At 43.0% G+C, this 72089-nt stretch overlaps 1 protein-coding gene across 1 annotated transcript; it reads right to left on the bottom strand.

Annotated features, from left to right (window-relative positions):
* Nucleotides 1-781: 781 nt before the first annotated feature.
* Nucleotides 782-38943, bottom strand: ITPRID1 (ITPR interacting domain containing 1). Its single transcript, XM_044419197.1, has 15 exons — nt 38787-38943; nt 37390-37438; nt 34381-34427; nt 33250-33301; nt 31231-31317; nt 29665-29867; nt 25388-25965; nt 23616-23670; nt 12232-12314; nt 10779-11220; nt 9760-10739; nt 6147-6274; nt 5067-5178; nt 3268-3600; nt 782-838 (listed from the first exon to the last, which is right to left on the bottom strand). The coding sequence occupies exons 1-15, from the start codon at nt 38941-38943 to the stop codon at nt 782-784; spliced, it is 3363 nt and encodes a 1120-aa protein (XP_044275132.1).
* Between the last annotated feature and the right edge of the window lie 33146 nt (nt 38944-72089).

The raw sequence follows: 72089 nt of genomic DNA on the forward strand, positions 1-72089 counted from the left end.
TATATTCACTCACAAAAATGATTTGAGCATTTTTACAACAATCATAAAAACAGACAAAAATGTGTTTGCAGAGCATTTTATTACTCCAAGCCATTTTCCAATGTGTCTCAAGATGGTAAAATGTTTTACAAGAGCTGCAGTTATGGTGTCAAAATAATTGTCATAAACTCAAAATATTAGGAAAGTACCACAGGATGCCATGGCAAAACTTCAGGCAAAACTTTAGTATTACTAAAAACTAATGCTTGTTGGTGTTGTGGGGTATTCTTCTACCCCATAACATTTTACATTTCAGTCCCTGGTTGCACACTCCCAAAGGAAAATGCATGACTTGTGCCAGCCTATAAACGCTCTCAGTGCTTCAGCTTGTTTCTTCTGAACAGTCTTTTTTTTGAGGGGGGGGGCAGTCTGTGGAAAACCTCTGAGCCCCAGGAACATTGCCTTATTTGGGGGACATAAAACACCCCAGTTTCAACATTTGTAGATCCTGGGGAAAAATTATGTCCCTTATTTGCCGTTGCCAGAATGAAAATGGTAAGTAGTAAAAGAATGCTATCTGGGAACTTATACAGGCAACAGAAAATGATGACGTCATGGGAGGACTATGCTGCAGGTCCATCTCTGTGTAAATTCTGCAGTCGCCCTTTATATGGCCCTGTTTTAGCAGTGTTAACATTTATGGGAAATTGTTGTGTGTATAAAAGAGCAACTTAGTTCTGATTCTGCGAGGTGCTTCAAAAATTATCTTTAGGAAAATATCACTCTAAGTAAATGTCATCAATCAGTCTCTTCCTTCTGCTGCATCATTACTGAAAGAATTTCGGAAAGTTCTTTTCAGCTGATAAGAAAATAGAAATAAAAAGAGTCAAAAGCTGCGTAAACCAAGTCAAGTCAATACTCCTAATAATATAGGATACATAACATTATTAATATATTGCATTTATATCCCCACCCATCTTCCTCTTACAAGGAACCTAGGTGGCTGAAAAGATTCTCCTCCTCTCCTTTACATCCTTATAACAACAAACCTCCCAGGAAGGTCAAGCTGAGAGCTTGTGACTGGCTCAAAGTCACCCTGTGAGCTTTATGGCTAAGGGGTGACTAGAACCCAGATCTTCTGAGTCCCAGTCCAGCTCTCTAATCACTAAGCCACACTGGCTCCAATACACTGGTGCCACACATTAAATGGCAGAAACATCTTGATGGATGATTGATGAAGATTAGATGAAGATTGGACAGCCATCTGAGTCGGATGGTGTAAACTGGTGTCCTGCAACAGTAGGGGGTTGGTCCTGATGGCCTACATGGCCCCTTCCAACTCTAGAATTCTATGAGTTCTATGAATATTATTAAGTCTTTTTTGGATAATCTGGCTGGAGTGAAAGGCTGTACCAGAAATCTATAAAGCTTGTTGGAAAACATAGCACTAGATTCTTAAGCACCCTCCCCAAATCCCTGGAATTCCTCCCAATAAAGAGAGAGAGCATTCTCTGTAATGGTTGTAGCAAAATATGTTTGGAATACAATAGTGAAGAGTTCATAATACCAAGGGTAAGAATATACACAAAGTCTGCATCAAGTTGGTAGTTTGCAAGACATCGACCCAGAATACACAGTGTGGTGGGTACATTACAATTTAGCTCATGACCAGCTTGATGGGAAAAAGGGTTAAATGGACTCCACTGGATTGTGCTGTATACCACTGCAAACCCATATTTAGCTGGGTTCATGGTGTCATATTCTATCGGTGGCAAATCTGCCAATCACTTCACATGAATGGCTCAGAAGAAGTTACAAGTTACTGCATAAACACTTTTAAAATGAAACCACATGTCTGAGATTTATCTCTGTCAGTGTAGTATGGACCATGAAAAGCAAACTGAAAAGCTTCAGTTTTACTGTCAAAGCAGATAGGACGTTCAGGAATTTCTCCTGTACTGCACATAAGCAAGAAATGCCCTAACACAGGGATGGGCAGAAGGTAGATCTCCAAATGTTTCAAACTTCAACTCCCAGAAGCCCCATCACCACAGCCAGTGGTCAAGAATGTTGTGAGTTGAAGTCCAAAACATCTGGAAATCTCCAACTGTTGCTGAGCAGAAAAAGAACCTTATCACAAATAGCTGAAGAGCAAAAGTTTAACGAAAGGGCACTCACAGATTTTTTTTACCAGAGAAATCTTAAACAGTTGTGTTGCAGTTAAATGTGCTAATCTGTATAAATAGCTTAAAATCATTCTATGCATTCTTGATAGATCCTTTGTACTCCAGAGTCTAGTCTAAGGGAAATAAAGTTCCATGCAGTCCTGTCACTGATGTTGATCTCACACAGCAGGTCCAGCACAAGGTAATCCAGCCAATTCACACCCCCTCTCTGCAGACTATAACTATATATTTAATAAATGAACATTCACTGCTCTTTAATGATGCCAAATATTTGACAGTGGAGGCAGCTGCTTCAGAATGTAGTCTTTGTGAACTAAATATGACCCCTTCCTATGTATGTGGATAGTCTTTTGAGCTACAGCAACGAGATGTGAGTTGGCATCTCAGTGTGTTAAGGGGAGCACACTGTGTATGACAAGGGCATGTTTACAGCAAAAGATGCTGTATTACTGCCCTGCTGCAGGACCCAGACAAGTAACTGGTGGCTTGTGGGATGGATCTGACCCACAAAGCAATTTATTCAGCCCCTGGCTTCCCAACTAAATTCTATTCAAGGGTAGTAAAATGTTTGTCCATGGTTTCCCTTCTAAAGAAAGCTGAAATGATGTCAGGCTGTAAGGAATAGAACTATGACACATATTTGGATGTAAATGTCAGATTTTCATGGCATCCCACAGCCTGAGCCCATGAACACAGAATGGCCCAAGACAAACATCAAGATGGGACCCCTCCCATTCTATGTACAAATGCCAAATGGATGGTAGCTGAATATTTATTTCTTCAGCCCCGTTACTGGCTCTGTGCAGCAGGCTAGCTTAGGGGAATAGGACAGACTGTGTGGTTCACAGCAATCTCATCCAGCATTTTGCTGCCACTTCCTAACATCTGCAGCGTGAGGCAAGTACCCCAACTCTGAGAGAGTGAGTAGGGGCAGCTCTGCACAAGCTGCTTAAGTGCAGACCTCCTTCCACTATACAGTACCCACCTTGTTAAGGAGTTCGCTCACTCTCTTGTCATTGCTCCCACCCAACACTAAGCAAAGAGAACCAGAAAGTAGGTTTCCCATCCCTGCTCTAGGAACCAGATGCAAATTCATTCTTACGTTCTGTAGAAAGGCCTTGAAATCAATTTTTGGCTGAGATGCTCCTTTGACTTCTTTTTTACTGGTGTGAAGTTCCTTGGGGTCGGATGCTGAGCTGGTCTTGACTGGTGGTAGAGCTGAAGCCTGCAGCTCAGGTTGTCTGAGCAAGGAAGGGCTGGAAGGGACTGTTGCGCTCCTACTGGGAGGCCTGCGCTGGATCGCCTTTGAACACCCAGCCGCAGTGGTGGCATCTGGAGGCAGGTGTCTATCGCTGGCCTCACTTCCTTCTCTCCAGTCAGAAATCCCAAGTTCTGAGCAGAGACGCGACTGTTCACCTAACAGTTGATCCAGCTGCTGCAAAGGGAACAGAGATGTGCTCCATTGCAATTAATACACCCATTAGAAGACATAAACTAAACAACAGGTCAAGTCAGTGCCGTGTAGGAATGCTTCTACCACCTTGTTTACAATGGGAAAAATGGCAACATCATATATTGATCCTGATTGCTTATGTTCAGAACCCTCCTGCATAAGGTTTGATGACAGTTACAGAAGTGCTGTGCTGAATTTTATACGTTTTGCTTTTTTGTCCCAAATTGTGTCTTTTTGAAGAGGAAGAACATTTGTCCAAAACCTAAGTGTATTACGTGAACATTATTTCTCATGGTTGAGCTCTGTAATGGGACACTGGTTTTTCTGTGGACAAAAGCTAACACTGGTTCTGAAGGCTCCACAGAACTCTGCTTGAACTTGTCTATCCCAACTCAGGGAGTCGTCTGACCTGAGGTAAACTTCAGGTGCAACTCGTTTATATATTTTCTGTAAATCCGGAGACTAGCTGATGGGATGAGTAGACATCTTGCCAAGCTTGTCCCCAGTCCAGTCTAGATTCACATAGTCTTGGGGAGAAAATGCTACCTGAAAATGCTATCTTAAAACCTGTCTCAGCTTTACTCTGGCCAGGATGTGTAGCTTTCCCAAGCTTGGACATTCAAGCTGGGGTATGCCTGGCTCCTTAGATCCCAAAGAGTAGAGGTAGCACTTAGCCTTAGAAACCTGCCTTTGGGAGCTTCTGCATAGCTCTTCCATGCATGAAAAGGAGAAGGAACTCAGGGAGACACTCAAAACACACTGATGCAGGAATACATTATGACCATAACAAAAGCAAACACCGAAGTTTCCAAAATGTTGGTTTGTGGTAGTTGCCTTCCACATTATTCCCGGACAGCTTTTCTTAATAATGTTATCTGGCTGGCTGCTCAATCATTTCTTTCCTCATCTCAGAGCCGAAACCCTTGATGGCCAACAGAGGGGAAGAGGCCACCTCATCACATTGGGATTTTCTCATACCTGCAGTATCCTGTTTCTACTGTGCAATCCTGCTCTTGGCTGTTCCATATCAGCTGTTATAGAGAAGGATTACTGGCCTTTTTTTTTTGACCCATGACAGGTATCCTGGAATTTGCTTCTGGGAAGGCATCTGGCCTTCGCTGGGCAAGACCAACCATGTCTTGGCATACTCTACAAAGTTATGACGTCTATGAACATCTGTCATTCACTGTTGGTCCTATATACATGTCCACTGCTCTCCTGTAATGGCATTTCATGAGGCCTAGTTGATTGTTCATACCTTGCCAGACCAAAGGCTTGGCATCCAAATTATGTGGACTCAAGTCTTTTAGGGTGCTATGGACTGCATGGAATGCACTGGCTACAGTTCCAGCTACAATAATTGTCCAAAGCCCCCCAAAGGGATCCAGAAGTAGCTACACACAGAGCCCAACACCATTCCTCACGAGGAGAGTGTTCGAAGAACATACCATCAGAATCCCCTCCCTAACCTGGCGAGCACGCTCCTGCAGCTGCCCTTCCAGTTCAGTGACCTCTCGACGAACTGCCCGCCGTAAGTCCTGCAACTGCCGTCTTTCCTCTCTAGGGCAGAAGAAACACAACCTTCAGTGAAGTTTACTGTTTCTTTCATATCATTAAAATCTGTTTCATAGATAAAATTATGTTGAACAGTAATTAAAGTTGCTTGAAGAGCTGATCGCAGTTCCTATATTTGGAAGCGCTATGAATCATAACCTCAAATCAGGGCTGCAACATGCTAATCCTAGTAATTTATTGTTCTTGGTCAATGTTAAGTCTTGCATAGATTTTCAAGGTAGTATGTATCCACAAACCAGACTGCTGCATGCATTCTTACTCATTCGCAGATCATGCTAGTTGTACAGTGGTACATAGTATTTGGCCAGGATCCCAGGGCTAACTGTTGGAACCAATTAGCTGTGAGACCAGGATACCTGGCAGGCTACCTTCCACTGTGTATAAACAGCCGACCTTTAAGGTGGCTGCACAGGTCATTCTTTGCTGCATCATAAAAGGTGGCATTTTGAAATGCACTTTCTCACCCAGGCTTTCTCTGGCGTGTAGTTAATTGCAGTTTGTCAAATGCTGCTTCCTTTTACTGCTCCTAGCATTGTTTTTATTATTCTTGTAGATGGAATTTTTTAACAGTGCATTGTAAATGTTTTTAAAATAATATTCATATCTAAAATGCTTAGAGAGTTCAGTGTACTCAGCCGTATATAAGTACTACTAACTAACGAACAAATGGTTGGGTTCCCTGCATTGCACCCTAATGATATTACAGATGGTGAAAACCTGTAGAGGTAGTCAAAGCAGGTGTGCCATAGAACAGGTGGGAAAGGGGGCAGAAGAAACCCTTTGTGCCTTTTATGCCACTGTCATCATTGTTATGTTTAGAGATCACTCTGTTCGGAATACTAAAATTTAAATGCTATGTATAGTTTTGCAGATTGTTGTGCTACAAAGTATGGAGTGACCCAAGCTCCATTGTGCTGCAAAGAGTTGGCTGCTTGCATACACAATGCCATTACCGTCCTTCATCCGACATCTGACTGGAGAAAAGTGCCTCCTGCTCTATCAGGTGAAGTTCAATCTCATCCAGCCGTTCTCGAAACTTTTGGCACGAATTCTTCATAACTTCCATTTCATGGACTGTGCACTAAACATAAAGATCAAAAAGAGACCATGATTGACTGGGCAGCCATAGCTCTTCAAGCTAAGGAGAGTGATTTGGGGAGAAGTTCTCACCCAAGAAGCTCCACACCCTGGGGCAGGCTCTGCCTAAGCAGGCTTGCTGATGGAAGTCTACTGGAACCCATGCCTACACACGTACACACACCTGCATGCACACATGTCAACATTTATAAACTCAGCCTCATAAGGAAAGGGAAGAGCCCACAGCCCAGTGGTGGGGCACATGTGTTGAGTGCAGAAGATCTCAGTCTCAATCCTCAGCCTCTCCTGGTTGGGTTAGTTTAACAACTGTACCCCAAATTCTGGCCTGGGTCTCCGACTCCTAAAAATGTAGGCCTTGCTTGGCTGGGATGAGCTCTAGATACCTTGCCTGCTTTATTCAAAGTGCAGCACCTTCGTTATCTCTTCCTGGCATCCCCTGAATGCCTTCAAAAGAGAGAGACACGTTCTTGGTTTGATTGATGGACAGAGGACAAACACACCGCCATGCTGGCTTCCTTGCCCAGACTCCACATCAGTCCTGCTAATAGCCTCCTGCCCTCATGTAGGAGGCAGTTGATGAGCCAACTCAGGCTACACCCTTTAGTCTTGGCAGCCTCAGCAGAGATGAGATCCCACATTTGGGAGCCTTGCCAGGCTGAACAGGGCCCCTCCTCACCGATTGTGCCTGCCTGACTCCCTGCACCTCAGTGCGTATTGACTCCTGTGTACTCAATGCTTATGCTGCCTCCTCTATTTATAATTCATGTCTCCCCAACATACCGCCTGTATGATCGTGGTACATGTTGCTGTAAACATGTAGCCTGTATAAATTAGTGTTTCCCATGTGCTCTTAATTCAAGGAGGCTCTGCTGAGCCCATCCATTCCAGCTAATGACAGCCTACCTTGCAGGGGTTGCTGGGTAAGCAACTTGCTGCTAAGTGCTTTGGGAACCTAGCATTTTGTTGCAATAATAAAGTGTCTCCTTGTAAGTAAACCTGGAAGCTGGCATTATAATTTCCTTGGGAACACGGAAACCTCTTGCCCCTGGCCAGGGCAATACAGTTAGGGACGGAATCCTTCCTGAAACCTTTGGGATCCACTGGCAGGGAGCATCAGCAATGCTGGTTTAAATGGTCCCATGGTCTCACCTCCGGATAGGACTGCTTTTTTCTATTCTTGAGACCAGAACCTTGGAAGGGGGAGGTGCCTGTCTTGAGATACTAAAAAAAATAGTTGTGAGCCTGATCTTCCGAGTTCCCCTGGCATTTCACTGACATCTCCTCTTCTGTCTTTCTACAAGATCCACCCTCTGGTTACCAATATCTGTCTCTCTTCCTGGCCATTCACTACCCTACTGGAGGGGTGAGAAAGGCCTGGCTATCTCCATGCTTGGCTTCCTGTTACATCTCTACATGTAATGCTCTGATATGGGAGACTAGCTTAGGGATGTGTTTCTGAGTTCTTTGTTTTAACTTGTAGCCATGCATGAAAATGGCACATGCCACAGGAGGGAAAAAACAGTGGAAGAAAGAAAACCAATATGATTAAATCTGGCTTGTATGCTTGATCCTATTTAACAGATCTTGGCACACTGGAGTCTTGTCAAGCCATTGCATTACTCGAAGGATTCCTGAGAGGAGCAATTGTATTAGACACTGTAAGAGGAAAAACTAGATTGAGACTTTGTCAGTGGAAAGAGCACCATGGGGTTGTGAGTGGTTTATGAAAGATTGCCATCTTGTGGACATTGACAAGGGTCAGGGCAAGTCTTGAAAAAATCATGCACTTAAAAAAAAAGTCATGAATGGCATCTCAGTGTTGTGAGACCCATTTGCTCCTCCTTGATAACTATGTTTTTTCACTTTGAAACCCGCCTCCACACCCCGTCCCAGCTGCAATCTGGGTTTCAAATACAAAGGAATCACTGTAGGGCAGTTAGTTAAGGCCTCCTTGAAACATGAACCCGTGCGATCCAAAATACGGAGAAAACTTCACTGGAAACATGCCTTTATACTGGCTGTCTTTATGGAAAAACTGATCATATTTTATGTGGAAACCAAATATATACCAAGTCCTAGGCAAATAGCAGTGTTGTATTCAGTGAGGACCATGGCCCACAGCTTCACCATCCACCTGTGTATGTTTAGCCAAATTTCTAAATGGAGCCTATGCATGTACAACTTGCATCAACATAGTATATGCTTCGTATGCACAATCTGGAACCCAGAAAAAGGCAGGGTTTCCGTCCTCACAGGGGGAGTGTGCACATGTATGTGTTGTATGTACACAGACAAGGGGAACAGGACCTGGCGGCTGAATTTCATTGGAGAAGCTTCCAGGGACTGCATTCCGGTGGTGATATGGCCAAAAGCAAAAAGGGTGAGGCCCAATACAGGCCAACCTTGGCAGAAGCACTGTGCACATTTAAGAATTGCAAACAAAGCCTTTACACAAACTGGGAAACTACCAAAAGTTAGATGGTTGGGGAAATGGGGCATGTCCATCTGGAACCCCAGAAGCCAGACTGGGGACCCAGGAGGGCCGGTTTTGTTCCCCAGTCCTGAGGGTCGACACCTGGATGCTCAGGGACTTGGCCAGACATACACGTTGGGCAAGGGGAAGGCCAGCAGGTATGAACTGGACTCTGCCACAATGCATTCCACTGTAAATGGAATCATTCCTGAATGGGGCCACCACCATTTGGATTTATCAGCCTTTGATTTACAAGAAAGATCTGAGTGTTTCCCTACCCTTCCCTCCCACCAGGAAAAAGATCAGAAAGGGGAGCAAGGACTTGTGGAACCAGATCCAAAGAGTCACCATTTCAAAGAATCTGGTGGCAAATGATGCGCAAAACCTCTTTCTGAAACACTGGAAAGGTGCTGCCAGTCAGAGTGGTGAATACTGGGCTATATGACAAATCGTCTGAGTTGTGGCAGATCAGCCTATTAGTTCTTCACTGAGCTGGGGGAGGTGAAATTGGCAACAGACTCAAAGGAGTCCAGGTTTCTCAGGGTCTGCAGCAGGCTGTCTTTCCCAGGTCACACAGAGCTTGAGGACCTTGAGTACCAATATTTTTATTCTGCACATTTTGTTGCAAGTGTAGCCACCAAAAAATGGGCAAAATAAAACATCAGACAAAACCGCACAGATCCTCCCTCCCCAGAATAAAGCATGAAAATACATGCTATGGAGGAGTTTGCATGTTTTGGACCAATTTGTGTGTCACTCTGGTGATTTGCACAAATTCCAAGTCCACAAATTGGCGGACAACACAGTGAAAACTGCCCTGAGAATCACTGGTGGAGCAGCTTTCTCGCCATACACATGTGCCTAATCTGGGGTTCCCTGATTTTTTTAGACCTTTCCTCTATCTCAGTTATTTGATAGAATATTTTTTTCTGGTAAAATCAGCAAAATCCTTGCTAGCTAGTAGCCCTAACAGTAGGCTATTCAGAAGGACTCACAGAAGAAATGTTTCTCATTGCTGTGTCCTGCAGTAGCTTTAGTGTTTTCAGAAGCTGTAGCTCTGTGGAGGTATGAGCTGAACAAAACTCCATGGAACATTTGCATGAAGGAGCAAAGGGCAACGGCCACATCAAACAGCAGTGGCGGGTGTTCAAAGAGCAGCAATGGCCTCGGCACTGGACGCACCAGGCATTAAAAGGCTCGTGGCAATAAGATCTGTACTTTCCAAAAAGTCCTGTATCTAGAGAGGCAGACTTCACAAGATGTCCCCGTCCATGAAATGAAGGAAGACAGTGAAACGGGGGCACTCTCTCTTTCTTTCTTTGACTCCTGTCAGTTTGAATGCAAGCTTCCCGTGTTTGTTTTTCTTCCCACTTGGATATATCCTGTTCCAATGTAATTAGAGACTCATCCTTGGAGCATTGGGAAACCTTGGATGAGAAATCCAGTGAGGGACCTTTGGCTGTCATTTCAACAGATGGAATGCTCTGCATATTTGACATCAGTCTTGAGGGCATCTGGACAGTGACAGATTTCAAAGGGTTGAGGTTCAATTCGAAGCTGGGGAAACACCCATCTTCCTCCAATTCTGTGCCTGTAGGTGACAGATCCAAGGAGCTAACTTCTCCCTTGGTAAAGCAGTAAGGGGAAAGGCTAGAGTCTTGAAAAGCGCTTCTTGGAATAACATTGATTTCTCGTTGTGCAACTAGGCTATTATGCTCCATTTTGGAGGCTCTAGCTATTGCCGAATGTCTAAGTGCACCATCCAAATCCACATCCTGACAATCACTTGTGATATCTGTGATAGGAATGGGGGAGTCCAACTTTTCTGAAGCCTTCAAAGTTTCCAACTTTCCATCCGCACACATGGCAATGCCTTCCAGAATGCCTTCTTTACATACATCGTTATGGTTGCCTTCTTCAGTCCCAGGTTCTTCACATCCCTGTCTGTCTTCAAAGTTCTGGCCCTCACTAAGTCCTGTAAGAGTCATGGCATGTTCCTTTGCAGGACCAGAACTTACAGTTGAGTGCATTTCACTGCAGGCTGAAAGGCAGTTCCCTTCTGGAGAGCTAATATCAACCCGATGCCTGTTGTCAATATGACAGCATTGAAAACAGCCTTGCCCACAGCTGCCTCCCTTCTCCATCTGTCCTCCTCTCCTGTGCATCTCCTTCTCATCCATCTCAGCACTTTCAGACCGACCACTTAAGGTTTCATACAGATCCTCTTCTTCATTTATGGAATAAAAGACTTCCTCTCCCTGAAAAGTGTGTTCCCTGCTCAGGCTGGGTAAGAATACACCAACGCGGCCATCTGCTGTTGCTGTGTTAGCAACAGGCCCCTCTGCATCCGGCTGAAGATCCCAGCTAGTCAGAGGCGAATCTTTCCTGTGTCGCAGAAATGCTTGGCAATCATGAGGATTGCAGCCAAGTCTCAAATTTCCAGGCAGAGACAAGCCCTGAAAGAAAAAGATACATCTGCATCAAGACTACCCGGGGTTCGCTCCAAAGCAAATTTGGATTGAGAGAAATCTGGTTAATTCACTGGGAACTAGGCCACAATCCTGTACCCCTTTCCCTGTGTGGAAGCCCCATGGACTGCTGTGGTGCTTACTTCTGAGAAGATGTGTACAGGACTGCTGTTCCTTTGGATCCAGCCCATTGTTGTGACATAATTACTTAGTTCAGGATCTCTCTGGCCTTCTGACAAATTAATTAAAAGGAACATTGATTATATTCTTTCCGTGCATACACTTATAGAACTGGCTTCTTAATGCAGGTGCATTAGATTGGGCCCTGTGATTGTACCAAGGCAGCCCACTCTCATTGGAGACCTGCCTGGTCAGCTAGAGAACCCCTTGAAGGGACAAACCCTCTACAGCAGCATTCCCCAACCTAGTGCCTTCCAGATTTTGTGGACTTCAGCTCCCAACAGCAGCTAGCATGGGCAATGGTCAGGATTGCTAGGATGTGTAGTTCCAACTGCCAAGTCTGCTCTAGAGTTTTGGTAGACTGGTCACTGCAGTTAGCACATGCAGTTGGCATTGTGTGAGGATCAGAAGAGATCTTCTGGCCAAACCCACTCATGGAAATTGGGGATTAAGGCTTTCAGGTCATGGAGCATAACTTCCAGAAAGGCTTTTAAGACCTGGCACTTACTTGCATTGGAAAATAACCCCTGAAAATTCTGGGAAGCGAGACCTGATACTTCGCAGCAATGTCCAAAGCTAGATTTAGGATGAAAACAATGCACCCACCTCAGGGTCTACAGAATGCCTTTCTTCCAAGCCACCGTTCTTGTATATATGTATTTATTTGTACTATTAGTATTTATTTGTATGCTTTGGGCTATTTTTATACCACCCAATGTTAAGAAGAATTTAAAACACACACACACACACACACACACACACACATTTTCCAAACATTCAGTATTTTATGTCAGTTACAGCTTCTCACCCGCTACACACCTGTCGTGGCAAAGGGTCCAAGGGATCTTCCAGAAATCCACTGCTGTCAGACTGGCTACTGTTAGTTCTTGTCACCATCGCATCTATAGTTAGAAAAATAAAAGCGGGGAGAAATCTAATTGAAAAATGTAACTTATGAGTTATATTTCTGATGGTTTCAACATGTGCTACCCATGGCAGCCAAGAGATTTGGGTATATGGGGAGGAGTTAGAATTTTCTCATTTTGACTTTGTTTTTTGGTCCTAAAGCCATTACCTTGAGCATCTCCATGTGTAGCTACCATGACTTTGTTCTGAAGCCATATAACAGCAGTCAGCCATGTGTGCCACTCCAGATTCAGTGGGACTGTAATTCCCATCAGCCTTTACCAGCATAGGGATGATGGGAGAAGAAGCCTGAAAGCATCTGGGGGACACGCAAACACATATCCCCTTATCCCTGCCATATAGGATATGAGGAGCACCAGCTCAAGGAAGGGGAGACAATATGGCTGCACGTCCATGCCACTTCCCCATGCTCAGCATGAGGAAAAGCCCATGTGAGTCCAAACTGGCAAGATCCCAGTCATCTTTCGGGAGCAGCATGCTGGTGGCGGGCAAAGCCAGAGCCAGAAGTGGGTAAGACCTTCCCCCCCTCTCTTTCTGCCACCACCCTTTTCTCTCTCCCACTCTGCCCAGTAGACTGCCAGAGGAAGAACAGGGGGCACTTGCCAGATATCTAAACAAGTCACTTGCAGAGAGTTTCTGAAATTAGACCAAGTGCCTTATGAAATTAAGCTGAAGGCCACTGGCCGCCTACCCCAGTTTACAGGCCTACCAGTACCTGAGTGGTGGCAATTATCCACAAGTCCTCCTTATTTCCTGATTGCTGATTCTGGTTGGCCAATGCATGCACAGGAAGAGCCTTTGCAATTTGGCACACCCAAGAGAAGGTGGGCTTAGCAGAGTCATGAGATGAACCCATGAGAAAGTGGTTGGTTCCTACTGCTAGTTATAAATTATGTCTCTGATAGAACAAAAATGGGTTCATGCACACTTGGTGTGAAGAAGCTTTTAGACCAGGGCTGCAAGTTTAGCTGTTTATCACACTGCCCCCCTTCAAAAGTTGCATTCCCTTTGGAACAGTGGATTTCTTCTAATCTTGTTAAGTCTTTATTTTGCTCTTGCACTTCATTTAGTTCATTATTAATCCCAAATGTCCAACAGCCACACTAACAAATCTGAGCACAGTTATATAACTCTCCCCTACAGAACATTTAAAAAAACTGTCAAAACAAAACTCATGATAGCATATTAACTCTAAATAATCTCCACACCAACACAAGCACAAGGCTCAAAGAGGAATACATTGCACTGCTCTAAAAGTAAGGGAGACCGATCCTTGGGGTAGCCAATTGTCTAAATTTACAGGGGTCAGCTTTCTATTTGAAGGTGTTCTTGATCTGATAGGCATCAAGTCTGTCAAAACCCAAGGAAGACAAGTCTGGTCTGAGGAAAAAGTGGGAGAATGGGGCCTTGAAGTTACCCATCACTAGTGAGTATACGGGCAGCAGGCCTGGGAGATATGTGGCTACAGCCTTCACTACTCCAGCGAAATGTCTTACATTTCTGTTAAAATAATACTTATTGTTTCCAACTCCAATACTTAAAATTTACATAGGCAAAGGTTATGCAGGTTGTTGCCCTCTGGTGAGGCAATCTTGAAGGCAGTCCAGAAATGAGTATCACTGAAAAGCACCGATCCATCCATTGTTGTAATTACTATACTTCCCATAGCTGAAACTCTCAGGGAAATTCACAACATTTCAAGTCACCCATCCAGATTTCAACCAGGCCCAGCTCTGCTTAGCTTCCAAGAATTAGGCAAGATCAAACACTTCAGGCTATATGGAAGCCAGTTGGTCAACAAAGATTTTTAAAGCTATGATCCCATACAGATTACTTGGCAGCAGGCCTCATTCAATTCAGTGGGACTTATTTCTAGGTAGACTCACAGAGTTTTGTGCTGCATTGCAGGAAGACTCAGGGCTGATATACATGGGTACCTTTCCACTATGGGATGGATTGTGCTGCTATTTGTTATTCATGCAACTGTTACTTGTAGGTCACATTGTAAAGAAGAATGTGTGGCATTTGATTTTTCTTTACATGCCGTACTCAGAGCCTGGTAGCATCGATTGCAAGAGAATCACGTGGGCAGAGCTTGTTCCTTCCTTCTCCTGTGTGATGCATCCAGCTGTGGAGGATGGCACTTTCCAGATTCTTTTAAAGCACTGTGCTCTGGGTGGGTGGGCAGGTGGGTGGTGGGAACGGCGAGTCCTGATTATAAAGAAGAGATGGCCAAGAAGGGGACCACTTGCCACAACTGCTTCTGCATGAAATGGGGGATACCAGGTTTTCTCCCTACAGAGCCATTTCCTACCCTTCACTCACTGTTGCCCACTGCCAGCTGGAAAAGTCACAATACTGTGAAGGTTGTACACTTTTGAATATGTACCAGAAAGAACCCACAAGATTCTTTTTTTTTTTTTTAAGGAAAAACACCTGCTAAAAGCTCAGTCAAGAAATCTGGAAACTAATGGTAGGAGCATGTGAGGATATTGTGTTGCAGAAGTGGGTCAGGCATTTGAATGATGAAATGAACGATGCCCATAGATCCCAGTTATTCTCCTTTCCTTCTTAAACCCGCACTGCAATATTAGCCAAATTAGCTCCATCCAATTATATGAACAGGACAAACTGGTTGTAGTGGGGCAGGGAAAGAAACCAAGTGCCTCATCCTTTAAACCTTCTTATGGAGGGCTTGAGATTTCGCTGCTTAAATCTTTCCTTACACAGAGCTGTAACAGCACATTCCAAAAGGTCCACCGTGACAGATATTGCATGTCCCAGGAAAGCTACAACACTAGATGATGGTGCACGTCAAACCCCACGGAAATCAAGCGACAGGGAGCAGCACAAAATAATGGTCAGCAGGTGGCAGCAACAGACAAACCTGCGACGTAGGACTTGCAGTACAGGAACATTTCCAGAAATGCAAATGCTTTTCTTGGAGGTTCTTGGAGGCTCTGGCCCTTGTTTCAGAATGTACAGTTCCCAGCTGGTTGTAGAAATAGCAAAGGAATGGAAATCTTCAAAAGAGTAAGGCTACAATCCAGTGCAGTCATACTTACCTCAATGGGACTTACTTCTGAGCTGGTCTTCCTAATTAGGATGAAGTGCATTGTGTTTTTATTTAAATCATAATAATTATTATTTTTAATTTGCTGCTAAACATATAATTAGATGGACAGATTTTATGCAAATCTGTCTTTTGGAGTGATTTATTTGCTCTTTTCTAGCAATGCATAAGCGGCTGCTCTAGGTCCATGACTGCAATTCATTTTGAAAAAGTCGTTCACATAGTTACAAACTGTATGACTGCCATTGTGTCTATTTGACCCCAGGAACATTCCCACATGATTGGTCTACAGCCAGCTGGTATGAAATCATTATTCAATGGCTGCGCCAGGATTCAGGCATCATCCTTGACACTCACTGGATGACTTTGGACCAGTCACCTATTTTCAGCCTAAGCTACTTCTCAGGGTTGTTGTGAAGGAAAAAACAGAGAGCAAAAGGATTCTATAAACTGCCTTGGGTTCCTTGGAAAAAGGCAGGACAGAAATGTAATAAACGAAAGAATCCTACTGCAAGATAGTACTCCTGTTGCAGACACTTATTACTCTCCACCCCCAATATTGAACATATGGTTTGTACCCAAGACAGCAGGTCAATGATTGCAAGGGACAGAGGATAAATTCATGGGGTGCATATTTAAGGTGAACATGCCTAATTCCATACAGCCAAAATTCAGTTAGGGGTAAACCCACTGAAATCAATCAGACTAAAATTTGCCCTAGTGCCATTGATTTGAATGGGTCTAAAGGATGACGAAATCTGGATCCAATCAAGGGATCCTGCTAGAGCAACAGCAACCAAGGTAGCTTTTATATTCTTCAAGATGCCAGACCACCTTAACAGCAGCCTCTCATTCTCCCCACCCCACCCCCAGGAAATAAGCCATCTTTGCCAAGTTCTCACAATGTCCTTCCTTCCCAGTTCATATTATCTTCATCTTACTAACTGGCTTTGGTCCAGTTTCTAATCCCTGCCAAACAGTGAAAAAGCCGGCTGACATCTGTGTCAAACTCTAATGAAACGAGGCATAAAGCTACGAGTGTCAGAAGTGCAGAGACGATGCTGCAGACGCTGGATGAAAACGGTGTTTGGAGAACTGAGAGCTGGGGAATTCCACCACTGAAAGGTCTTTAAGGAAGAAGAATAATGGAAGACTAACTACTGCCGATGGAGGAAAACTGGGGGAAAGGCAACATATGCTTCAGCAGCGCATGATTTAAAAACACCAACATGGACATTTGGTCTTTGGCATGGACATCATCAGGCAATACAATATGCTCCAATTTCACTGCTTCATTTAGTGGAAGCACAGCACCAGTTCATGTGTTACTTTTGCCAGCTCTCTTGCGCATATGCAACTGCTATGCCAGAAAACTGGGCCAGGCCCAGTAGTGGAAAGGAAAAGAACCCAGGTTCAGTTCTGAGCATTTCTGAATAGACTCCTGCCTGAAACCCACGAGGGTTGGTGCCAGTCAGTGTCAACGGCACTGAACTAGAAGGACCCATGATCTGACCCGGTACTTCCTAAGCATGAAACCCAAAAGCTAACCACATTCCATGCTGCATAGGAGTTTGGGGCATGCAGGCTTGTTCAGTTCTCACCCAAAAGTGATCTCAACATCCCTAAGGCATGGCACCGTGAGTGGGAGGAAAGGGTTAGGGTTGGTTATAGGGGCAGGATTAAGAACCCATCTTCTCCAGTGACGTAATGGTGTGTTTCTTATAATGATAGTCCCCATAGCTTTGCCCCCAAGCCAGAGACAAAAAGCATCCATCCACACAGCCTGTCCATGTACAATATACAATGGATATTATATATCCATGCAATGCAGTATGGATATGTTGACCCATATCAAGAAACCATCCATGGAGGCTCACAGGCAAGCCAGAAGCCGGAAAAAGCCATGCTCTGGATAAAGGAGCCCCTTTTCTTTAGAGATTCTGCACCATTGAGTAGAGGGTGAAAAAAGGAAAGTGCAGTAAAGGGGTGGGACTGGCACGCTCCCTTTCATCACACGTTTGCTTTCTCTACATTTAGCGTGTCTGCAGAGGGCTATAGAGCAGCGTCTGTTGGTGGCTCCTAGTTGCAATAGCTGTGTGCAGTCTCCAGGTTTCAGAGAGAGCGAGCTGCGGAATGCCAGAACTGCCTCTGCCTGGCCTCTGCAGGAAGCAGGAAACTAGTCTAGATGGATTGCTTGGCTGATCCAACAAGGCTCTTCTATTCTCCGTCCAGAAAGGAGATGGATTTCTGACACTACCCCTTCTTTTCTCTTGATTGATCTCTGTGAGGAAACAAATATTACAGTCTCTCGCTGAGGAAGAAAGTGAAGTCTGGACTCAGGTCAAGGCTTCTCCCAAAACAAGCAAGCTTTTTTTTTTTTGGATTCTGTGAATGTCACATGCCAGAGACACATCTTCCTAGCAGCCATCATGAGCAACCAACACCTCTCAGCATGGCCAGGACTCCTTTGCAGGTGGGGGAAGGCAAAGTTGGTAGCTCAATGTCTTTTGTGTGATAAAGTGACACACTCTTATTTATGAGTACGCAAGTCCCATGGTGACACGAAAGAGGTGGCAGCCTGGGACCCCTGTGACAGGCTGCTGCAAATATTAGGCGTGTCACACATGAAAACATTTGGACATAATGCATAACTTTTCTGCCTCAGATGAATGTTGGGACATTCCCAACAGACTGCCACCACTAAATCATCGTTAGAGCATTCAGTAGAGAAGACAGTTCTGTGTTCATCTAGATTAGCTGCTGGACTTCTAAGTTACCATTTTCCTTCTACCCCTCCCTGCTCACATGGTCTTTTTCTTCTGCATCATTTGCTGTGAGAGCCATAGGGTGACGAACATTTGGAGAGGAAAAGGCCAGGAGCACAATGGGAAAGGTCATGTGATAATAGAACTAATCGCTATGAAGAAGGAATATTACCTGGGGGCAGCAGATATTAATTTGTGGCAGCTGAGAAGCAATTGAGAGGATGAGAGAGAGAGAGAGAGAATGTGAGTGTAGGGCAGGCCCAAGAGATGCTGATGCCTGATTTAAAGAGCAAGATGGGTCTGCTTGCTTGCCCATTTCATGTCCGGTAGCTGCACAGACTGGTACTTGAAACTTACTCCAACAGCATCCTCCATATCTGAAGCCATCAGGCTAACCAAGGGGAGCATTGGGTATGCTGCGCGGCACATACTGGTCAGAGGCCTTTCCACCCCCTGCTGCCATGCCATGCCATGCCGGTGGCCACTACTTCACTCTACCCAATAGTAGAGCCGGCCTGGGTCAAGTGGTGGTATCACAGGCAGGGGGCAGCGCTGTGCAGAATGTCCAGCAGCAGCTGCACGCAGACAGTGCTGACCTCCCACCCGCTACCTCCTGAACTGCCACACAACAGCTTGTGGGAATGCTGCAATGCACCATCCAGCAGCAGCCATGAACAACCCGGGACATATCTTTCCCCGGGCCCTGTCTTGCAAGCCTTCAGCATCAAAGAGGAACTTTCCCGGTTCAACACTGACAAATGACATGCCCAGCCATTCGGGCATTGCGGGTGGGCGGCTGGCAAATACTTAACCACATTCTTCAGAGCTTTGCCTCCGAAATCCGCCCCGCCCCCCCTGCTGCTTCCGGCTACTTGATGGTGACACCAGCTATCAGCCCCCATCCCCAGATGTGCAGGTCCAGCTTTGTGCAATCACATCTGCTACCCAAGAGTTTTATCTCCTGCATCCTATGCATTAGTGAGGCTTGCCCTCACTGGCTCCACCCAGCATAGCCACAGATGAGGAATGCTGGAGTTGTAATCCAAAATATCAAGGCAGAGCTTGTTTCAGTTCATATAAGCCCACTCAATGTCCTTCATATTATAGCAGCTGGGCAAGAGCTGGAAGGAAAGGATAATATGATATTGATATGATAATATGATATAATCTTAACTTTATTTCTGAAAAATAAATAAATAGCTGTCCCAACCCAAGACAGGCCTGGACATTAAACATGTCAGATCCTTCCCTAGTGTTATAGTTTAAAATGTGAAAAATGTGTTTTATATAGAAAAGGAAAGGAATCATCGGATTTCCTAGGAAACCTATGACGCATGTTTTCAAGAAACATGACAAGTGGGGAGGAATAATAAGGACATAATACTTTTTGCTCCAATCATTAGCATTTGGCAAACATCCACCATTTGCAAAAACCAACAGAACTTGCCATGGTGCCATCAGAAACAGGAAAATATTCGGGTGTTCTCTCTCTCTCTCTCTCTCCCTACATCATTCCCATATGTACTTTACAGGGGGATAATAAACAAGATTCACACTATTGGAACACAGTCAATTAAGAAAAATGCCAATTGCCTTCTGCAGATATTCCCATGTGCTCAACTGTATGTGAAGAGATGGTTAGGAGGAGGAGTGGCGGTGGTGGTGGTGGTGGTGGTGGTGAAAGTGTGATAATTAAAAGAACTGCCACTCAAGTAAGTCTTGGGAGCTAATGTGTCAGTTCAGCATGCTAGGGAGATAGAACGTACCCAGCTGCTGGAAAGACTTGAGTGTGGTTCAGTCCCTGGCACCACGTGTTGGGACAAGATGAATCACAAATGCTGTGAAAGTGAGTTTCCAGGCTACTGTGTGCCAGATGGAGGTGGTTACTTCACTGATTGATGGTCTCTTAGGCTACTAAGGCGACTTTTCAGTCCACAAAGACTGTCAAGTTGGCACTGTTGCTTGAGGATCAGCCCTCCTTCCTTTGGTCAAGCCCCCCTTGGAAAGACCACCTGGCCACAGCTGGAGCAGGGAGGGAAAGGGGGCGTCCTCCAGAATGCTGACCCCAGGGAGGGATGGAGAAGCAAGCAACACCAGCACCAGTGAGCACCGGTTATGGTTGGAGGCTGTGACAGCTGCATGTCCAACCCTGTGTTCTGCTAACAGGGGCGAAAGAACGCCGAAATGTATTCAAGTTACATCCGAGTGCTTGGTGGAAAATGGCAAACATGTGTCTGTGTGTAAAACAAGTCCATCCCCAGGTACTGAGCACAAAATCCTTACAACCTGTCCGTGGGCGCATGCAAGGGTGAGCAAGCAGGACCGGGAGGCTCCGATCTCCATTTTATTTGGCCTCCCTCGGCCCCTTTGCACAGTCCGGCAGCCTCAAGTGGGAGCTTTACCATAGATCAGTTGCCAGTAAAGCGAGCGCAGACTCCTGCTGGGAGCTAACTGCCCGTCAGACATTTTCCGGGTCCTCTGAATACAGGACAGTGAGCAAAGCTTCATTACTGAACAATGGCGTTGGCTGCCAGAGCTTACAGATTTGAATAAACAACAAATAAGCAACATCTGCTCCAGCATATGTGTATGGTGGGAAAAAAGTCACAAAATAAAAGAATTTGTAAATGCCAAAAGCAACACTAAACTGCCAGTGCTACTGTAGAGTGAATTTTTAATTGCACATGCATACAAGGCAGGCTGTGGGTATTAGTCTCACATATGTCTGGTTGCTGCCAACCTGGGAGTATAGATGAATTTAATTAAATAAGGATTATCCCTTCTCCCCAGTACAATTACTTATTTATAACAATGATAAAATTGCCTAATAAAAATTGTAATATTTTGGGTTTGGTTTTTTTTTAAACACACGTGTGTGTGCGCAAGCACCATAGCTCTAAAATGCTCTGGATTTCTTTGTAAGGCATTTAGGGATGCTTTGAGGGTGGTTTAGAATGCTGTCTCTGCATTCTGCTAAAAGAAAGGCAAAGAGGAGTGTCAGGCAGCCTGGTGCAGCTAAACAGACAGACTCCCATTCAGGAGAAATGACACACAGAAGCCAATAAATGTTCTTCCACTGGTGGTTTGTCTAGATTCAAGATTTAAGCAACTGGATATGGGCAGAGGCCTGACCAGAGAGCCAAGGAACATTGGAAATTGATTCTATCAAGAATTCCGATCTAATAAATTGCCTGCTTTTGGCCTGGATTATTAGTTTGGGCAAGGGGTCATTCTCACAGAGGCCCACAGTTCTCTGCTTATTTTTGCTGGTGTGTCTGCCTCCCAACTCAAACACCAGCTTCTCCCAGATGTATCACCTCTACAGAGGAAACATCACCTGTTGAATTTCCAACAGCCATGGGCACGCTGCCAATAACAATGTCAACTTCACCATAAATCCCACCCAACACTCATTTCCCCAAATTTATTGAACGCATGCAATGAGGCAAATCAAAAAATAAAAGTCCACCCCATGCGATTTCATGCTGGTTCAATAAGAGTCATAATGAATAAATGACCAGTCCAACTTGCAACCAAGCAGATATTCTATATGTTAAAAGTTTGTCTCACAAAGTGCAAATCAAGGAAATCTGGTCTGTGTTCATTCCGAGTCATAATTTTAAAATTGATTAAGGCCTAGCAATGGAGGAAGTAGAAAAGATAACCTGTGGCTCAGTCATCAATTTAAAAGGAGTCTGCGGCCAAGAAATTCAAAGAAGACTGAGACTTGGAAGGGCAAGCAATGAAAGGCCTAGAAAAGATCATCAAGTATAAGGATGTTGCACTGGAGGCCAAGACCATCCATACTATTTTATTCCCAATCACAATGTATGGGTGTAAAAGCTGGACAGTGAAGAAAGCTGATGGGAAGAAAATTGATGCGTTCCAAACATGGTGCTAGAGGAGAGCTTTGCAAGTATCATGGACTGACAGAAAGACAAAAAATTGGGTCCTGGATCAAATCAAGTCAGAACTTTCCCTAGAAGCAAAAAACAACAACAACAACAACAACAACAACAACACTGAAGCTGTCATACTTTGGGCACATCATGAGAAGGCAAGACTCCCTGGAGAAGACAATTATATGAGAGAAAGTTGTGGGCAGGAGAAGAAAAGGAAGGCCAATAGTGAGGTGCACTGAATCCATAAAGGAAGCCACAGGCTTGAACTTGGGAGAGCTGGATGGAGCTGTGATGGACAGGGCATTCTGGAGGGCTTTCATTCATAGGGTTGCCATAAGTTGAAGCCAACTTGACAGCACACAACAACAACAACAACAGGTATATCAGATTGTATAGTATAAAAGGGAGTGATGCCACCATTGTCATTTCCAAACCTGTGGTCACAACTACCAGCACCAAGAAAACTCAGCAGCGGTATCTTCAGCATAGACATCTGACCACTGAAAGATGCTGCCATCTAAAGACTGGTCTAGAAGGTTTACATCTGAACCTCTGGCAGCCTTCCCCAGGCAGGGTGCCTTCCAGATGGTTTGGACTGCAACTCTGGCTGAGGACCAGATGATGGGAAATGTAGCCTCAATCTGAGGGAACCAGTTTGCTTGCCCCTGAACAAGGCTACCAGTGTTTTGCTTAGAGTGTCCTGTTTAATTTAACTGTGGAAGTTAATTTAATTTAACTGTGGAATATGTCAAATAAATAAATAAATATTGGCCAAATAAACAATGCAGAGCTTGAGAATGGAGTAGTAAAAGGTGCAAAGCATAAGCTGTAAGCACCTGGGTCGAATCTCAACTAGGAACTCTCCAGCCTCTACCTTGTCCCCTCCAGAAATAAGAATTGCTCTTAGGAAAGACAAACATTAAAGGCTCACTGAACGTGACTTACTGACCCTTCAGCTGAACCCCCTTAATTTTTGATAGCTCAGGCAAATATTATGAAATTGAAAATGTGGATGAGACACGAGGACACATGTTCTGGCCCCAGCCCCAGAACCACACATTCTGCCAGATTTCTCTGTGCTAACTAGGGATGTCTGGAGAGACCCTGAAAATGCATTGAGCTGAATGATTGGGGAAGATCAGCATAATCAGGATTCCCAGGCATATGGACGATTGTAAGTAGGTTCATGTGAACATTGTAGTCTCTCTCCAAATTTTCTTGGTCAACATGGAAAGGTCAGAGGTGAAGGTGTATGCCTTTGTGTACCTTCCACTTTCAGTACAGTAACATCTGCATAACATTTGCTAGCCCCTTAAGTAATTTCAGACCAGTTACCCTGTTGATTTACAGCCTGTCTCTAGCAAGCATCCCATCAAACCATGTAAAGCCCTCCATCAAGATAGTACAGCTGACTTCGAGTCTGAGGGAATATCTGGTTGACCAGTCAGTTCCTATCTCTGGCACTTATATTTTCGAAACTCTCCTCATTGCAAATTTGCAAAACTATGTAGAGCTATTACGTTTGTTAATACCCACCTGAAGTGCTTTCAAGAGGATTTCCCCAAGAAGATTCATCCTCAAAGCTCTGGATCTGAAACAGGGAAAAAAACACTCTTTAAAGCAGCTTGTTTTTTTATTATTAAAAGTATATTTCTTCTCTTTGACATTAGGATTTGAAACCAAAGCAACACTAAACCTTCCAGATGTCTCACTATTGTTGGTGCCTCTTTCTCAAAGCAGTTTGAGTTTCTAGAGGTAAGTTAGAGCCTGTAACACATTTCCCTTCCACATGCCACTAGTGCTGGGTCAAAGCACAATGTTGCCAACTGGAAATTACTCCCTCTATCAGGAATCCATGTGGGGGGCATGAACGGAAATGAAGCCGAACGAGGCCCACTGAGAAGCAGGTGGTATGGGCATGTTTAGGAAACCCTGAGGTTTGCAGGAGTACAAAAACATTTTTAAACCTCAACAATTTCAGGTACAACTCCCATGTCTCCAAAAACACCCGATAAAGTCCAAGCATCCTGAGCAGTTATGGCATGTTGCCCATCAGTTGGAAAAGAAACACAGATTTCAGGGAGAGGGGAAAGAGGCATCTCCTCCTTGGAGAGAATGGCTTCTTGGGAGCCTGAACAGAAGCACTCCTCGTCAGAGGGAAGATACACTGCAATTTTTTTGTTGCAGGTCTCTGTTTACGTAATGGCAATCAGTAAAATCCAGTGATACAGTCATCCAGATATATGACGCTTATGATCCACCGAAAGGAATGAATCCCACTAAAGTTATCCCAAGGTGCAACACTGCAAGGTGTCTGACAATCTCTCCTCTCTCTTTCTCTTCCAACAAGGCCAAAATTGTTCCCTGTTCTCTACCCTTTATTGAGAAATGGGAGTTTTGTTGACCCCTAATGGGTTCTCATTGCAGTCAGGTTGGGCTGGCCTAAGGTGAGAAACATGTTTTGGATGGAGCTTCTGTATTTTAGCAGTTCACACTACCTGCTGAACACACTACCTGTAATCACACTACCACCTGCTGAAGTTCCTGCGATACAACAGTCCTGCTTTCTTTTGCACCTGGCCACATGACATAGGAAGTGCTCTCTTTTACCAATACATCTAGTTGATCCAACAAGATAAATATGAATTTGTTGTCTTTATGGGTTTTAAACCTCCAAATGAAAGGTAATGATGACCTTAACCAAAAAAGGTAGCATGGCAAAGAAGCTAAAGAAACACTAAGACTTAAAGTAAAAGCATTCCATGGAGATCAATAAAATATGAGCATTGCACCAAACTATCTTGCAATTCTATTTCTCTGTAGCTGTCATACTTTGTAAAGCTACATTAAATTCCACTGTGGTCATGTCATGCTGCACTGCTCACAAGATAGCATCTAAAACAAACGGTCAAACAAAACAAAGGATGTCCATCTTGTCCATCCGGAAAGGACAGTTTACCTCTAGACTTCCATTTAGTGTACAAGTTGACAGAACTTGGAATGCCCCCCTAATCACTATTCTGCACATGACCAGAAAATGAGCCAAATGGATTGGGATAAAATACTATAGCACTGCCTTTTGTGACTTCCTCCCCATTCCCTGAAGAAGCAAGGCTGAGATCTAACTTACTGTAAATGTGTTGTGAGCCGCCCCAAGGCTTCGGCGAATGGGCCGGCATAGAAGCTCGCTAAATAAATAAATACAATGTGAAAGCAATCTCGTTTAGGTTTTTCTTCTAGAAGCTAAATTACTCAAATAATACACCTTCATTTCCTATCCATGTACAAGATAGAACTGTCTGCCTTACCTCTTCCATCTCAAAGGAATCTGAAGGCTTCCAGCTTAAGCCAGAAACTCTCTTGAGCCGATGGGTCAAGCGCAAACTGAGATCCTTGCGTGGCCAGTCTTTAGGAAGCATCTCAGAAGCAGAAGGAAGGTGGGGTTGTTTTATAGGGAGCTGAGGCAACAGCCAAGTTTTACGAGCTCTGGATTGCAGAGGCCAGGATACAGTCATAGCCTCTTCCTCCTCATTTGGGACCGGCACTTCTTTTAGAGAAATCAAGGCATTGTCAGGCAAGCCAGTCCTGGCTGGTATGTGTAGATCTGCCTCAGTACCAGCAGAGGGTTCATCTTTGTTCTTGAATGCACCAGTATTTCTGTATGCGGGAGGGCCATGCATCGTCGTCTGTCTAGACACCTTTCTCAGAAGCTGGCCTAGCCTTCTCCTCTTTGCCTGGGTGAGAACTGGTTTTTCCCTAGGCAGGTTTCCTGTGTTCTTCTCTTGGTTTCCCTCTTCTGACTTCTGCTGCAAGGCGTTGACATCATTCAGCAAAGAGGAAAAAGCATTTGCCACGTGATCCAGGACTTGCAATTGCCGAAAACGCCCTTCAGTTTGAGAGAGATGAAAATAAATGTTGCTGAGTTATAGGCTGATCCTGTGAAGCTTTAGTGTACTAAGGAAGGGCTGATCTTCTACAGCCCAGATCATATGTTAGCAATGCAAGGGGGCTGCTCTCACCAGCCACACCCTATGGCCGTCTCATACATGGCAGTGTATGCATATATTAATATCAGCTGTACCTGTGGGAACACATGCACCCAGAGCCTGAAAGATGGACAGAGGGAAGTCGCTTGATTAGAAGGGCATCCAAGGCACCTAAGGAGCAGATTGGAGCAGATTGGTCACGATAAAGATACTGCAAATGTGTATTACCCCCAGCCTGGCTGAGATCCAGTGTGGTGTAGTGGTTAAGGGTGCAGGACTGGGACTCAGGCAATCCTGGTTGTAGTCACTGCACAGCCATGGAGCCAACTGGGTGACTTTGGGCCAGTCACCTACTCTCAACCTAACCTACCTCACAGGGACTTTTTTGTGGGGATATGATTGAGTGCAGGAGGAGAATGATGTAAGCCACCTTGGATTCTTTAAAAAAGAAAAAGTTGGGATATAAATCGAATAAAAGTAATAAATCAAAGCGATGGAATGGTAAGCCAGCCAACAACCTGGAATTTTTGTTAATCATGCTTCATTCACAAAAAGAGTCTGAGGCAAACACATCGGATTTCCCTGCTCCTCATACTTACAATAAACCAGTGGCAAACTACAACCTGGAAGAAGGAAGAACGTTTAGAATACTCAGCTCTGTGCTTCTTGACAAATACAAACGGACTCCATCAAATAGTTATGAATGGCTTGCACTACTGCGTTTTAGTGGCTTGGAGTGGATTTTTGCTGCCTTTGCCCACTGAAACTAAAAGTCTCCACCTGACACCTTCACATCTTGTGTTGGAGCCTCTAACATTTTATCCCAGTCCTGCCTTCTCCAACCCAGTGCCAGCATCCAACATCAGTTGGTCGTTTCCCTCTCTCTTTCTCCAGCAGACTCAAACAAAACCTTAAAACAGTCCTTTTATTAAAGTCAGTCAGTTATTTTCTACATAGTTGTGCCATTTAAACCTCAGTCTAGCTACACAGTAATTGCTTAGGGAAAAACAGATTCCACATGGCTAAATAATATTTAGTTCTTTGGACTAAATGTATAGTTGATCTCTTAAAGGCTACAGGTGGATCCAAGCATGAATTTTGCCTATATACCATGTCCTTTTATTGGCCAGGCTTTACCATTAGTGCCAATATTCCATGTTTGTATTCTTGTATTTTAACTCAGCTCTAAATCAGGTAGTCCTAATGCTATAGTTACATATAGGCCAAATAGATCTCTCCTTCTCTCAGAGCAGTGGCTCCCAACCTTTTCTATGCCCTGCACCCCTAGAAAATGTTTGATTTATGTTTGCACCCCTTACAAAAGTAATGTCACATTTGAAGATGAAGTCAAATTTCTAATTTTTGAATCACAAATTGAATCACATACAATACTGCAGGTGAACAAATTGGGCTAAAAAATAAGCTTTTAACTCAGTGCATAAACATCAACTATGAACTGAGCAATTAGAAAAAATTGTAAACAGTAAAGTCAATCCCAACTGTGGACATAAAATTCAATGACTTCTTTGTTCCTGCATCTCATTCGCGATTTTGTCAAAACATGGAACTTTCTTGCTAATTGTGATTCACAAATCTGCCTGTGGATTCTGGCAATTCCTACATTTTGCCTTGACTGACAAAAGAGAACTGAATCCAAATGTAAACCAGATAATAATAAGTATTTTTTATTATTGGGATAGTTTTTGGTGAAAAAAATCTTCCTTTTTGCCTTCCTCTTTGTCACACTCCCTGAAACGCCATCTCACACCCGCAGGGGGTATGGACACCCAAACCTGGGAATCCCTGCTTTAGAGAAACTATCTTCCAAAAACATATTGGTTGATTAATAATATAGGAGCCATGTCTTCATCTAAAACAGGATTCAAAGGCAGAATGCATTAAACATTTAAAATGTAACACGGTCTGGCAACTTATTGCTCTGCTTATTGTGGAAGTTTGGTGAACATCTTGTGTTGTTACACCAGCTCAACCAATTTAGAAGCTTCACTAATTCAGCTTACTATATAGTAGGTCACATTGTCATTTTCAGTAACAAGGCAGGTGCATAATGGTGTTGAATGGGGCCATACAGAAAGCAACTCTGAATCAGGGAACATTGTCATAAAACCCTTTAAGATACTGAGGGCCAGCTGTTATCCAAGAATACTTCGCAAAGTTTATTAATAGTAACTATATACTTCAGTTGATTTGAATGAATAGTTCACTGTGCTAACCACTAGAAGTCATAGAGGCTATGCTTTTGGTTTCAGAGTAACAGGAAGCTGTGTAAGGGAAAGACAGGAAGCTATGTGGGTAGGAGTAGAATATCAGCAAATAAAGCAAATTACAGCTTTACTGGTTGGCCTGCAAAACTTCCATACAGGTTTTGTTTAAGCCCATTTAGAGTGGTAGGGCAAATATTGTTCTACAATTTGGCTATGAAAGCTTTCAAATGGCAGTGGAATTTATTGATTGCTGCTGACCGTCACTTCAGCTTTTGGCCTTTTTCTTAGATCCATGTGTATCTGGAAAAGACAGTGTTGCTTAGATTCACCCTTCCTGTATGTCAAAGGTGCTGTTCCCATTTTTGAAAGAACTGCTGGAAAGAACAAGGTGGAAAATGCCAGACTCCTTGGCTGCTGCTTTTCCTTGGGAGCTACCAAATGCATTTGTCATGAAGACTGTTAGCACTCCTTTGCAAAGAAGACTAAAGGAATGATATAGCCCAGAGCCACTTAAATCGCTTCATCCAAATTTCTGTCCAGATGTTGGCCTTCCCGTCTTGTTTATGGGACAGCACACGTGTGCTTTAGCAGTTCAGTGCTCTTCTTTTTTAAAGAATTGCTGGACTTTGTTCAAACAGCTGTGCCTGAGTGGTTTGCTGCAATTTTTAGATTGTGTCTTGTTTTTTCACTGATGGATGAGTCATGAAGATTCCATTCTGCTCTGTGATTTCATTAATGCCCAGTTTCTAATGGGGCTTGGTTTATTAGTGTTATACCTTGATAATGCTACGATACACTTTCTCTAAAGTAGCACGTTAGGCTTGTAGCACGATAAACTCTATAAAGTGCATCTGGATATTTAAAAATAAAAGACCTTTGTGATCACTGCCATTAACCATCCAGATAAACTGGTGGTGACTGGAAAGGGGTCCCTGACTCTTTTGACATGTTTATTGCATTGTAGCCCTATAGGGATCTAATTCAATACACTCTTTCATTTAAGTGACATTTTATTACTATTTTAATTCTTAAAAAACAAGTGTAGATGGAAAAGTGTTTTAGTTCTATTTAAAAGATCAAATGAACAAATAATAAATGACTTACTTAAACAAAGGACCCCCACTACAAAAGCTATAATGTGCACATCAAAAAAACAGCACTTAACAAAAAAGGATGCAAGAGCCTCTATGTCCATCCTTCCAGAAATCTTAGACTTTCTCCCACATGAAAACTATGGAAATGACCCATCCTAGGAAAACACAGGATGATTATAAAGGGATGATAACATGGGTCAAGCCTTCTCGCATCTCCCATAAAATGGTCATTCCACTCTAAATCTTTATCTGGAAGTAAGTTGAAGTTTCCTTTGCTTACCACATAAATTGGGATTTTCTATATCCATGCGCTGTCTTTGGGCTTCAATAAAAACGCGGATGTTGATTCCTTTAGCCATGGATGGAGAACTGATGAACCGAGAAGGGATTTTAGTGCAGATGTCTGGTTCATCTCTACCAAACCCCAAATCCAGCAGAATCTCAACTGGATCCTTGTCCCAGTAATCTAGCCATTCAGTGACACTACGGAGGAAATGGCAACAGAAATTATTTAGCCTGGTTGATAGGAACTCTCATTTCATTCAGCTAATGTATAGCTTTCCTATATCATCATCATCATCATCATCATCATCATCATCATCATCATCATCATATTTTACAGCTAAATAATGTCTTTTGAATAGTTGGCAAAAGGAACACCAAGCAAATCTAAGGTAACAGCATAAAAAAGATTATTTTCTCAGAGATAGAATGTGGGTATTACAGGAATTTAACCCTGAATGATTGACCCCCCCACCCCAAAAAGTCACACTTGGAACCATTCTTCAATTTCACCTTAAGTCCAATTCAGATGGTGTAGTACTCCCACTCTTCCCACCAATGATGCTAAAGGGGCTGGTCCTTCCACCATTTCTCTTGAGCTTCCAGACTGTTCTATCTCACCCCTCTGCTCACCTGCCTCTGGACAAACCTCTTCCTTCTCATGCACAAACTCATCCTGCTTCTGCTCTGGTGGTGAAGCAGAGAGACATCTCATGCTCTGCCTGCCCTTTCTGGCACCAAGCACACTAGTGTGGCTTTGAGAAAGCACCAGGAGTGCTGGGAAATATAATCTCAGTAGGCAGAAGGACCACAGCACTAGGAAAACTACATTTCCCAGGACTCTTGGCAGTTTGCTCAGAGGCTGTGTGTCAAGTGCCTTAGGAAAGGGGAAAAACTACATCCTGCCCGTCCGTCCGTCCATCCTTCTGCTGCAACCAGAACAGCAAGATGGAAAAGCAGATGGAAAAAGGAGGTCTTGGCAGGAAAGACTGGATTGAGGGTGAGAATGTAGCAGACAGGGACTTGCATTTTATTCCAGACCAGATTAAAATCTGATTGAGAGAAAAACTTTCAGGGCCATAAAGTTCCATGTATATTTCAGACGAATATAGCTAGTCATTGAAACACATTACCCAGAACATTTGGATCAACAGAAGATTGGGTTACTATCCATATGTGTAGTTACCTGATAACTGCTGCAGCACAGAATAAAAGTGGATAGCCAGACAATTTGGATTTTTATAGAACATTCCTGATTGGAATCAGATAAAGGTTTCATTAGGGGCATGCAACTCAAATGAAAAAGGAAAGCTTCTTAACACTAGCAATGCCACTCAGGATGGCAAACATACTAATGCCCCCAAAAGAGACAGACAAGTAAAGAGGGACCAGTCAGATTCGCAGGTAAACATAAGCACACTCATACTCAGCTGGGTCATAGAAGAGCATGTGAATGATCTTCACATGCTCCAAGAGTTCACATCCGCTGAGATCCAGCCTGCACTTTGAGATGTGTGGCCTAGAACGTAATTGCTACGGGCACTGAAATCTGACCAATACCGACCTTTTTGGAGCATTGGGGAGAGAGTGGGATGAGCTGCCGCTGTTCCATCTTGAGAAAATGGGCATTTCTGAAAACCGATGCAAGGATCTGTACGGTAGGAAAAGCAGCAATGAAAGTTGTTTACACTCAAAGTCCTCTGGGATGTCATTATAATTCCTTTCTGGAGTAAACATTTGCATCTTTATTTTAGTTCAAAATGTTACTTAGTAGGAGCTCTTCAGTCGAAAAGCAGGCACGATACTGTGGCAAACACATTTGTTCTCAGGAACAGTATGTTACAGTAGGTGTTAGAATGTAGGTGTTAGGTACCGGTAAATGCTAATTATAAAGGTGGCAGAGCTTCTTTGCTTTTGACAGATGGCATATCTTTGGAAGTCTTTGGGGAGCACACTTTTCCTAGCCACCTACTTTCCAGAAAGATATAACTGCTTTTAATAAAGCTCCATGCAGATCACATACAATGAGCTATGTTGGAAGGAATGTCTTACACCCATTTTTCTCTTACTGTGCTCAGATATCTGGTATATTTATTAAGTAGTTTGATGTTTTCAAAGAGCTACAAAAGGGCAGGCTGTGTTGTCCCTGGAAACCACAAAATGTTCTCCATCTCCCTCCCACCTCTCAAACAGTCAACAGACTTCCATCCTGTGTTTAAGTACAGTGGAGACACGAGCCAGCTGGCACATAGGGCTGAACACTGATGGGTGAGAACATGCTAGGTGAACATATGAGGAAAGGCTAATTCCAACTGTGCTGATGTGCTTTCTCCAAGCAGCTGTGTGCCTGTGCATTTGGGATACATGAATTGGTCGATTTTAGTTTCTTGCTGTTCCCCATTTTTCTTAGGTTTGGTTCATCCATTGATGTTTATTTTTTATTTATTTTTGCTTTCGGATGCATTGTTTTGCCTGCTGTATACATTTTAGTCAGATATGTTCATAATACCATGTGTTTTAATATTTCACTAATATATGCATTTTGTGTGCACACATACAATATACAGAGCTGGATATGAATTTTTTGATTGGAAGATAATGGTATTTTGGTTCACATGTCAGTTGGAAGGTAAGAAATTAGGTAAATTCATATTACAATGAGGACTGAATTAATGCCTGCTCCATTTCAATATGTGTGTCACCTTGGGAAATGGGCATGAATACAGATCTGCTCTGATTACACCAGCTGAAATTGGCTGACAGAAGAATGGAAATGGTTACCAGCCAGTAGCATGTGCGGCCAGCTTTCCCCACATGAGAAATTAGAAGCATTCTGACTACTTTAACAACAGTTCAACTAGTTAACATCATAGCCTGAAGTGCTTGATCCTGCCTAATATTGGCTGCTAAGCAGGAAAAGGCCTGGTTAGGATTTGGATGGGTGACTTGAGTGTATAATTTTATGAATATTGTTGTAAACTGCCCAGAGAGCTTCAGCTATCAGCCGTATAGAAATGTAAATAATAATAATTATACTCCCAAGCAGAAACTCTGTGTGCATGTATCTATTACAATTTTAAACAAACTAATAACTAAAATTATCTGGGAGATGTTCAAACTAGAAATAAAATACAAATTAAGAAAGTATACACATATCATAAAACCAAGAGAATAACCAGCAGTATTGGTAAAGCAGTGTAAAAACCTAGAAACTCTAAAAGGAGTTTCTAACTGGCCAATTGCTCCCCACATCCTGTTGCTGAGATATATACATCAGTGTACAGGAGCCACTTAACTGCCTTGTTACTAGCTTGTATCAGCATGACAGATTAGTCCATATTTTAGCATGAACATTTTACATTTACACCCACATACAATTCTGGCTAATTATACATAACACATTAAGCTTAATTTTAGAGAAATTTAGATGCCATCATTACGCTAGCAAATATTCTTCCTGCCATCCCACAGTTAAGACATCAAGAGTTTCTCTACATAATTAATAGCATTGCCTATCTGGAATTCTGAAATGCAGAAGTGCAAAAGTTCACATTGTGCCTTGAAACACATCGTACAAACCTACCGCATATAGTTTTGCACAGTCATTTGTACCATTCCTGATGGAGATGAAAGATCTGCAAAGAAACACAATCATTGATTTATTTTTTAAAAATGTCTGGCATTCAGAAGTACTTTTAAAAGAGTTTATACATATTGTAATATGCAGAAGACTCTTTTCACCCCATACTTTTGGACCAGACAGTAGTATGGCACCAATATTTCACTATACATATTGCACTGAAGGAACAATATCTGAAGTGGGGGGGAAATCACATCAAAAACCATATTTCCCCATGAAAAAAATGTCCTTTATGCTAAACAATGCATAATTTGGCCTCTGCCAAGACAGGGGCATGGATTGTGCTCTGCATGATGCTTAAAGGGGTCCTCAAATGTTGATCACTTGGAATGTTGAGGAAGTGTCATGGACTCCCTCACAAAATGGCTGCCATGGGGGACTGGCCCATTCATAAAATGCCTGCCACGGTGGGCACAGCCAGTCACAAGACATTCTTTCCCAGATGGCAAACTGGTGAGGCTAAAAGAAAGACAGCATGTCTAAGGATCTTAGCACAGGGCCAAGCTGGGATCCGTCTGAACTCCAAAACAGAAAACTGCTCTGTTGAACCCAGTGAAAGATGGCCGAGGAGAAAAGCACTTCACTTTGCAGCATGACAGCCTAATTTTTTTCTCAGGTGCAGAGAACCTTAACAAATAAAAATCAGGGGCCTGATGGACACCTAGAGAGGTATTCTGCGGCACACTGGTAGCCTTGGCACCATCTGATGAGCCAAGAGCAAGAGAATGCCATCTTCCAAGTGGCCACAGCATGCAACAGCTCTGAGCAGCAACAGATGGCGGTGTTGTCTGCTTTCTTTAAAGTGACCATTACCCCTCGGAAGCAAGCAATGAAGAAACGGATCTGTTACATTAAAAGAGGGGCAGAAAATTGGTTACAGAGCCATCGCTGCAATGTGCTTGTTTATTCTTGTTGGCCTCTGTCCTTGACTCCTGCTCCTTTAAAGAGTATTTCTCAAGTGTAGATGTTAGTCTGCTTAATCAAATGTTTATTTTGTGAAGGGTTTCTTTTGTCCTACTTTCCACACCCTCCTTAAGCATATTATTGTCAAATACACTGCAAGTGTTGTCCTACCTGCTCCGTTGTCTCTTTTTTCCTGTAAATCTTTGCTTGCAGACAAGCTGTTAAAATAAGGTGGAAAAGGCAGTTATTGTTGTTCAAATTTAAAAAAATAAATATGCAGCACTCTAACCCACTTATTTCTGTTTGAATCATATATTATTATTAAATCTCAGTGAAGGCAAACCATCAAAACCAACAAAAAAGGTAATTACATTGATTTGACCATATCAATTTCAATGCATCCATATACAGTAAGTGTGCTTGTGTATGAAAATACACCTTCCTAAGGATCCTGTATCAAAGGCAGACCAAAAATCCATCCAATTGCAAGTGGTGTCTATATACCACTTTTTCAACTGTTGAAAGACTCTTTAAAATTAGTCTATTACATTACAGGAGGTGAGTGTTTATCCTTCCAATAATGTAATATCAGTTTTTTAGCTGTCAAAGGACCAGGAGAATCCATTCCCACTAAGTGTACATTAACTAACAAGTAAATAATTTAGGAAAACATGTCCATCAGTAAATATAAAAAAATGTTGCAATATAAAGGTTATTCATATTGTAACCCCTCTCTCCAAAAAGTAATTGTTGGACATTGTCAAAATATTAAAAGATGCATTACTCAGCAACTACTGACTTAGACAAATTCTCACTAAAGAGACACTATGTTGGGGAAAAACTCCTCCGCCCCCTCCACAATTTATAAAACGGGGAACTGGGTTTTTGAAAATAGTTGCCAGGTGTAGACAGAAGGGTCCCACACATAACATAAACAATCTGTGTAACAATATTCATCTTAACTGTATTTACCTCACCCTACGAACTCAATTTTAAACTTTATATTCTGTGAGATTTCATTCATTAACTTAACAGCTTAAGAGTCATTGAGACATGCTGGTTTGAGTGTTGGACTGGGGTTCAGGAGATACATTTCCTAGTCTACATGCAGCTATGAAGGTCACTGGGTTACTTTTGGTCTCTCCATCTAACCTCCATCAAAGGTTGTTTTTGTGGGGATAATATAGAGAGGAGGAGAACCTAGTAAAACACAAAGGGTTACTTGCAATATGAAGAAAAGCAGAATGTCAGTGCAATATTTATAATAATATTCAAATATTATTTTGCTCAATCAGAAGGCATACATGCCTTCTAGGGATCCATTCACTGTCCTATCTCTGCTGTTCCCAAAAGAAGCAGGGCCAGGAGTACTGCTCTTTCTCTTGCTCCTACTTTATAATCTGCACTCTAAAAGCCGAGCTGTCTTGCTTTGTATAGTGAAACCCTGCTCTTTGCATTGTACTTTGAAATCATATTCTTTTGCCCGATCCCTTTATGGTTTAATAAAATCTTCCTGCCTTCACTCAGTTGATTTGCTTATTGCCTCCAAACCCTCTTAAAGAGAAAAGAACTATTGCCCTTTGGCAACACAATCAACTGCATCAGAGACTGAAGTTTAATGATAAACAATGAAAGTTCATCAGCATAAAGAATTTTAAATTCTAAACTATCATGCACAAAGCCATGAAAGTTATTATTCTCTAACAGCACACTCAGGGGTTCCAAACAAGTCAAATAGCAGAGAAAGTGGACGTACCTCCCTCAATTGAAAAGAAAGCTGAGAAGAGATCATTAGCCATAGCTCCTGGGCATGAATATAAAATTCTCACCCTTTCCAAAAGTTCTGCAGGGACTGGCATGGTTTGCTGTGTCATCTGAACCTGCAAAGTAGGTGTCAAATAACCAGTGCCTCCCAGGGTAAGATGACACAACAAACCATGGCAATGAAGATTCAAAATGCCCACCAGTAAGGCCACCCAGGGGTCTGTGGTGATTGTGTGATCTTGTTGTTTGTTGTTTAGTTGCAAAGTCGTGCCCGATCCATCACAATCCCATGGACAACATTCTTCCAGACTCTCCTGTCCTCCACCATCCCTCGGACTCCACCCAAGCCCACCCCCACCATCCCGGTGACCCCATCTAGCCACCTCATCCTTTGCCATCCCCTTCTCCTTTTGCGGTCAATCATTCCCAGCATCAGGGTCTTCTCCAGTGAATTTTGTGTGATCTTGGTCACTGTCAAACCTGATTGTTAGCTACTCTCTGTAGCCCTTCACAATCTGGCTGCCTCAGATTCATCAGATGCAGATTGTGAATATTGAACATGAGTTTCATGCATTTAAAAGACATTCTTCCATTGAAAAATATGTGATTCAATGAGAGTTGCCAGTAAAATTCTGAAGACAGAAGAAGCCCTTTCAGCAGCTTCGATAAGTCTCATTTATTTATTTATTTATTTAAAACATTTCTATGCCGCCCCCATCGCAACAAAGCCTCGGGGCAGCTCGCAACAAAAACAAAAACAAACAAAATCATATAAAAATTTATACACTAAAAATATTAAAACCCGGTGCATCTCGGCTTAATTTTTTTTTTAAATCCTCCATAGTAAATTAACACTTAAAATAAGCTTTAAATAAAAAGGTCTTAGCCTGGTGCCGAAAAACAAATAACGACGGCGCCAGGCGGACCTCTCTGGGGAGTGCATTCCATAGGTGGGGCGCCACCACAGAGAAAGCCCTCCTCCGGGTACTCACCCTCCTAATATCCTTCACAGAGGGTTCCCAGAGAAGGGCATCCGTTGCTGATCTCAAGGGGCGGGAGGGCATATATGGACGTTCATAAGTCAGTTCAGGAGGAAGGGGTGGGGATGTTAAAACTTCATGGATCCAAAGCGAGTGATACTGATGATACTGGAGCGGATATAAATACATGGTATTTCTTTTCTCTCCTAGGCCAGTTCTTACATATCAAGTCACAAGTCTTAAACATATTTGGAATTACTCAGTTATAGATTTCACATTTCTGTTTTGGAGTTCTTTTCAATAAAGCTTTCTTGGGATCCCAGGACTATAGAAGCACAGTGGGCTCCTAACACCTGAACAATATATTCTGAAGATAAGAATACACCAATAGAAGGGTTTTTATACTTGCTTACTATTTAGGACTAGTCATACTTACTAGAAACCAGAATCCATCCAGTTGCAAAGATTTTCTTCCCTGGAGTCAACTAAAAATGAGAAAGGGTAGAATATGATTCATCTGGCAGGAGCCCTGCCCCATCCTTCTATCCAACACTTCCTCCGGTGAGCTGAATGATGTATATGGCCCTTTCCTCATTCCATTTTATCTTCATATCAATCCTATAAGGGAATCGAGGCTGAGACAGCATCCCATTCCCAAGCCTGGAGGTGCACACAATCATGAAGGCTCTTTTCTTGAAATGTTTGCAAATTCCTGAACTTATGAACAAGTCTGAAAGGTGTACTTATTTTAAAAAATGAATTAAAATAAATATATATTTTTTCACATTTTAGTCAATGGACAGGGGAGAAGTGCGCACTGAAACAGACACTGAAATATGAACTTTTCTCATTGAGGCAAAAACATCACCGACAGCAGACTAAAAATAAAAATGGGAGCAACCCAAAATGAGCTTCAAAGTGATTTTTGGAGTATTGAGAAGAACTTGTAAATAGCTGCTTTTCTCATCCCCAGTCCAAGAGCAGCCACTTGGTTTCATAATTAAGTATGGATTTGAACCTGTGTCTCCCAACTCCTAACTAGCAAGTTACCAAATTACTAAAAACTGATGTCTTAGTCACTTTCATTTTATCTAGTAGAAATCCTTCATGGCAGAAACATAAGGAAATAGATAATATGAAGGAGAAAAACAGAACTGTGAAATGAGTGATAGCAAATTCAATATTAACAAGTGACTGAAAGGACAAATGCAAACATGAAGTGTTTGGCCATGATCCACTATGGAATCTCAAACAATGGATTCTTGTGGCACTATAAAAGACTAACACATTTATTCTGGCATAAACTTTCATGCACTATAGTCCACTTCAGCAGCTTAGACTGAAAGTAGAGTTCTCCGATGCCAGTTAGGGACATCTATATAAATTCTGATCTATTGCCTGTAACAATATTCAGAATTAATATTGATACAACCTATAGTCACACAATAAAATCCTACTAAAGGTGTTTTATTTCAGTGGCTATTTTCCCACGGGGATCTTGTTTGCCCTCTAAATATTACATCAAATTGGGAAGGCAAAAAAGGATGTTACTATTCAGTTATACATGAGTTTCAGTTTCTGCTGATGGGAATAAAGCCAAGAGTTGAAGCAGCACTTCAGAAACCACCAAGGAGAAGGCCCTGATGCTCCAGGGAGGCAAAAAAGAACTCAAACATAAGCAAGAGCTTAGCAGCAGCCCAGAAAATTTAGAGATGTGTGTAGAAACAATCCAAATATGGATAAGCATCCATGGGCCATTGGGGTCACAATAGGAGGACTTCTGCAGAAAAAAAAGGAAGGAATGGATCCTTAACACTTCTTAGTATTTCTTACCAAGATAAGGAGTAGAAAGGGGACCATCTACTGTTACTCTGGGAGCTGGTAAATCTTCATCCAATTGTGTCCATGACATCCGGGTCAATAAAAGGAGTCCTTTTTTCTTTTCTTCACTGACAATCTTGGTTCCACGATGATGGGATTTGCAGGACATCTTGGCGTACGAATATAAAGGCTTGCAAAAAGAAAAAGTGAGGGTTGTCTTTATATATTTTGTGAACATCTGGCCTCTTGGGGTAATGGTGACATGAAAAATCTCAGTCTAGCAGGGGAGAGACACAGAATCTGCTTGAGCATCAGGGCTCTGGATAAAAGAAGTAAAGCCTTCTCTTGGCCACATTGAATACTTGGGGAGTGGGGAAAGAGAGAAGGCAAAGCATTTTAGGCATACTGTTGTTATGTTATTCTTTGTAGCTGGTGCCATTTATAGCCTTGTTATCAACAAGGATCAAACCCTCTCCTTCTACCTTTTTTTTTTTTTTCAAAACAAAGGGAGTTGAGCCCTTTTGCATGTATTCCTAGCAGGTCCATTTAATTGTTTAAATGATTGTATGAAGGGTGGGTCTAGATTTAATCTTGTTTATTGCATCCCCACTGAATAAACAGAGTAGACAAATGGTAGGAAAACTGATGGGGAAATTCATCCTGTCGGGATATGGGGACCACATACCAACCTCCCCCACATGTGTCTGAGGTCTCTGCAGGCATCCATGGCTCACATATTTCCATACACATAGATACATATCCCATCACCAGTCCTGCTTCTCAACTGGTATATACAAAACATCTGGGTGGATGTTTTCTCGGCCCTACTGCTGAGATATAAGTTTCTATCAGCCCTAGGGTAGAGAAAAGAACTTTTCTCTGTCCCCAGTGCTAACAAAGAAAGGAGGGCTCATTTATTTATTTATTATGTTTACATCCCACCTTTCTCCCGCTGTAGAACTCAAGCTGGTTACATGAGGTTCCCGGGTAGTCTCCCCTTAGTCTCCCCTTAGTTTGAAGACCAGACCCAGACCTGCTTAGCTTCAATGTCTGAGCATCCTCAGATGAGCGGACTACGTCTGAATATGATGCATTGTGTACAGCACAGATGTGTTGGACTTAACTTCCATCGGAGCATTTCAACATAGACAAAGATCAGGCATTACAGGAATTGTTGGATTACATCACCTGGAGGGCCAGCTGTTTCCCACCCTGGGTGTAGAACTCCACCTCTGGTGCAGGAGATATGAAAAACCTCCAGGAGAATATTCTCATGTGACCAGAAACACAAGAAAAGCATCTGCTTACTTGTTCCCTAAACAGAGCCTTGCCTAACAACCAGAGGAAATACTAAAATCTCATCCTATCAGCTTAATTCCACCACCTTGAAACCAGGCTGAGATTAAAAGCTTGTTCACCACTTGGCCACAGGTTCAGCAGAATATCGTCTCATTGCAGTGACAGCACACTTCTCTAGGCTGATTCAGATACAATGCAGCTAGCATTATGTGAAAAAGCCCTCAAGGGGCCTCACACACATCCCATTAACTCCTTCCTCTCTTCTCTTAGCAGACCGAGATTAAACTATGGTTTCCAATAACAGTTTACAATGTTAGCATATGGAAAATGGTGGTTTGTTCTTCAACACTTAGTGTCAAGGTTGCTTGGGCAGCCCTCAAACCATGAAATGTCTCCCTGGCACCATCTCTACTATCCTTTCAGTGCTGGTTATGACTGCCATCTATGCCCAATCATTCTACAGCTCTTCCCAACATGTCTGTGGGGAGATATTTCTCTTGTTTTTAGTAGGCCTAATTGTATGAATTGGTCTTAGTTATTTAAAGCATTTAAATTCAGTTTTTCACATTTCTGTGAAATGTTGTGTTATGACTTTTAATCATTATTTCTGTTGTAGACTGTGGTTTATCGTATGAATTGTTATAAACTGCCAAAAGAGCCCTGGTGCTTGGTTAGTATAGAAATACAAATAAATAAATAAGCAAATAAACAAGTCTGAACCAGCTCAATGGTAAATTGGAAAGAAAGGTTAATTCTCCACAAAATGTTCCATGCTTTCAAAAGCATGATAGCAGGTTGGGGCAAGGAATTAAGCTTCTGTCCCCATTTAGAGTGCTAAAGAGATGAAAAGGGCTTATATTATGCCAGTGTGGTATAGTGGTTAAGAGTTCAGAACTGGGACTTGGGCGATCTTGGGTTCTAGTCCCCACTTGTCCATGGAGCTCACTGGTTGACTTTGGGCCAGCCACAGACTCTCAGCCCAATATACCTCACAGGGTTGTTGTTGCAGGGATAAGATTGAGAGCAGCAGGAGGAGAATGATGTAAGCTACTTTGAGTTCTTGAAAAAAAGGCAAGATAGAAATTTAAGAAATAAATAATCAACCATGTAAATGTTGTAAGACCTAGAACTGGGTAGGCAACTTTGGAAGGGCTGTGTCCTCTTTATCCACAGCTGTAACTGGACGTGGCAACAGCACAAAAAGAAGTGGATACGTGTCTGCATTCACAGCAGAATTACATGTCCCTCTCAGCCAACTAAACAGCTATTTGGCAGGTGTGGGTTACAATTCTGCTGGGGGGAGCAAGGCACTTCCCATGTGCCTTGAATCTCATCAGAACTGCTAGGAACCCACCTGTGCATCTGTGGTGGGGAGCTCTGACATGAAGGCAGGGGATCCAGCAGGAACAGCAAAAATTCCTGGCTGGAAGGTACATGTAGCCTGCATATTACCACTGACATAGAATAACAGGAGGTTTAGAAATGTGGGGAATTTAAGCAAAGAGACAGAATGATGCCATCAGTTTGAACAGCCATCTGTCTAAAGGAGCATTCTCACAAAGGAGGAAGAAAACCAAAATACCATGTGACCACCTGCATTTTAACATCCCTGTGCCATCTTAGTGTAACTGGAAGCTAATGAAATCTTTATAAAAACTGAAAAGGTAGCTAATGCTTTTGATCTGTTCATATCAATTGCAAAAATGGCGTTGTACCTCTTTATAACACTGACCATGATCAGAGTGGAAAAGACTGCATAGCACTTTGTGGGGGGGTGGGGTCATGGAAAGAATTGTAGGCTTAGCATGGTAAAGACAAAGAGGATGTCTGAAGAATGGAAAACATTTAAAATCACCATAATCCTTGGCCATTTGGCCTGCTGCCTGGGGCTGATGGAAGTTGTAGTCCAGGATGATACCAGGTTGCCTCCCCCTGATTTAGAATGTGAAAATAATGCTTCTAAGAAATATAAACTTTACACAGATTGTGTCCTATAGTGCTACTAGTGCAAGCACTTTGGGATGCAGGCTGGCCTATTTCTGGATGGTTGTGCATCCTGGTAAAAAGAGATTGGCTCTCTTTCCTGAGAGAACACTAGTGTACATTAGAATTGATCATTCAACGTTAATAGCAAATCCCTTCTGCCAGGATATTATGCATGCATTTTCAGAGTAGACCATGAACCTTAATTTATGAGAATTAAATTCTCCAACGATCAGACAACAGACATCAGAGAATGTTATGCTGCTCTAAAAAAAAAGTTTTGTAGAATGCACATGGAAAATGATATAAAAGAAAAATTCCAGCATATGCAGGCATAAGATAAAGCCATAAAGCTATAAAGGCCGTATAATCCTATATGAGCCAAAATCATAAAAAAATATAAATATGAACAGCTGGAGTTGGAAAAGCAAGACTGGGAATTGCATTTTTTAAAAACTTAACTGGCAACTTATTGCTCCAAGAGAGTAAAATTGTGAAAGCACTGCCAGAGGCCCTAATTTTAGGGTGGGGGTGGGGGGACACATGACACATAGTATGTTGTACTCTTCATTAGATAAAGGCTCTTGTGTATAGGGCAAATGAATCAGGAAGATTATTGGCTCACCTTAATATAAGCAGAAGGCCTTGAAAGCTGAAAATGGAGCAATCGAAACGGCAAAAGACTTGCTGTTTCAGAACAGACATACGAGCAGATACTCTGGAGTGGCACTACATGGGCACATTCTCATGACACCGTGGGCATATTCACAATTGCATAGCGGTGCTTTAGGAAGGCATTCATGAAGTACTAACTGAACAGAAATATGGATACAATGAATTAGCCATGAACTTCTATGGGCCATTCAAGGTGGGTGGGATGGGATGAGGGCAGGGGGGAAGACTGGCATCAGGTATGTATTCTCTACAAGATCCCTCTGTGAGCTGGTTCTGCTGATGGCACTCGGCAGCAACATTTCCCAGTGTGGTCCCCTCCAGATATTTTGGACATCAACTCCCATCAACCTCAGCCAGCACAGCTAATGAACAGGGACGTTGTGAATTATAGTCTCAAAAGTTGGTGAGGCACCAGGATGGAGAAAACTCCTGTAGAAGGATCCAGGAGACCAGAGGTAGGTTAATTTAGAGGCTGCAGGGCACACTTGGAAATCCGAGCAACTGTCCTGAGCAATGCTATGAGAGCTGCCACGGGTGGGTGTAGCTCGTCACAGAGGACAAGCAATGCCCAGAAGCACTAGTGAGATATTAAGGTGGCAGCAGCTGGAGGTTTCCACTGACGTTGAAGCCATTCCAGCAGCTGGTAAGACAATGTTAGAAATAGCTTTAAAGGAGAATTGGAAGGAGGAGACTCCATGTTGCCAGTCCTTGCTGTATCTTCTGCTGGTGGTGCCTCCAGCCCTCAAAGCCCAGGAACCCGAGGCCAAGTGAGTCCCTGGTAGCAGTGGGTCCCTTAGCAAGTCTACAGCTTGGAGGCAACTCAAAGGCAGTACCAGGGGTTGTACGCACAGCCTAGAAATCCTTAAATAAGCTGCAATCTGGGGGCTTTTCTTTTTCCTCAAGGAGAAGGCAAAACATGAATGATGAGATGTGGGGGGGGGGGCAGGGGGAGTGGTTCCTTAAGCAGAAAGAAAACACCTATGCACCTGCTCCATCCCAGAATGACCTCATTAGCTGTCGTCCAGTTTCTTCATTGTTAAGTGTTACCTCTAATTCTGAGCCTGTGTTGATGGTCTGTGCCTGAGAGCACAGCAAGACCCCCAGTACGGCCAGCTGGGAACCCATATCAGGTTACCTGCAATGCAGAAATTATTGCCTCTAAATTGAGATATCGTCCATCCGAAGCAGTAGTTCTGGGACAGCAAATGCAGCAACCATGTGGCATCTTAAAGGTTAAATTGATTTTTAGGCCGCCTTTAAGAGGAATGATGGGCAGGGTGTGTGTGTTTGTGTGCGTAGGGTGAAGAATGACCGAACAGGGGAAAAGTGCATTATTAAACCCCATTTGCAGTTAATGTGATCTAAACTCCACAACACTTCTAACTGCCTGAAATAACTATTGGAGAGATTAGTCCAGCTGAAGGAAAGGAATGAGGTCTTTCCTAGACAGAGACGGAACACAAATCATATGCTGCATTATATTAGAAATTCAATGCCATAGGAGCAAGGCAAGAGGAGGAGGGCAAGGATTGCCAACTTTGTCACCAGCCACTGTAGCTGCGCCTTTAATGTCAATGTGGAATGAACAGCCAAGAAGTGCCCTTTTCACACAAGGCCTTCCTATACATCGGCTACTTGCCTGGAGAGGGAACAGGTCTGTGGCTGCTGGCCTATCCCACAGTGCTCTGCAACCCGCCAGCACTCCTTCAACATCCACAGGTTGAGGAAGACATCAGCAATTGGGCATCTAAATGCAAGCAGTTTTACCTGCATAGGCATGTGATCAGGACCCCTGTTCGAAGGGGAGCTTCTGATCCTGTGCAGGGCACATATGCGCAGGGTTGTACAGACGGGCAGATGGCACCCACCCAGGGAGCAAATAGTGGGGGAAGGCAGCGTGGCGCAGTCTATGCGTGGAAGACAACCTGTGAAAAGGGCAAAGGTTTCTCATGGTGCCGCAGGAAGCTTCCTCTACTGATTTGTGAAAATCACGCTGCTTCTGGAAGGGTCAAGCTAAGCAGAACCCATGTCCATCCTATTGCCTGGCTAGCTGTACCAGTTCAAAAGCTGGGAGCCAGCTTCTTACAGGAGTGAGTGAACCTGCTTGTTTCACCTGCATGCACTTGCTTTAAAAAAATCTGAATGTTCCTTGGAATTTTGAGGCATTTTTGTCCAAATCTAATTAAACTAAATCCTCAGCCACTGTAGCAGCCAAACTCAGTGTGAACAGCTACTCCCGGCATGGAGAGGACAGCAGTTGTCAAAGATGCAAAACCAGTCAGGAAAAAAGAGAGATGGCAGCTCTCGTTCAGCACTAAGATGGTTGAACATGCAGGGATTCGAGCCCAGACTTTTAAGAGAGAAGCACTCAAAGCTTGGACCTGGGAGGAACAAATCCATTAGTTTGGGTTACCCTCACTTTTTTAAATCACAATTATTTTTGGCCCTTTTTTTGTTTTACAGAACTTGCAGAATTATTTTGGTTTTTTTAAAATCCTATATGCTATTTTGAAAGGAAGAAAATAATTTTAAATAAATACATACAATGCAATAAACCCAAGCTGAAATATTGTTCTCACCCACTCTTAGATGGACCTTTCAGATGTGCCAACCTGTAAGTAGGGTGCCCGGATGCAACCTAACCCTGCTGAAATTCCCTCTTCTACACAACCCTTAAAGGTGCAGGAGCCAAATTGCTAATATATCTCCTGGCCGAATTCACCCCTTCCATGTGTGCATACCCCCAAAATGCACACATATTTCTAACTACAGAGGTTCAGGTGGCATTTTAGCTCCTAATTCAAGGAAAATGAATATGGATGGAAAACAGCTACAAAGCTGCTCAGAATTCAGGGTAAAGCTCAAAAAAGAGGGCAAAGAAGGTGTACAGCTTTAGTGTGTTCAGCACCAAAAGAAAAAAAAAAACACCTTATAACTACAGTAACTACCAACAAGCTCAGCGTAAGCACGTGAATATAGTCATTTCAATGACCCTAAGCTCCCAGCCCTGTCCTCACTTGCTCAGGATTAACTTCCCCTGCAGTCAAGGAAATTTCCAAAGAAATATGGCCCGTAACAATCATTAACAGCAAGAAACATATCTTAGAGTCCACTGCCTTCCCTGCTACAACAAGCACAGCTTTTAAAAGATATCAGAGAATAAGTAACTTAATGCAAAGATTACCAATATGAAAAAGAGAATCAGAAAATTTACCCCTGCAGGAATAGGTCCTTAGTGAATGCCGTAGTCCACTCTGAGTCAGATTCTGCAGCTGCAGTGGATGGGTAATGGGCTTTATCCTTGCTAATCTGGTGCCTCAGTATTGTTTTTCCACAGGCCCCTGGACTGAAAAGGCAAGGTACAGGAATTTCTGTTCCTGAGCTGCCTTTCCAAACCCCATTGAATTAAAGAACCTTCCATGAATGGCCAAAAAGGGCTTTCTGCCAAACGCTGGCGTTTTGAGTTGACAGCTAGGATGGATTATTGTTTGCTTGCCCTCTCCGCTAAAGGGAGAGTAGAACAGCTAGTCATCAAAGTTTTATTCCTGTGGAGAGTTCAGAGGAAAATTTGCTGGATAAAAGAAGGAGAAGGAATTGATGCAGAATGTAACAGAAACTGCTCTTTGGTTGTATTCCAAACCAAGAAACTGCTCTCTCTTTAAAACAGATTGACCCTTTTTTGGGGGGGTAGGGGGTGGCAGGAAGAGGAAGGGTTACACTCCACTAAGGAAGTAGGACAATCCTTTCCCCCTTTTGGGGAGAGGGGGTTGCCATGGCTATACTGTGAGATGATTCAAAGCCCTCCAATTTGCATTGCAAAGCAACAGCAAGCAAGGAAGGACACAACTTGATATTCTGAGCGCAGAGAGCTCCTGGAACTTTCATTGAGAGCTGGCTGTAAAAAAAACGTGCACAGCGGTGCTCAAGAAGGACTTAGAAGAAGGACTTCCAATCAGAACCACAATTCTGGGGAACTCATACAGAGCATGTGCCCAGTTTTTTCTTTTAACTAGAACAAGCAGGTGTAGTCCTCGTACTGTGTGTTTAAATGTGGTTTGATTTACTCTGCTCCATTCTGCAAACCTATAAAAAACTAGAAGCTTGATTTACTTCCCAAGTCTATCTTGGAGAAATCTTGTAGGCATCATCTGATCTGGCTATTTTTCCAGCGCTTCTGTGGCCAATCTGGATTGAGACGAGGGCCTTGTATGCAGGGATTTGCAAAATTCCCTGGAGAAAAACTGTTGCTAATGTCTTTTTCCTTAGTCTGTAAAGCTCAGTGGAAAGCACATTACTTGGACAGAAATTCAGACCATTCGCCTTCACATGCTCAATCTTATTCACATCCCCCAAATGTTTGTGATCATGGACCTTTATCCACCATGGTAATGCAGTCTGGATCTTCTAGTCTTGAAACCACTTGTCACATACGTGTGTGTTTTGCCAGAAGTCACTGTGCATCATAGAACTGGTATGGTATATAGCAGTTCCTACTCAGATATGTAGTGATAGAATCCCTCTGTCTGGAAGCGGCTGTGATCTTTTCACTGTTGTCATATTTTAGCCTTCTTGCATAATCCAACTGCGTCAAAGGCTTTCATGCCAAGACCCATTTAAAATGAGTACACTGACTTACCAGTTCATTACTGTTTGCTTTTTCTATTTATAGACAATTGTGCTTGCTCATCTCTGTGCGCACCTTCCTTTCAAAACTGGAAACAAGAAGGGTGACTGAGATTGCATTCACATGTGGGAATGCATTCCATTGAACCCAGTGAGGCTTACCTCTACTTGCACAGAAACAGTATACAAGCTACATAAGAGGAAATCACCTCTTATGCACAGCTGTTAAAGGTGCAAGAGCTCTGTCCTCTGTTTGCATCTAACCATTCTCTGTGCCATGTTGTCTCATGTAGGATCGTCAGGAAAGTCTAATGTATTGCTGGTTCTTAAGAGATTCTACACCATTCAAACCAACGATCACTTGACAGTTTTGGTTTGATTTGGTTTATTTGAATGTGGCAGTTTTAGTTCCTTACTTTACATATCTCACTGATTTGCTTTTATTTTGTGAACTGCCTAGAGAAGGTTTCTTATCCTTAAAGACCATATCACTATCTGCAGCATATGTCAATAAAAGAGCAAAGTACTAATAACAATAAGATAAATAATAACAATTTAGCAATATAATAAAAATGTATTATACATTTATAAACAAATGTGAAAACAAGTCCCCTATTCAAATAATTTTAAAATAGGGTCTGATTTGGGTTTGTAGACAGAGGCTAAATACAATTTCTCAGTAAATATTTCAGTTCAGATACAATGAAATACTCTGGTTTAATAACCCTAGATTACCCTCTTTATATCTTCTTTAAATTATTATTTTACTTATTTTTACAAGCAAATCAACATATCTTTTTGATGGTGATGGTGATGTTTTCCTCCCAACCATATTCTCTATTTAAACATGGGGCAAGAGCAATTTGGATCTTAAGATGAGGAAGTAGCCAAGGGTTGCATTGGGACCTGTCATTTTTTACAAGTGCATCCAATTCACAACAGCATTACAAACATAGGGATGAGGGGAAAGATTAAAAAAAATGAAGTGCTTTACCTGTTGAAGTGTGATGACTGAATGGCTTTTCCAGAGGTTTCTGGGGAGACGAAATCTAGCTAGTCATTGTCCCAAGCGCTGTCAACCCAAGGGCAGCATTTCATATGCTTGAAGCACTTTTACTATGCAGTTCCTAAAGGGGGAAGAAAACAAACATTTGCCTAGACTTTACCGACAACAGGCATTTTCATAATCCACGCCCAGCTCTTTGTCTAAAGCCAAACCTGTTTTTCAAAGCTGGTATCATTTAAGACCAGTGCAATCACGGTCACTCACAAAATGTGTATATCACATGAGAGAATGGACCTCTTTTTAAGAAGCTCAGGCATGATATTGGGTTGTGTTGAGCTCTTCTGGACACAGCATTCATTGGGCACTTGTGATCCCTCACTCATGGGTGTTTGCAGGGCCTTTTCATGATGCCTTCATCCTCTAAGACCTCTCCTGAGCTTTCTTGCATTTGTGTGTGTGTGTGTTTTAGCAAGGAAAGGCAGCTATTTTCTGGGACGCCACCAAGATTTGTGACAGAATCTAGTGCATTTTCACAATTCCGCTCTATGCTGCAATGAATGCCACCTTGTGTTGTGTAGTGGAACTTATAGGAGCATATAGAAAGGAAGATTGGAAACCCCCAGAAAAAAAAGAAAGGATGTGAAGGATGTGCTGGTGACCCGCAAAGAAAATGGAAGAAGCAGCCTTGGTAACGTGCCAGGTTCTATGCCTCATGCAGAGATGTCAGTAGTAGCAAGTAATTGCCACATTGTTCTCTCTTTTTTGTAATAAGAGGAAGAAGGAAAGAGAGAGAAGGAGAAATCCTTTTGCCACAGAAAGTAAAATCCAATTAAGTCTTCTTACAGTTAAGATTGGCTACAACTAGGTGTACATTTTTAGGTCAAAGATCAGTTGCTATGCAACTAAGATGTTGTTATTGTCAAAGACCAGCAGAATAGAATAGAATAGGAATTAGAAGGGGCCTATAAGGCCATTGAGTCCAACCCTCTGCTCTGCTTCCCCATGTAGTCACCCATCTGGCTAGAGGCTCTCACCTTTCCAGCTTAGCAAAGGTGACTCAACATGCTGGCTGATGGCAGCACGGAGAGCAAGTGGCTACAGAGCTAGGCTTTGCCCAGCCTGGAAGACCTGGACTCAGGTCCCGGCTCAGCCCTTAGGCTCAGCAAGAGAGCGTTAGCCAGTCTTTTCCTCTTTCCTTTTACACCACCAAATAATTGTGAGGGTGAAACTTCCATGTTGAGCTCCCTAGGAGGAAGAAATAAAAAGAAGTTGCTACCACTGAATCTGCATTCAGCTACTGATTTTTTCTTCACAAAGGAGCACAGTGGTGTGGTTTTTTTGTTTTATTTTCATAATTCTCTATTCGTTGAATAATGTTTCTCTTACAAAGTTAGGTCCATAAGAAGCTGCTTTATACTCAGCCAAACCTAGCTCTAATACTAGTTCATCTAGCCTGGTATTATTGACACTGACTGGCAGCAGTTGTCCAGGGTTTCAGGCCATTTTTCAAGTGCCATCTAGAAATTCTGGGGGTTGAACTTGGGCGTGCCTGCGTGCAAAGCATGTGCACTACCAGTGAGACATGGTTCTTCCCTCCAAATTAGAAATACTTAAGTTCTAAATGAGTCACTGCCCTTTTACGGAACTGCCATGGTCAGATGATATTCTAGAGTTCTGGATAATTCCCAAACTCATATAGGTAGGGTGGTCAGATGGAAAAGAGAACAGGGCTCCTGAATCTTTTAGAGCTGTACAGTGGAAAAAATCCAGCAAGTGTAGCTTGCTTTTCTACACAGCTCTTCCAAGCCACAGAAGGCCATCCTTCTTTTGCATCTGGCCACTCTACATGTGGGCTATTAAAGAAGGATACAAAGTTCAACAGACCAATTAAAAAAGCACCCTCAGGCTTCATCATGAATATAATTACAGATCTTCCTGTCTCTCAGCTGCAAGAACAAATGAGAAAACAGATAAGCAGTAGCTATTTGAAAGCTTGGTTACAAGCAGAGAAGAAGACAAAACTGCCGTTTTGGGCTGAAGGGCATCATCTAGTAAAAAAATCAAGCATTTTAAGTCCCTTCTTATGGGGAGAGAATGAAAGTATATTCTTAACTGTTTTACAGAAATTGGTGGGATTTTTTAAAAATCTCAATCTGGTTGTATCATGTCTAGAAGGTTTGTGATACAAAGATAGTACAGCAGCCATATACTTGGGAAGTAGCTTGGGAAGTATAACAACTTATTTGGTGCAATCTCCAATGCTAAGCAAGGGTTCTTACTAACCTTCTATTACTTTCCTGTTACTACTACTTCCCTGCTACTTTCTTGTTATATTTTTAAAAAAATTAAAAATGGTCTTAGTTGGCTGCTACCTCTACAAATGAATACTTTGGGTGCAACCCTATGCATGTTTAAACAGTAAAACAGCCTACAACTTCCCACTTAGTATAGACCTTTTTTCACTATCTGGACTTGCACAAGGTTGTAGCCTTAGCAATTAGTATCTAATAAATAATGCTTTTCTTTCTTCCTTCTACTTTCTCATATAAACTTCCAGTATCTATTGTAAGTAATATATGGTGCAACACAGTATTGGGTCAACAGAGAAATATGACATAGAAATAGAGAAAGACAGAAACAGAGCGAGTCAGAAGGGGTCTCCCGTGCCATCTAGCCTGACCCGCAGCTCCAGCCAGCTCCGCTCACGACATGCCATGTGCATGTCTAGCCTACCCTTGAACGAATTGTGGTCACATGAATGTAATAGATAAAAAGGTGCGTTGTTTGAATCCTGTTGCACCTGTGGCAGATGCATGCAACCCTCCAAACATGGAGATTGGAAGAGATGTGGTAGTGGTGATCTTTAGATAACCATTTTGGCTGTTCAGAGTTAGGACAGTGAGTAGGAGGCAAGAAGGCTGGGATGCCACTTGGATGCCAGCAGAAATCCACATTTCCAGGCTCATCTCCTGGCCACTCTCCAACATGCTCCTTTTCTCCCTCCAAGCCCAGTTGTGCTCTTGGGTGGTTCTTTCTGCCCGGGGTGCAGGGAGGGCGGAAGCTCAGTCTTTGGTGTCTATGCACTGATGGCAGAGGACCTTCGTGATGGATTTCTGAAGAATCCTATGGCTTCCCAGATGACATTGGGATGGGATCCCTAGGAAATCAAATAACTTACAGCCAAAAGAAACTTACAACTAACTTACAACTAAAAAGAAAAAAATACAATATTAAATCCAGATGGAGAGAATTGGTATAAAAATGGTAAACGTGGGTTGATATAGTATTATTGATTTTTATTTATTGAATTGCTACACCACCCACTTAGACAGGATCACCCTCTGTGCAGTTTACAGATATATATTGCTACTATTTTTATGTAAATATCACTCAAATAAAACCATATAAAAGTTGCTTTTCATATCTAACCCTAACCCATATAAAAGAAAGGGGGAAATTACCCATTCAATAATATGACTATAATGAATCACTTACATTAAATGGATGTGAAATGTATGCCTATAAGTATGGGTTACATATGGAGGTCAGTATAAGCAAATATAAAATGATGCACAGGGGGGCAGATAATCTTAGCCACATATATGCTGATGGGAATTGAGCTAACAAGGAACGGCCAAGAAAGAGAGCTTGAGATTGTGATGGATAGCTTGATGACAACGTTGACACAGTGCTGTGGAAAAGGCAAATTCCATGCTGGAGACAAATACGAAAGGAATCCAGAATAAAACTGCCAATATTATCATACCCTTATGAAAATCCATGGTGCAACCACACTTGGAATATTGTGGACAATTCCACTCATCACACTTCAAAAAGAATATTATAGAGCTGGGAAAGGTTCAGAAAAGGCTAGCCAAAAATACCAAAGGGCTGGGCCCACTAACCTGTAGGGACTGGATGTAAGTATTTTATTTTCCTAAAATATAGCCTTCTAAGGTTGTTACCTTTGAATCTGAGTAAGAATTGGAAAAAAGGGGTCAAAATTCTTAGCTGAAATGCCAAGGCACTTTGATAAGGCAAGAGGCCAGTGAAAACAGACAGGTGGACATTCAGGGGGGCAGATGTAACAGGATCAGTCCCATAGTCCAGCAGCAGATGGAAAGGCCAGACTAATTCAGAGGGGTCTGAAGTTCCTGCGGTTTGGCCCACAAGTAGGAGGAACCACCTGGGAAGTGGAGCTTTTTTGGGAAGGGAGGGAAAGGAGTCCTGTTTAGAACCAACATCTTAGCATTAAGCCACATTTCCTAATAGCTGGTATTCTAACTTTTCTAGTGGTTTTCGTCAATGACTTTTGCTAGGCTCCCCTTCTGTATCACAAAGCCAGCCTAGCTGGTCATAATAAATAAAGGCTGCAGTTAGAAGCCTTTTGTCCTGATCTGCTTAGAAGAGCAGGTGGAGGGGAGGTGACCAGTTTCCAACAAAACCTGATCAGAGAAATTTACAAAAATTGGACCTCTTTAGCTTAAAATGAAGGCAAGGGGGAGGGTGGTGTGATAGCAGTTTATAAAAGTATGCAAGAAACCCCTCTCTCATCATACTAAAATCTAGAGTCATCCAGTGAAATTGAATGGAAGGACAGATAAAAGGAAGCACTTCACACAATTTATAAATAAAGAATGGAATTTACTACCACCTGATTCAGTGATTCATTGATATATTTTCATGGCTTCAAAGGGGGATTAGAAAAACACATAGGAGAAAGCTATCAATGGCTATTGGTCCTGATAGTCATATATGTTACTTTCACTGTCTGAGGCAGTTTGTCCCTCAGTATCAGCTGCTAGGAACATGACTGGTTATATGTTCTGCTTACAGGGTTCCCGAAGCATTTGGCTCATATCTTTGGGAAAAGAATGCTAAACTAGATAGGATTTTGATCTGATCCAGCAGGTTTTTTGTTGTTTCTTACACTTTCTTTGAACTCACACAAATACTCACAACTCTGTGCCCACATTGGTAAGGCACACTTACTTGAGTCCATTTCTCCATGCTCACATTGCCCCAAAGCTGCAAGAACAGGAATGAACCTATAACAACAAACACCTGTAAGGGAGTTTGTTATGTTCTGAAAATGCAACATAGCAACCTGGCTAAGACTAGGCAAATCTAAGCATTCACTGCCCAACTGGGACATCACCTGAGAAACCTTCTCATCACCTGAGAACTTAAGGTGTGCTACCTTAAGTTCGAAGGAAGAAAGGTGGAGGAGGGAATATAATAAATGAATACAGTGAAACCCCCATCAAACTGTTGGGATTTGGAAAAGGGGATCACATACCCCATGTGACATGGACTCTTCCAGAAATGGCAAGAGGCAGTGAAAACACCACTCAAGAAGATCAATGTAAAAGAGGTTTCTCACTGCATATGAGAAATGGAATTAACAAGTGGGGTCCTGCAACAAGATGTGGAGCATTTCCAGCCACTCCAGGGTTTGGTTGTTTGTCATCTTGCCTTCTGATTTTCCCCCATTTTGGGATTCTTCTGGGCAGTGGAATGGACACATTTCTGTCCGATCCCACCTCCATTTATCTTTTATTTCTTTTGTGGTGACTATGGACAGTTCTGTCATCCTTGCATAGTTTTTTTCTACCCCCTCAAACCTCTAGGTTATGCCACATATTCTAATAGCTCCCCTTTGCATATGGCTAGTATAGTTTTGTGCATGGCTGGCTAGAAAATGCCGAGAGTCATGGGGCTTTTGTCTATCTAAACATGCAGAGACTTATGCCCTGTGCAAGGCACATGAGTTTTACTGACTGTCAAAGTTTAGCTTTTGCCCTCTGAAATGGAAAGCAATAACATCTAGCGGGCCAATTCTAGAAGTTGTGGCCAATATAAATTAGGTTCTTGACACTTTTGGTGCCTGACCTGGTCATAGCATTGTGGTATTATGTTATGCTATGTTATTTATTTTTGAATTTTTATGCCGCCTACCAGTTCAGGTAGATTCTCTTCCTTGCATGTGGTGCAGATTAGGTAAAACTACAGCCACTGAAGAAATGAATGTTGGGAAAAGCCGGACAATGTATCCTGTCCCAGCCTCTGTCCACTGGAACAGAACCTATGCCAAGTGTGTTCCTGCTACAATATTCAGTCTCTCTAGTCTAACCACTAGCAGTGAGAGGCTCCCACTCTTAAAGGTGGGCCAGAAATGATTTAATGGAATAGAATGGGTAGCATGTGCACTTGTATGATTCTAACTCATGCCCTATCTTTGACCTTCAAGGAACAATGGAGAAGACTGGGAAAAACTTGCTCAAATGTGCCAAAAGACTTTTTCTAGGATTTGCACATTTCTTCAAAGTGGTCTTAGGAACCCTATTCATGGAAGGTGTGTGTGTGTGTATAAATATATCCTGTTGTGCAGCTGCTAAAGACAAAGGCAAAATTGTTGGGGCAAAATTGTTGGCAAAAATTCCTTATAGAAAAGGCAGTGGTAAAAATTCCCATTAATGTTAACTGGGCAATGATAATGCTTGACGTGTTTTGTTCAGAGAGGCTTTATCCGGGATACATAGTTTTGGAGGCACTGTTTTGTTTTGTTTTTTAAGCAAGCATTACACACAGGGAGAGGTATAAAACTACAATCAGGTATTTCCTGATTCACTTTAAAAGAAATGCAAACCATTTGGTCAATATATGCAAGTATACACATTAACACACACACATCTACTATGCAAATAAATGGGAATATTGCTGATGATGACTTAGTGCTTCGAAGCAAACTTGTTCCCATCAGATCTATTTCTGGGACTTTATGCAAAAATGAAGAAAGACTGAAAGAATAAAAAATGAATGAATGAATGGGCTTTCTTAGAATAACTCTGTTATGAGTAACAACCTCATTTCTGGAAGTGTGTTACAACAGACATTTCTCCAGGGGAATGTCAAGCAATATCAAGCAGATTGAAAGTCATAGTCCTCTGGGGAGTTGATCTCACTTAGCCGTATAAGTGTAAACTTTTCTATATGGTGCATTCATACATATGTGCACATGCACACACACACACAGACACACACGCACACAGAGTTCTGTGCAGGTAAATGGGCTACACTGATCATCACATTTTTAATTCTTAATAGTTTTACCTAATGTATTTATCTATTTTTACCTATTGTGTTTTATTGTTTTTATGCTTTGTTATAAACTGCCCAGAAAGCTTTGCCTACGGGTGGTATGGAAATGAAATTAATAATAATAATCAAATTAGCCTTAATCATGATAATCAGATCTTCCTAATTTTAGCTAACTAAGCCACAGCAAGATTAATGAGAATCAGTGCTTGTAAGGATGGCGTTCTTGGCCACCCAGATTCTCAGCAGCCAACACAATTTCACTACCTCAGATCCAAACAAATGAGCCAGACAAAGGCCTCCTCATTCATTCACTTTCTGCTGATTCAAACATTCAGCATCACGTACAATACACCTCTGGTGCCACAAAAAGACACAGTGAATAAAACACAGCCTCAAACATTCAACAAATGATTATAAAGATACTCTTGTGCTCTTGTAACATTCTGCAATTTGGGTCACTTCTGGAGGGGCCTCTCATTACACTTTTAAGAAGGCATTTGCACCTTCCCTTCTCGTGGTCCATTGCAGTCCTTGACACAGTTTGAACCGCACTGGGTTCCGATGCAATCCTGGTTAAGGCTCAATGGCACATTTATCAATTATCTGTCTTTGCGAGCAAAAGGGCCCCGCTTCCCATGGGTGGGAGGCGCTTTCACATTGATCCAGCAAGGGCTGAAAGCAAGGTGTTGAAAGTTGGATGTGTGGTGCCTCCCCTATCTGAAATAAGCCAAGCCTGCAGGGACTCTTCACATTTCATTCCAGAGAGGGAAGGCTGCCCCACAGCGAGGGGGCAGAAAGCAGCCATGTAGCTCTGTCCTTTACCCTAATAAATAGCCTTTACTTGATATAGTGAAGCCCCTAAGCAAACCTGTGTAGCTGTCAGAGCCCTGGATACCTGGTGCCCATCCTGTCTGAGTGATGCCATGCTACCCCCAGCTATGCCCCCTAGCAGGTGCAACCGTTTAGCCATTTGAGTAGGGCACTGCCCCACAGCTGTGGGAAGGACCAGGCATCAACTTGCCTCTTAGCCTACTGACCTCCTTTGGCTTCAAACTATATGGATTGCAAAGCTATGTGCCAGTTAGGGAGGTCTGCCCCTAGTGGCAGAAGATGTACTAGCAGCTACAACTACATGGAGAATTTCTATTTATTATAATGAATGCTTCATAAATAAAAGGTCTCTGAGCTGCACATTCCTAAAGGCCCCATAATATACATGCAAAGTTTCAGGCATTCAGAGGCAAACCTCTCGCTGGGAAAGCTGTTCCATGACTGTGGTGCCACCACTGCAAAGACACCCTCTTTGCAAATTACCTGCCTCCCTTCATTTGGTGGTGGAACTTAGGCAGTTACATCTGGAGAAGGTGGTCATTCTTTTTTTATCAGTGTTTTAGGGTACCACCTAATGGCACTACCTGCAACCCTCCAGACTTGGATGAATATCCAGGGGGCACTCCAGACTCAGAAGAGTATACTAGGGGCATCCTATGAGAGATGGGAGATGTGTGAGGTCTTGCCCTAAAAATCAATTGAACAACCCATTTGAGCCATTGAGTGGAGTACCATGTGCACTTGTCCTGTCTGATCCCAGATGCACACACTTGGAAAAATACCCATATGGGGAGGACTGACAACTCAGGTTCCAAAGATGAGACTGGTTTTGAAATGGTTCAGATCCCAGCTGTGGTCTAATGTCCTGAGACTCTGCAGGAAATAAATATGGGGAAGATTAGCCCAAGGGCAGATGAAGGGACCAGGCTACTTGGCCATGGGGAGGAGTGGCAGCCTCCTGAGGGAGAGAACAGTGAAATGGTTAGTTTCTCTGATGGGGAACTCCTGCCTTCTGAAGAGGTAAACCTCATCACTAGATGTCATAATCAGTTTTCAGGTTTACAGCACTTCTTCCCAAGGGGAGAGGTGCAGAAGGGTTCAAAAGAGAGTTTTGGGTAATGAATGTCAGAAAGGGCTCAACATTTCATTTTGTGTACGCCTGGTGACTTATATATAACCACAAAGATTATTAGCAAAGAAATGCTGATGAGACTGAAATTGCTTGGAGGGAGAAGCATGACCCACGACACAGGAAGGGGTGGTGATTACCGCTATGGAGTTGCGTTCCACAAGTGGGCAGTGCCACAGGAAAAAGTTGTGGGACCAAAAATGTTAAAAAATGCAGCACATTTCAGTTGAAAGTTCTTCCTACCAATAGCAAAGCCTTGGGAGAGGCATTTCTACCATTCAGAATGGGCAAAATACTGCACAACAGCCAGGAAACCACCAAATGAACAATGGCTGAGGAAAATAGATGAAGGTCATTTGGGGACCTGCAGAAAGCTACACTTGGCCTCTAGGCCTGAAGTTGAGCACCCTTGTTTTAAGAGGAGTTTGACCCCAGCCAGACCAGGCTAACAATGTAGCACTGGACCAGAAAGCTTCTTAACCAATATCACCTTTGTCTTGTTTGGATTTAATTGGAGTTGTTTATCCTCATCCTCTTCCATATTTGATTAATTGCTGTGAGCACCCTCAGGGAGCTTTGGCTATTGGGCAGTATAGAAATGAAAATACTAATAAATAAATACATACATAAATGCAGCCCGTCACTGTGTTTACTTAAAGGTCCATGTCCTGGTGTGCATGTGCCTAAAATACACACCAGGGAAGGTTTTTTTTTTTTTTTAAAGGGTTTATTCTCAAGAAGAGCTAACTACCAACAAATTTATTCCAGATGGTATAGGTGAACAGTCTTCAGCTGGCCCTTTTTATAATCATGAAAGGGTTACACCTAACAGTTAATACTTTCCAATAGGTAACAGAAGTAAAAAGTTACAAAGGTGTGATCTTTCCCACTTACATACCAAAAAAGATGCTCCCAGGCAGGGGGAGGATGGCCTGGGCTGGTGTGAATTGCCCTTTGTTTGAGCTGCTGTTATCTGTCAAGTGCCAAGCAGCTTTCGCTGGACTGGTGCCTGGTCAGTGTCAGCTACTTTCAAGGATGCATACATGCTGATTTCTAGAAAAGAGGGTTTTTCCTTTCTCCTGGTTATGTGTCAATGATTGCCTGATTTAACCAATGAAGTTTCTACCTGTTAATTTGTGCATCACTGATGAAGATAGTCAATGGTCCTGCTCTCCAGATGATAGAAAGTAGACACACAGCTACTAACATCTGCATACAGGTGAAAACCCACATGCCATCCCTGGAGAATCTCTCCCATATTTTGGGTAGACGTAAGAAAACATAGGGGACAAAATGGAACCCTGCAGAACTGCATGAACCAAAGAGCTGAGCACAAATCCCCAGGGCAGCTTCTAAAAACCTGCCTCAAGAAAGGGTTGTTCTAGAGCCATCACAAAATTTAGGCTGGATAAAACTATCAGAGGCTATTAGTTATAATGTTGGTATATGATCTCCAGTGTCAGAGGAAGAATGCCTGGCAATGCCAACTGCTGGGGAACATGGGGAGGAAGGTGCACTTATGCCTTTTTCCCTTGGGCAACTCATCAATCTCTATGTGAACAGAGTGCTGGACTAGATTAACTTTTGGTGTGAGCCAACATGGCTCTTCCGTTCTTAAGGTGGTCTGGAAGATATCATGGATATTCATGGAGAGATCCAACAGAACCAACAGCCTTCCCTCCCCATCAAGTCCCTAGTGAAGACCATCCGTCATCTCAGGACCAGGCCTGAAGCCAGACTAAAATGATTACATAGTTACAGCCAGGAATTTTGGGTGCAGAGCTGCTGTCTCCTAATATCCAGCTTGTGGCTTTCTCATAGGCTTCGGATTAACCACCATGGCAACGATGGGAAGAGGCCTGGAGAAGCCTTTGGTCTGATGCTGCTCCTGAATTCTTCCATCACAGGAGAGCATTCTTCCTCAAATGCCCTAAGCATTATTTTGAATAAATCCATGGTTTAAAAGATCCCCTCCCCCACAATCTCCCCTAAAGAGAAATAGGTAGACAATGGGGGCAGTGATTGATTGGATATAGGCAGTAGAAAATAGACCCTATCACTATTGCATATGTTTGTGAAAGATGAGTAATTTCAAGTCAAATTCAGCTGAAAACCTGGGAGCAGGAGGTACTGATCACCATTCATTAACTGAACCGACATGGCTATTGTCTGCCACCAGGGGTCATTTTCACCCAAGAATAAGTAGGCTGCTTTATGTGAAAGGCTTATTTTTAATATTCTGGCAAAGGTGTGTACATTAATAGCTGGTGTAGATTACACTAAAGATTAGGCTGCCATCACTACAAAGAAATCATGGCCTGTGGGGCGGAAAAAGAACTGCCTCTGAACACTGTTGTCATTAGGCATTACAAATATGGGTTGGGAAGTAGGAAAAGCATCCCTGCCTTTTGTCCTAAGTGTGTGTGGCATAATTGTGTTGTCAGGCAACTGGGCTGATCTGAGAATTGTGGGGGTTTTGTTTAATTCCTGCAGTAACTTTGCCTGCACTGCACTAAAATGTATCAATCTCAATATGAATACACCGCTTAAACGTGAGCCATCTGTTCCGTGCCCTTTCCCAAGAATTGCTCTGTCGCTCTACTCCGTGAAGCTTTTCAGCAAGAATTGATTTTGCCCTCCACAGAGCACCGGTGCCATCACCTGTAAGCTGTACTAAGTGTGTACTAAGAATAGAACTTGGCATATACACAGTACTTACGTGGACACACACACACAGCTTATTCTTCATAAAGGTAACTGTTTCTGATACCTTTTTTGTCTGGCTGGTTTGCCTGCTTTGAAAAAAACCCCAAAAACATACAATTTGAAGAGTTGCCAACACAAATAATGGGCTGCTTACTTGATGCAGGTGAAAGGTGAAGATGGAAAACATAGAGATTTCAATTCAGTTCTGAAGGTAAATGTGTTTGCAGACACTAAATGCCTGCAAAGAAATTCCCTAAGCCATGTACAATCCAAGTTAAAAAATATCAATAAAAATAATCCAATACTTTGAGGGTCACTGTTGCTATGCTTTCTCATTGGCTCAGCTTCTTAGCTTAAACACCAAGGTTGACATGGACAAATAAAACAGAGGCCTTGCCAGAGCAGTGTGGCAGAGTGTGTGTTTTGCATGATTAAATTCCCAGCTCTAATCCTTGATTTTTCCAAATTGGGCTAGGAAAAAAAACCTGAGTGAAACCTGGAAAGTCATATGCTATCCATATCTCCATTACTGGGCTAGATAGGCCAATGGTCTAAGGCTACTTCCTAGATTCCTGGGTGCATCTTTTCCTCCTGTGTTTATCTTCTTAGCAGCAGACATGTTGGCCCGGTAGCATTCATTGTACAGCAGCAGCAGTTTTAAAGCTTCCCCTGAATCTAGCACTTCACATTACTCAAAGCGCCTCACGTGCATTACCTAGTTGCAGTCTTCCCTTACAACAGCCCTGCGGGATCACTCCCTTTTATCATCCCCCAGTATTGCAAATGGGGGAACAGAGAGGGGGCTTTGCTTAAAACCACCAAGAAGAGCCCATCTTGCAACTTTCTTGGGTATAGCTCAGTTTGTGCTATGCTAGCTCTTTAGCAAAGAAAAGGAGAAAGAGGGTACAACCCAACAGATGAAGGTAAACTAGTAACTCCTGATGCAATAGGCATTTGATGAAGGAAGTCGTGCTATTTCAGCTTCTGTTTTTAAATAGAAAATAGCATTGTAAACATGTGTGCAAAGTTCATCTTGTGGAGTTGCTGATCAAAGGCAACCTGAAGTTGCTTCATGAGGTTGCTCCTATTTCCTGGATGGGTCCTGAATACCTGAAGGAGCGCTTTCTTCCCTGTGTGCCCTTCCACCCCTCGAGATCTGAGGTGGAGGTTCCTGTTCAGGAGCCCTCCTTGAAAGAGATTAGGAGGGTGATTACCCAGAGAAGGGCCTTCTCTGTGGTGGCACCCTGATTGTGGAATACACTTCCCCAGAATTCACTCCTCTTTTCAGTGCCAGGCAAAACCCTTTTTATTCTCCCATTGTTTTAATGTTTAATTGTTTTTGGTTGTGATTTTAGTGTGGATTGCTGGATGCTGTGCCATTTTTTATCTGCGTTTGTCATAAACCGTCCTGAGATGCTAGCAATAGGATGGTCTATAAAAGCTTCAAACAAACAAACAAACAAACAAACAAATAAATGGCTTCATTTTGTGATGTGTTCGCAGAATATTTTCCATCTGCCCAGAAGTGCCCTGACCCTTTAATAACTGTAGCACAGCAGACAAAAGCTAGGGTAGTCGGTGTGGTTCTTGCTACCCGGGGATTAGGACAAGAAATGTGTATTCCATGTCACATAGCAGTTAAAGAGAGAGTAGGAAGCTTATTCAGCCATAAGGTCAAATCCAATTTTGGAAGAAACTCCAGTGGTGGGTGTGGATAGAGGCAAGAAGGTGGGGCTAAAAGCAAAAGTGGTAGGACCAAACGTTTAAAAAAATGGAGGAGACACAGCTCAAGCTATTACAATGGGGGGAAATTGCACAAAATCAGGCATTCACCAACTGATTGGTGGTTAAGGGAAAGGAGGTGGAGCCCAGGGAAGGAGGTGTGGCCTTCTGGGGAGCTGTGAAGCTCTGGATTTGGGTTCTGGACCTCAGGTTCCTCACCAGTGAGGTAAAACCAGGAAGAGGCTGAGGCAGAATGTCCAAATGGCAACACCACCCCCCTGCATCAGGATAGCATGAATAATAATGCATTTCTTCCCTTCAATAGTACTTCCGAATCGGCCACTCATGGTGGCCACCGCACCAGGCCCCACAGGAGGGACAGCTCTGCCTGTCTTTTGGTACCTCAAGTAAAAGCACACACAAGGCCCAATCACCCCAACCCTTCTACATCTGCATTCTTTGCTCGTCTCTTCATTACATATTAGGTAACCCACTGTCGACAGCAGTCCCATATATCCAAACTTCTGATTATCTGAATGTCCCTCAGGCCATTTGGTTAAATTAGTTTGTATTGTATTTGGAAGAAAAATAGTGAATCACACCTTCTAAGTTCATTAAAATGTACTACTTTGAAATTATGATTCACAAATTAATGCTTGGCAAAGTAACAAGATCCCAATTTCGCCTCATTTTTACACTAAGGGCTGAAAAGGGAGTTGAAGAAGATTAATTACATTGCCTGCTAATCAATGCAAAGACATATTTTTCTGCTCCTCCACCTCATAATTTTTATTTCATCTAGTTTGAATCTTTTTAGGGTTGCCAGATGTCCCAGTTTCACTGGGACAATCCTGGGTTTTGAAGGTACATCCCATCTGCTCTTGAAAATATTCCTCTTCACTGCTCTCTTGTAGACTCTGCTTTCTGAGCAGCCAGGCAGCAAAGGACTGTGGGAGCAGAGCTGATAAATTATTATCCAACTATAAAAAGCTACCCAAATTCCCCTAATGCTGAAAAATTAATTCTGCAGGGTGATCTTGTCACAAGAAGTTGACGGACGCTGTGACATGTGAAGAAACTGTAGTAACAAACTCCAGTGTTGTTCATTAATTGTAACAGGCAGAAACAGTGTGTCAGTAGTTCCACACTTAGCGTATGAAAGAATTATGGGGATTTGGTCTTGTTATACAGATCAGTTTATGTATGCACGTAGGCCACTTTTGCAGGTACCAAACTCAATAATTAGATTATGTGAGACAATGGGATTTGGGGGGAGGGAAGGTTTGCCAAATGGTCAATCTGTCTACCTTTCTTTCTGAATAATTGCCAGAAATATGATGGGTAAAACTGTTCTTTTCTTTTCTTCTGGCTCTGTAGCTGGCAGAAAGCTGGGGTAGTGTACAGAAACAGTTATCCAACAGTGTAGTAGAGACAGAGTTTTCCAACAGAGAGTACCAACACTTTTTTTCTTTTTAATTAGCAGGGCCAATACCAACTGTGTTGGACTTCCCCGATTTCTCTGAATATAGCCGCAGTCCTCACAGCACCTGGTAAGAGAAGAACTTTCCCAGCAGGAATATTTGTGCCCTATTGCATTTTGGGATGACATGGGCTTGAGTGGGCCATTAAGCTCCATTAGCTCTACAAAAGACTTGCTCCTGGTACAGAGGAAAGGTGTGGGACATGTGTCACATACCAACATGGAGTCATGGCTATGGAGTATGTCACGTTGTGTACCTGCTCCTCAAAATTTACAATCACACCACTCACTCAGCTTGTACTTGTAATGCAACCAGTTTACTTGGAAGCCTTCCTCCAGTTTCATCAACATTTAGCAGAATGCAACAGATGACAGAGGACCAGGAAAACAATGGGCAGCAGAAACTGCAGCTGTCTGGTCTCCCACTGCTTCAGTGGTTTTAAAGGCATATGGATGTTCTCCAGGTTGCAGCCTGACAACTCTGCAAAGTTTAACCTGCTAACTGTCTCTCTGATAGGCTGCTGTTACTCTCCTTGTTAGGTTAAAATTGCCATCTCTCGGAATCGTACATTCTGGAATCTGGTCAAAGTCTTGGTGGCTACTAGGAGCCAAGCCCAGAAAAGGCACAGGAACAGAGATAAGGGTGGATCCTAGTGATGTTTTATGAAGGTCTGAAAGCAGGAACCCCAGTGCAAAAGCCACTGAATCACCTTAAAGAATGTGGGCTTGGGAAGTAGGATGGCCTTGAGTTTCTGACATCCGGCCTAAAAGGAAAAGCAATCCAGGGTTTGCCGGCACTTCTTGACTCTACTGGCAACTTGGCTCATTCATGGCTTGTGAAACATTGAGCTATCATTGAGGTCTAGGACTTAACTCAACGTTATGTTCACATGACTCCAGTTCTCCGTCAGCTTCACTGGCTTCCCATTGAAGTCCGGGCCCAATTCAAGGTGTTGCTAATGACCTATAAAGCCCTAAACGGCTTGGGTCCTGGTTACCTGAAGGAGCGCTTACATCCTTATATGCCCAGCCGCCCCCTGAGATCGGCGGGAGAGGCCCTTCTCTGGGAGCCCTCCGTGGAAGAAGTTAGGAGGGTGGTTACTCGGAGGAGGGCTTTCTCAGCAGTGGCGCCTAAGTTATGGAATGTGCTCCCCAGAGAGGTCCGCCTGGCGCAGTCGTTATTTGTTTTTCGGCGCCAGGCGAAGACCTTTTTATTTAAGCAGTATTTTAAATGTTAATATTATTGAATTTTATTTGGCCAGGGCGGCTTGTTTTATATTGTATGTTTTATATTATATATTTGTATTCTATTTTATGTATTTTAAAATGTTATTTTAATTTTTGTTGTAAGCTGCCCCGAGGCTTCGGCGAATGGGGCGGCATAAAAATGTTTTAATAAATAAATAAATAAATAAACTGCATGTAATTGTTTAATTAGATTCCTGTTGAGGTCTCAGGTTCTCTTACTCTGCAATATGCAGCCAAACCCTCCCAGCCAGAGGACACAGCCCAGGGGATGTTACCAGCAGATCTCCCTACCCTCCCAAATCTCAGGCTACAGATTAGCTGAGGGTCCTTGAACAATGCAGTCACTCACAAAAGACCACTGGTGATTCAAGCGGCTTCTCCTATTGTCCTGGTGGGAAAGTGGTCCAGCCAGCAGGGCCCACTTGGACCTAGCCAAGCGCCTTCTTCCATCTTGTTCTGATCTGCATTCCTGCCTTGAACGTTGAGTCCTCTTCTTCAGAGCTCTTTCCAGTTCCAGGGGAAGGGAAGGCTAATTGAGATGGACAGCAGAGTCAAAGTCAAGAGGAACGGCTGCATCTTCCCATTCTGTACCCCTTTAATCACAAGATTTCATGGACTAATTAGGGCGTAACCTATGCTGTGGACTTCCTCCTGTCCTCCAGGTCTGGCTTACTTCTAAATGGAGAGCAGGTGTGGTGTAGCCATTAGTAATGGCCTGGTTTGTCCATGAAGCTCACTAGTTAACTTTAGGCCGGTCACAGACTCTCAGCCTAACCTATTTCACAGGGTTGTTGTAAGGATAAAATAGAGGGAAGAGGAGAATCATGTAGGCCACCTCAGGTTCCTTGACAGAAAAAAGGCAGGCTATACATTTTAATATTAAATGCATAAAATCAATATATAAATCCAACTGCCTGACCCAAACAACAAAAAATTGACCCAGTTTGGGATTTAGGATTGTTGAATAAAGGTGGGTAATAAATGTCACAAGTAAATACACTCATTTTTACTTATCACAGACTACTGACATAATGACTACACCTCGCTGGAATCAAAGGAACTAATATAGAATGTTAAATGCTTTCAGCAGCAATCCTAAAAGAACACTTACCACCATGGTGTGTAATCCCCATTGAAAACGTCTGAATAAACATTACAGTGACTCTAATAGTGAAGTGGAGGAATCCATATTGGGGGTGGGAATCCAATCCCAATGGATTCCCTAATGAATCCTCAGCTCCTTGCACTCCAGCCCACTTTGCCACAGCCACGCGTCCACGTTTCCTGGTAATCACAGCCGGCACTCACGGGGCACTTCCCAGAAACTGAGCCCTTTGTCATTGCTGCACAAGGAGCATCCTTCCTTCGCTTTGCACGCAGCAGCCTATGTTTGTATTAATGCACATGAATTAGAAAGCTGCTGGTCGTGCAACCTTCATTCCACGAACATTCACAGACTTTCTCTTGGCTCAGCTTATTTTCTAAGACTGGGTAGAGCACAAGAGGAAGTCCATGAACCCCAGAGGGATGGGTTCCTCAGGGCCTTGTTGCAAGACTAGATGCTAATTTGTGCAGGTGCTCACTGATGCTAACATGCATGAATGCAGGTACACATGGTCACATGTAGAACAAAATTCTCATACATCCCTATAAAAATCTGATGGAAGTTTGACAATCCGTGAAACAAGGATGGAACCAGTTTAAGAACTGGTAGGCCCTCCTAGCAACCCAATCTTGTGTTTGTTTAGTCAACAGCCTGTCCCAGTGAGATTAGTGGGTCTTACCTTCAACAATGTATGCATAGATTTTCGGCCTATGTCCTATTTATTTTAATGTCCTCACAGGTGGATTATGCTGCACATAGTTACACTGACCCTGCTCAACTCTGAGAAAACCAAAGCTAGACAGAACTGAAATATCGAAGGATGACTTTTCAGCCAGAAAGAATCAAGATATTATGCCAGTAATTCTCTCTCTTGCTCCCTCTTTCTCCAGGGATAGCGGTGTAGGTCTTCCTTATGAGTGCATAATTTTCCCCACCTGGACAGATTTCCAGTTGTCACAGATATACCAGGGGGAGCATGAGGAAATTAATTGCAGCGTAGACTGCAATGTATTCACCAAGAAAAACATCCAAATATACCCGACATGGTGTGTGACATTTAAATTAGAGAGGGATGAACTGTTGGGAGCTTGAGAATTGTCAACCCTTACCTCTGTTTCCAGTTAGACAAAGTTTGCTCAAGCTTGGAAATCCTCTTACAGTATTATAGAGCATGCTCTTTTAAACAAGGAAGGTGGGGCATTTTATTCAGATCTTTTTTATGATAAGAAGTTACCAAAATTTGCACATTTCTTTTCAAATGGGGCACAAAAATCTTGAGAGTTTAAACAAATGAGTGAAAGAGAAAGTGGAACTAACAGTTTCACCCATCCAGGTAGAGGGACTTCGAGGGTTTAGGGGTGCAATCCTATAACCTCCTCCTGGTCAAGGATGTGGAAGGAATCAGTTTGGGGGTGGAATCTGTTCATCTGCTGGGCTGAGCAACCCTGAGCAGCCCTGGGTGTGAGGACCTGGAGAATGTGCCCACCATTTGCAAAGTGGTTGCCAGGAACCAAGCGCACGTGCTATGCAGTTAGTGTTCCTTTCCCACACGTGCCACCACTGTCGCTGCCGGAAGGACGGCTAGCATGCCCACTCGTGCCTCTAATTTCCTGTATCCTGCAGTCACTTCTGGTGGGGAGGGTTACAGGTTGCACAATGGGGATCTGTAAGCATTCACAGACTTCCCCTTGGATCAGGGGGCTTTGCAGTACCAGGCTGAGCATGAGAGGAAGTCTGTAGAGTGTTAGAGGGTTAGAGTCCAAAATGGATCATCCCAACCCTACTCCCAACATTCTGGGAACCGTGCCAGCTGCCTCCCCCCAGGTCACAACTGGACATTGGAAAGGAGAAAAAGAGGGACTGCTGGGCGGCAGCGGGGGGGGATGATGTGGTTGCTGAGGACACTAAGATTTAAGAAAGATGCAGGTAAATTAGAAAGGGTCCAGCAGAGGGCAACAGAAATAATCCAGGGTTTGGCCACACTGTCGTATGAGGAGAGAATGAAAGAACTCAGCCTTGAGAAGAGAAGACTGAAGGGGGACATGATATCCATCTATAAGCACCTCAAAGGCTGTCACAAAGAGGAAGGTCAAGATCTCTTCTTGCCAATGTCAAAGTGTAGGACACAGAATAATCGATTCAGGTCGCGACAACCCAGATTCAGGCTGGACATCAGGAAAAGCTTCCTCGCTGTCATAGCAATATGACAGTGAAACCAGTTCCCTAGAGAGATCATGGGCTCTCCCACACTAGAGGCATTCAAGAAGAAACTGGTGGAATGGTGGAATGGGATGGGAACATCTGAGTGGGATGGTGGAATATGGTGTTCTGCAACAGCAGGGGTTGGACTTGATGTCCTTCATGGCCCCTTCCAACTCTACCATTCTATGATTCTGTGACTACTTCCTATGCTTTATCTAAATGGCTCAAAACAGCTACTACAGGAATCAGCATTGGATTCTGCCCCCAAGTCTCTCTTCATCAGTCTTGCTAAACACAAGCCATCATGTTCCTATATTTACATATACATCATGCTGGGGAAAGTTGAATGCAGAAGAAGAAAAGGAGGACCACGTATGAGACAGAGTGACTTCATAAAAGAAGCCACAGCCTTTAATTTACAAGTGCTGAGCAGGACTGGCATGGATAGGACATTCTGGAGGGCTTTCATTCACAAGGTCACTGTAAGACCGAGATGATTTGATAACCCAGAAGAGTAACACCTTAAGCTTGGAATGTGAGTCCCATATCTAAATCTGTTGAACCAAGGACAGGCGTTGAGTAAGTATCCAGAAAATCCTTGTTCTTCTTATCACTGAACTACCCATGAGCTGCACGCACTCAGCAGAGTCAGGAAGAATAGCTTTCTTCTCCTGTGTACCAACTACACAGCATACTGTTTTTCTCCAGGGGGTAATGGCTTCAGGGCAAAATTATGCATTCCAGTGGCATGTGTCTATACACAGTCTACTGATCCACATTCCAGCCACAGTAATTCTGCAGATGCTCAGCCCCACTTTTAATCTGCTCTGCTATTCAAAATTGCAATCGGTGCTGAGAATACAGGCCTCCTCCTTTGATATACTTAATTTCAGACCACATTTAAGTCATTAGACTATTTTGTACCATTTTCAAAGAACTTCTGACAGGACGCTTGTACTTACTTGGTGAAATGCCTCCAGAGCACAAAGGCAATGTTTTCCCTGCAACTCATACGCAGAACTATGCTGTTTCCTGAGAGCATGCATATTCTATTTACCTAGCATGTCTAGAATTAACTGCAAGATGCATGCTGTTAAAAGCTATTGGACTGAATGCAGATTTAGTTATACACAGAGTTAGGGATGTGCAAAACAACAAAACTTGAGCTTTCCAAAGTTTCCAAATTCCATCTCAGACTTTGTTCCAAATCAAGTTCACATCAGATTGTGAGCATTGTTTTGTTTTTTACTTTCAAATGAAAATCCATGCATATTTTCTGGGGTATTTCCCCAAATTTATGCTCCAACGGAGCACATCTTTGAAACGTCTGCATTCTTTTTCCATTGATTCAAGTGGAAATGTACACACATTTTTCAAAAGTGTACATTTTTTAAATCACTCATGCTGTTGAATGTAATGTTTTGTTTTGACCCATTGCAAGCTTGGAAATAAATGGACTTCAATTTAGAGAATGGACAGACTGTGTCCAAGTCCATGCTCAAGGAAGGTGTGAACTGGAAAAAATCTCATCAAAAACAAACACGAATTTCGCATATACCCTTACTTAGAGTAGACCCATTGGCATCCATGACCTTTAAATTGGTCATGTCCAACTCATAGATGTGAGAGGGCTTGCTGAAATCTGGATCCAACTCATAGGTAGCAATTCTGTGAATGAATTCTATACTATGATAGAGCTGCTATCACAGTATGGGCATTTACTAACTCCTGGAGCCATTATTCACATCTGTGTTGTAGTCTCCCCCCATTATGGATGGATCTTCTTTATTCACCATGATTAATGCAAGGTTTGGAGGACTTGCTAGAGTTAAGGATGGGGTGATCCCTATCAGAATTTGTCCCTCCCAGCATTTTCAGCCTTCCTCTCATGTTCAGCCAGATCTTAGCCTGCCCAGCTGAAAAGAAGTCAACCATCTGCCACATCAGCCATAGCCACCCAAAAGGCAGCTGTAGCGGGGGCAGATAGACACTACTTGAGCAGCAGTTTTGGGGGCCTCTTTTCTGGTGGTGCCCCAAATGAGTGCGACTGGTCTTCTTCGGCATAAGGAGTGCCCACTGTTTGAGTGGCTGCTCCATGCTCAAATGGATGCTGCTACCAGCCTTTTCTGGTGGGCGCCTTCTGACCAAGCACCCTGCAACTGGCTTTCTTTGCCTGCTATTTGACCAGCTGCTCTGCTGCACAAGTGGGTCTTGATTCCTAGTGAGAACCTGCAAAAGCCGGTCTGCTTGCTAGGAACTCAGACCCTGGGCTTCTGCGGAGTACACTAGAGCCAGGAAGTCCAACAGACAGAATCCTTGCACATCCCTAGGTGGGGCTTGTTAAATGTGTGGCCCAGTTATTGCTCCTGAAGTCCATTACGTGCCAGAAAATCAGGCACTAAAGGTCCAATCCTGCGGCCCCCCAAGATCAAAGTGGGGGGCATAGGAGTCTTTGGAGTCCTGGTGATTAAGTGTGTTTGACTCCCATGCCTGAGCTGCCATCCTGCACCCCTCCAAGTTGGCACAGAAAGAACCATGCTGTCTGCCCTTCGAGAGCAGAAATGTGTATCAGGAAGAGATAAATGGGGGGTACCATGAGCAGGGAGGGCAAATGGCTGGGCCCATCTCGCTGAGCTGATTTCTAACAGCCTCCTTCCCTCCCCTCTCCCTGGCACTTTATGGCCGCAGATGACCATCCAAATAAAAATGCATGGGGCAAGGCAGGTGGTAGCAGAGCTGGACAAATGCATAAATCTCACAACTGATTCTCCATTTAGGGGCAAGCAGAATACCAGTGTGGCTAGCTATAGCCTGAAATGCACATACTGACAATCTGTGCTTTCACAGCCTCCTTAAAAGCGCAGTTAAATGGACCAGCAGATGTAATTCAAAGCTTTGCGCTGTTGCCCAGCGATGTAAGCGTGCTTACCAGAAAGGGTTGAAAAGGTTATTCCTGGAGAAAGGACAAAGTTCGACTTCAAATAATCCAGAGCGAGTTTCCTGAAATAAATGGCCACGGTTCCCATTTATTGCCTGCATTTCATTGGGAGATGCTGCAAGAGCACAATTCCGTTTGTGGCACTCAGGTGGTTAAAGCTGCACAATTTGCTCCTTGAAGCTCTGATTTTGCTGACTTTATTTCAAGGCAATCAAAACTACCTCATTTGCATTCACATTCACATTAGTGGCCCATATGTTAGCCCTGTTTAAAAGCTATATGCTGCATTCATTATGAAATATTTGGTTTTCTCATACTTTGAAATTATTGTGATACTGTTACAACACTTATTATATTTAGCCTAAAACACACAGTATTTTTCCCCGATTCGGTCTTTTAGCGGTTGTTTTTGTTGTCCTCGTTGCTGGATTTGTTGATGATGACAGCTTCTACGAGTGCAGTTTCATTTTTGTTTACAGCGTAATGGCAACTTGCAAAGCAGTGAAATAATTCACCAGCCAGCTCTTTAATGTGACAGGATCTTATTCCTCATACCTAAGGCTTCATTACAAAACCAGTCTTTCAATATGCCTTTGTGGAAGAGTTTAGAATAGGCATGGAGTCACGATGCGCATACTTTTTCGTCCAGAGCATGCTGTTTAAAGAGCTTTACTGTAGGCTTCTGCAACCTGGTGCCCTCCAGACACACTGGTGTGTGCACTAGCCATGCTGGCTAGGAATGAGGGGACTTGCAGTCCAACACATCTGGGGAGCACCACTTTGGGGAAGCCTGCACTGAAAAATGTCAATACTTGATATGGTCAACGGAAGTATTTTTCAGCATGGCTGAATATTTCCAGCAGTTCAAATACCACCTTCAGGGTTGCTCAGGCAGTGTCCATGGTTCTCCCAACCCAGCTTCACAACATCCCTTTAAGGCAGGAGAGGCTGAAGAAAAGTGGCTGACCCAAGTCTCTCCCTGAGCTGAATGGCTGTGAGGATCTCAGCCCAGGATTCTCTAATCACTCTGATTCGCAGACTGCTTTCTGCCAGGTAAATGAAGTGCTCCAGTTGTAGTGGGTGTAAGATAGACTCAGCAGAAAAGCTGAGCTAAAAATATACCAATCCACAAATGGAACAAAGCTTAGGACCAGCTTTGGGCCAAATAACATAAACTATTCTATTGAAGGGTGCAGTCTTGGATTCAGGCCTCTGTCTGGGCAGCCAGGAATGCAATTGTGCCCCTGAGGCTTAAGAGCCAATTATA

Source organism: Varanus komodoensis, unplaced genomic scaffold (genome assembly GCF_004798865.1).
Source record: "Varanus komodoensis strain SLA01 unplaced genomic scaffold, ASM479886v1 scaffold10, whole genome shotgun sequence".
In the NCBI taxonomy this organism is placed as follows: domain Eukaryota; kingdom Metazoa; phylum Chordata; class Lepidosauria; order Squamata; family Varanidae; genus Varanus; species Varanus komodoensis.

What these genes read in the sequence shown, in the direction of transcription:
- ITPRID1 (XM_044419197.1), bottom strand. Translation starts at nt 38,943, where the DNA reads ATGTCCTGCAAATCCCATCATCGTGGAACCAAGATTGTCAGTGAAGAA. An exon ending in TGAAATGCACTCAACTGTAA is followed by an intron (nt 10,740 to 10,778) that starts GTTCTGGTCCTG and finishes TGACTCTTACAG; the next exon opens with GACTTAGTGAGGGCCAGAAC. An exon ending in TTAGGGAGGGGATTCTGATG is followed by an intron (nt 3,601 to 5,066) that starts GTATGTTCTTCG and finishes TTCCCTTTGCAG; the next exon opens with CAGCTGGATCAACTGTTAGG.